The sequence below is a fragment of the Limanda limanda genome, chromosome 16, assembly GCF_963576545.1.
Source record: "Limanda limanda chromosome 16, fLimLim1.1, whole genome shotgun sequence".
Taxonomy (NCBI): Eukaryota; Metazoa; Chordata; class Actinopteri; order Pleuronectiformes; family Pleuronectidae; genus Limanda; species Limanda limanda.
Window position 1 is genome coordinate 2,442,870 of NC_083651.1, and position 72,089 is coordinate 2,514,958.

The 72,089-nt window shown below is 45.1% G+C and overlaps 1 protein-coding gene across 1 annotated transcript; it reads left to right on the forward strand.

Moving 5' to 3' along the window:
* The first annotated feature begins 24,581 nt into the window (after positions 1–24,581).
* satb2 (SATB homeobox 2) lies at positions 24,582–58,148 on the forward strand. The gene is made up of 13 exons (XM_061088973.1): positions 24,582–24,753; positions 28,423–28,608; positions 35,710–35,836; positions 37,272–37,395; positions 38,080–38,182; positions 40,696–40,746; positions 41,430–42,016; positions 44,022–44,234; positions 44,353–44,439; positions 45,028–45,180; positions 47,740–47,934; positions 57,373–57,573; positions 57,660–58,148. Exons 1-13 carry the CDS (start codon positions 24,582–24,584, stop codon positions 58,146–58,148), a joined length of 2,688 nt encoding a protein of 895 aa, XP_060944956.1.
* The last annotated feature ends 13,941 nt before the right edge of the window (positions 58,149–72,089 follow it).

Genomic DNA, 72,089 nt, shown 5'->3' on the forward strand with positions numbered 1-72,089 from the left:
GGGGTTTTCAGCTCCGCGGCTCGGAGCCCTCCTGTTCGCTGCTGTTTATCCCGAAGCTTCTCGGGGGGGGGCTAAACATAGTCGACTGTCATTATGCATCGCTCTCTCTCTCTCTCTCCTCTCCTGTCGCTCGCTCGCTCGCCCGCCCTGGCCTCCCTCCCTCCCTCTCGCTAGCATTTATTTATTTCACCATCTAATGACCCGTGTTGTGTTGTTGTTTGAATGGACGGCTCCCACATCCTGAGGAGGAGGGGGGGGGGTGTCTGGAGGGCGAGCGCCGGACCCCGTGCTGCTGGAGACCACCCGTCAGGATCAAAGCCACGAGGTCGGAGGGACGGAACTCCAACGTGAAGCTGAGGAGGCGGCGCTGGGTGTGACTGTACATGTATGTGCTCTGAGTTATTAAACACATGCACCCACACACTTGTCCTGTACGAGCGCTCCTTAACCCTGACCCTGACCTTGACCCTGACCTTGACCCTGACCCTAACCCATCAGGGTCTGGACAGTTGGCCGAGCAGATCCCTGCAGCTCCAGCTCCACATGAATGGAGCCATATTAGACAAACTGTACGCCCAGTATTTGAGAGGTGAAAGCCGTCTTTGTGCTCGGAGCAGAGCCCCCTGGTGGAGCCCCCTGGTGGAGCCCCCTGGTGGAGCCCCCTGGTGGAGCCCCCTGGTGGAGCCTCCCCTCGGCGCGGGCTGCCCAGGCCCTGTGGTGGCGGATCACAGTTAATAACTGTGCAGCCGGCTGTCAGAGGCACTTAGTCTGACGCTGGGCAGGCCTGGCCCGGCTCAGCTCGGCTCAGCTCGGCCTGCCCCCCCCCCCTCCTGCCTCCGCCTGCACCACAGAGCTCAGCCGTGACGGAGGAGAGAGAGAGAGACACTAATGAGACAAAACTATTAGGAATATTAAAGAAAGACATTCACTGTGCGTGAATTCTTATATTTTAGATAACTTTCCAAGACTGAGCTCAGGTTCTTCTTCAAGAAAACTGTGACACACGAGGAGCTCGGCCCAAAATTAAGATTCAAAGAATAGAAAATAATAGAATAATTCTCATGAGCTCAGATGTCGGTTGTGACAGTTTGTGGTTCCTGGGATTATTGTGACACGTGTTAATCCACGAAAACAAATTGATATCTTCCAAAGTTAACATTTATTTCTTGTTTGTCGTTTTTTTTGCAGAATTACACAAACACTACAGGACAGATTTCCATGAAACATGTTGGTGGGATGTGATATTATATATATTTCACGTTGTGAGAGACTTTTTTCATAATTTTTTACTGATTTCTAACAGAATCTTTCATGGATCTTGATTAAAAGTCCGACATGTTTAAAGGACCGATGTGAGTGTGTGAAATTTGCTGCAGCTTGATTGAATTTATTGAATGTTTAGTCTTGGAGGAGGTATATGATCTGCAGAGTGACGTTCCTGTTTGGATTAGATTCAGTTATTATAACACAAAGCATCGTGTAATCTTTGGGATCTCTCAGTAAAATGCATTCAGCTTTCATAACCTCTCTATGGTAACAAATGTAAATGGAAGCATTGTGGCCGCTGCACTGAAAACTACTGTCATCAGATTCAGGGACGAAGAAAGAACTTCAGTTCATAATCACGACAATATCTGAACTGTGTAACCTCACATGAACGAGAGAACTTTGAATTAGAGAGGAAGTAAAACTCCTCTTCCTCATATTTACCTTCGCTGAGGTCTTCAGCGTTTGTTTGTTAGTTTTCAGGATTGCTCAAAAAACTACTCGTGTGATTTCCTTGAGAGTTGGAGCACGACCCGAGGAGCTAAGAAAATATGAAGCTGATCTGTATATGTGGACTGATCCAACAATTTGTTTTCACTTTCATTAACATGGAATTAACGTGAGCTTCTAGTTTTTAGTGTAAAACTCGCTCGTTGTTCTTCGACCAGTCGACTGAGGTTCAATAAGATCGTCAGCAGAGAGTTTGGTGCTGAGCATATTTGAGTTTTCTTTAATATTTAACAGCTTTGGTTGGATTTCATGGATTTTTCCCCTCGTTGCTTAATAATCTCTGCGTGGATATTTCGAACAATATTCAAATAAATATTTAAACGCTCACCTAAACATGTGAAAAAAAAGTGTGTTTTAAGAAATGAGGAGGGAACATGAGGACCCTAAACTTTTAAAGAATCCTCCAGAGAGTCTGATGTGTTTCAGAGGAACGTCTCTGATCATCAGCTCCTCACAGACGTTCTCTGACCTCTGACCTCTAACTCTTATCTGCCCCCAGCTCGTAAAAAAGCTCGTCCTCCAAACGAGGACCATCGTCTGGACCAATGGAGTCTCCTCTGATCCGGACTCAGCTTTTATTCCCGTGCCAAACAATCCTTGTGGACAAACCGCTCTGTCTGCCGGTGAACTCCAAAGTCCAGCTCATCCCCGCGGAGGAGATTAGATAACCTGGTTTTAAAGGCAGGACAGTGTTTGCTCAGTGACTCGTCTCAGCACTAATAGCATCTGATCTAATGTGAGATTGCAGAGCTGCTTGTTGACAGTGCAGACACACGCAGCGTCATGGCGATGGCCAAACAACACAGGGAAACAAAGCTTTAATATCTGTGTTTACTGGAGGAATATCAGCGGCTTTGCCTCAAACCGGCAGCAATAAATATCATACGCTGCCTTAATTGCAGTGGTTGTATTGACTGAATCTCCTGGAATACGAGAGGCTCACAGAGACGAGACTAATGTGAGTAGCTCCTAATCTACCTGGGCTCGTTCATTCATCCACTGCACACAGAGTTTCTAATTACAACCAATACGATGACACACACAGAGACGAAGCTTCTGCACAATTAATCCTGACATTTAAACAAAATAAAAACTGACCTGACGACAGGAGATCAGTGTTTGAAAGAGTCTGTGGAAATCGATTAAAAGTGAAAACAATAAAATCACAACATTCTGTCTTTTTGCAGCAGAAAGTCGAGGCCTCATCATCATCAGCTGGTTCCTGACAACATCTTTGAGTTTGATTAGATTCAAGATTCAAGATTTTTATTATCAAATGCACAACAATAACATTTAGCAGTCGCTGGAAATGAAATGCTTGAGTCACAGGCTCTCTTCTAGCAATGCTCAATAATTACAACAACCCAAAAAAATAAAACAATAGTTCAATTGTGTGCAGTAGTGCAAATATTCAAATATGCCACGGTGCTGGTGCAAATATGCAAATATGCGCAATATATACACAATTATGTGTTTATAATGTGTTTATAACGTGAAGAGAACAATGTACTCAAATACTTTTATAACCTAATTATTCTGATCACTTGTGATTCTAGAGAAATTGTTTGTTTTGGATTGACGTGTTTTATTGCATTACATGTCGGATATTTGTATTTTTTATTCATAACACAGTAAATAGCACTTTTATAATTTACTGTTAAGCCTTTGATGAAGCTGCAGGCAACAGAGGATGAACTTCTCCTTCCGTGACGACTTGAGAAGTGAAGCTAAAGCATCTTGATGAAACAGAATGATTGACAGCTGACTCTAGGTGCATCATGGCTGCATTTTGGTTATGTTTAGCATTTTTCCGGCTGCTCGAAATAGCTGTATATCTAAATCACAAAAAGGAGAATCATTCTCACGAGTCTCGGGAATCAGATGTTTTCTTTACAGAGCAGCGTTAATTCGGTGTCGTTATATAAATGTAACTCCGATATCCACCGTTATCTAAACAGGTTCAAGCCGCTCGAGACGCTTTGAGCCGTCGTCTGTGGCTGGAAACAAGATTGATGACAGCAGCGAGAGCAAAACCCAAACCCCAGACTGGTGAAGTTGTGGTGAGTAAAACCAAAATACTGAGCTGAACGACGCCTTAAAACATTTTTTTTTTCCTCGGAGTCGAGAGGAAATGCAGAGTCGGGCGATAATTCTCCGTCGGCCGCTCGCTGCTGGCGAAGCTTCTCACCAACCAGCGGTTACGTGAGCCGTTGTTGATCCGATGGAATATTGATTGCAGCCGCTTCGAGTTAAACGACTTTTTCGCCGGCGACGTGAGTTTGAAACATGACTCGAAGTTTACCTGCTCGCTGCAGCGTGGGCGAGCGAGGGAGGGAGGGAGAGAGAGAGAGAGAGGCTCTGCTGCCGGCGTCTGGCGCTCTGTTTAAATCATCACTTCCTGTTCTCAAGCCCCATGTCTGCTTATCCATCATTTCATAAGTGTGTGTGTGTGTGTGTGTGTGTGTGTGTGTGTGTGTGTGTGTGTGTGTGTGTGTGTGTGTGTTTGCTCGGGGGTCCTGTTGCACCCCCACCCGCCTCCCCTGGGTGGTGGCGGCGGTGGAAACAGAGGCCGCTCCTTCAAGACACCCCTGAAATTATGGGCTAATCAGTTAGCGGGAGCCGACAGACAGAGGGAGGGACGGACAGAGGGACCACCAGGCCTCATAACACCACACACACCCCCACACCCCCCCCCCTCTGCTCCCTCAGTCCACACAGCTCTGACCTTGTCCCTGTGAAGACCCCCCCTCCTCCTCCCTCCTCCTCCCTCCTCTCACTGAGATAAAACAGGTTTCGGCTTCGGTTTGAGGAAAGTGTCGGCTGCTCCCGTCCCTCACTTCTGCTCTTGTCTAGTCTACTTGGCCTTTTCACCTCTGCTACACACACACAGACACACACACATGTAGGAAGTGTAGAGTACTGTGAGTGTAGTAGTACTACAAGGCTGTGACGTGTATATCTGTCAGCAAGTACTGGTCTTAATGGGTTTGGTATTTTTTTACGTAATCCTGCAAATAACCAAACAACAAATAACCAACCAGACGCAGGTGAAGGAAGCAAACAGCCAAGCAGCTGACGTCCTGTTTGTCTCTTTTAATATTTACTGGGTTTGGTTTTATTCGCTGCATGAATCATCTTTGCCAGCAACCTCTCAGAGAAGTATTAAATTCATACTCAACAATCTCTCGGTAATAAAAGGGGAAAATATCACCGTGAGAAATAAGACAATGCAGTGATATCACTCTGGCACCTCGGCAAGAATCTGGCTTTCCCCTGCGTCTCACACACACACACACACACACACACACACACACACACACACAGACACACACACACACACACACACAGACACACACACACTTGGATCTGCAGCACTAATGTGATGCTTTGTCAACTAAATCATTGCAACTCTACCCGGTTAATCAGCGACACATGGCAGGTTCTGGCAAAGTCAGACCTTCACTGACTCCATCCCCTCGTCTGCCATGTCTTTCTCATTCCTCTGTTACACACACACACACACACACACACACACACACTCACAGACACACACAGACACACACAATGTGCTAAACCAGACCACTGGCCATACACACTAATGCTTCTGTTCCCTCGGAGCAGCTCCATCAGTCATGTTCACCTCGCTTCGGATTCCCATTTGTTTTCATTTCACAGCAACACACACACACACACAAACACACACAACCACACAAACACTAACACACACGCTGAAGTATCTGCATGTGCATGTGTTCACATATTTCAGACGCAGATATAAACTCAATGCTTCTCCTAAGATTCACCAGGATTGAGACGGAGGAAAGCGTTTTATAATCAACGTTATTCATACGACACTTGTACTTAAAGGTTCAGTGTGTAGAATGTAGTGACCTCTAGTGGTGAAGTGTCAAGTTGCAGCTGAACGAACCCCCCCAATTCCAAACATGACAGAGAACCTGTGGTAGATTCAGTCGTCATAAAAACTCAAAAAGGTTTAGTTTGTCCAGTCTGAGCTACTGTACGAAACATGGCTGCCTCCATAGAGAGGAGCCGATCCTGATGTTAATATAAAGTATTTAAATATAAAGTAATAGAATATAAAGTATTAGAATATGAAGTATTAGAATATGAAGTATTAGAATATAAAGGGCCCATTCTAGGGTAATGAAACTATAATTATTTAAACACTAGTGATGAGGCTCTTCTTCCTGAACATGTTGCTTTTAAGACTCTGGACTTTAAGTAACTACTGATGAAGAGGATGTTCCCTCTTCTTCTTCTTCTTCTACTTCTACTTCTTCTTCTTCTTCTTCTTCTTCTTCTTCTTCTTCTTCTTCTTCTTCTTCTTCTTCTTCTTCTTCTTCTTCTTCTTCTTCTTCTTCTTCTTCTTCTTCTTCTTCTTCTTCTTCTTCTTCTTCTTCTTCTTCTTCTTCTTCTTCTTCTTCTTCTTCTTCTTCTTCTTCTTCTTCTTCTTCTTCTTCTTCTCTCTCTCCCTCTTCTCTCTCTCCATCTTTCTCTCTCTCCCTCCTTTGTCTCTCCCTCCTGTCCGGCGCTCCGTCCCTCCAACATGTTCTGTGTTAGTGGGTCTTTGTGTTTGAAGCCTGAGATCCACGGAGGAGGAGGTGGGTGGGTGGGCAGCCGACCGCCGTCCTCAGAGGAAACCGGTGACGCACACAGAGCGATCCTCTGACTCCATTAGCATACCTCCGCTGGCCCAGACCCACCAGACCTCCTCTGGCCCAGACCCACCAGACCTCCTCTGGCCCAGACCCACCAGACCTCCGCTGGCCCGGACCCACCAGACCTCCGCTGGCCCAGACCCACCAGACCTCCGCTGGCCCGGACCCACCAGACCTCCGCTGGCCCAGACCCACCAGACCTCCGCTGGCCCAGACCCACCAGACCTCCGCTGGCCCAGACCCACCAGACCTCCTCTGGCCCGGACCCACCCGGCCTCCAGGCCTCTTCTGTGGCTGCTGGTGTATCTGTGAGGAGGCTGCACCACAGAGTCTGGAGGGTGAAGACCTGTCCGTTCAGATGTCTCCTCCTGCTGAGTGACAGCCGGACGCAACCACACACATCATTACCTCCGCTGTGGAGATCCGGGTTCTCGTCTGCGTTTGTTTTTCTGTTTATCGGCAAAAACTTAGTACACTGTAAACCCGAACAGTACCACCAACTCACAAGTATTATGGTAAGAGCGCTCAAAAACAACTATCGAGTAAACCCAACAATAAACTTCTGAGTTCTGTTAACTATTGATGCTGTTTTAATTTCCAATGGATCAAATTTTCTGAGTGAACATCCAGATAAAAATTAAAATGTGTGAGTAAACGGAGGAACGGAGCGTCTGACGTCATGACGTGACGTAGTTCAGGCTCGGTTTTCAAAACATTCAAGATGGCTACCCTGACGCGAGAGAGAGGAGAAGATATAAAAAACAATTAGCTGTTATCTACAGTTTCTAGTCACTTCAGTTACTTGGAGGCAGTTGGGCATGTCGCTATTTCGGTTAGTAATTTAACATTTCTCCATTCATTGAAACCTTTTGAGTCGTCAACGGCAACACACTTTTTGTTATAATCTGTCTGGTCTGGTGGGTTTCAACCGGTGAGTCCCGGTAGAAACTGTTAATTGCGCACATACTAACGTTACTGTCTTAAGTAAGCTTGTTAACTTCACACAGCAACGTAGCGCACATGCTAACTTCCATATATGATTCTAAATTTAAAGGTTTTTTAATGTCTTTCTAACTCCAGCCTCAGGTTTGAAAAGCAGCTTTTTATTTGGAATAAGTTTAATTCTCCACGACGAGTCAACTGGACTTCATCTGTAAAGTTTTCTTTCCTTCGCCAAAGAGAAGCATTTGTTTGTTATTTATCGATCTCAGAAATGTTTCACTCGCACTAGTGGACAAACGACGGTTGATATGAGGATGATGTGAGATCCTGATTTTAATCCTCGTAGATCAGGTTGAAAAAATGTTGGATCCTTCTCACTTGCATGATTCTTGTTTCCTTAATGTTTGAATTAAAGCTGTTTTTCTGCCGAGGAGATGATGTCTTCACCCCCGTCCGTTTGGTTTTAAGAAGGATTATGTAAAAAACTGCTGTTTGGATTATTATGAAACTGCATGAACGTTGTGTAGCTCAGTGAAGAACTCATTAGGTTTTGGTGTGTTTCACTTCCTGTCACATAGTGAACTTTGGACATTTTCCACCTTTTCCTTGATTTATCGTCCTGATGAATCCGTGCTTTTCTCCTCTCTGATGTTTTGTCTACTGGAATAAAATCAAGCCTTTCAGTCATTAAATTGAAAGCCACAGTTTGTTCGAACCTACGATGAACTGACTCTTCAGGTATGTGGACTTTCTTCTTGGCTTCGTTCTCCTCATTAACGTCCTGAACTCTGCAGCAGCCGCCGACACGAGCTGGACACGTAGAAGACGAAGACGTCAACTCTGAAACACGAGGAGATTCCAGATCTTCTGGTGATGAGGCCGACGCCGTGTGGAGGAGCTGTAAACAACAACACTGATCTTTCCACAGCAGAGTTTATACGTCATGTCCTAGTCATTAGGCTCCGCCCCTCGCCTGGAAGCTCCACATGTTCCTGTCCGAGCAAAACTCTCTGTACATTTCAACAGCTCAAGTTTCAATCTGAGTCTCTCTGGATTCTTCCTCTGACTCATGATGGACAGTTCGTCTTTTTTTTTAATCAGCAGAACCAGAGATATCATCCTTCATATTCTCAATCTGACCTGGAGACAAAATCAGCTCATGCTCAAGTTCTAAATCTAAAGTTTTATGCCAAATATTAAAAAACTTCAAAAATGAATGTGCAACTCCAACAGAAACCCATAAAGCTCCACAAGTCCCTGTGGGTCTGAATCCCTGCAGCAGGAAACGCTCTGAGCTCCTCAGTAACACGCGTGTCCACGTCTCTGCACGCGTGTTCCCCGGCACGCTACAGGAGGAGGCGGCGGCGGTGGCGTGCGGCCGCTCGGGCTTCTGTCCCCCCCCCCCCCCCCACCCGCAGCGAGGATATAACATTTCACCAGTTTAGATTAGTTCACTCAGAGCCCATCAACACATGTGGAAGTGACCCTCAGACGGCTCGCAGGCCGCTGACCCGTCTACCAGCGTGTGTGTGTGTGTGTGTGTGTGTGTGTGTGTGTGTGTGTCTGTGTGTGTGTGTGTCTGTGTCAGAGGAAGTGCACGGACCAGCTGATGCAGTGTGTGCTATGTTAACCCGTCCAAGGGCAGCAAAGCAATAACAAACACAAGATCACAGCGGTGAGGTGACCTCTGACCCCGAGGCCTCCACACGGCCCGGCCTGATCGTTAGTGCTCTGACAGCGACACACACACACACACACACACACACACACACACACACACACACACACACACACACACAACATGGGTGTCCCTCAATGCATGTTTTCAATCATTGACTCTCTTTGGACCGATCCACAGGATTTACTCCGGGAGACAAAAGCTTCCTCATTGGTGTCCGACAGTAAATGATTGACATCTCCTCTGAATGCACAGGACTCCGCCCACCTAGGTTGGAGGGGGGGGCTGCAAAGTGAAACCATGCACTCTATCCCTGCACGCTGGTTTACCCAGAAGGCCGCTGGCTCGTCCGTGTCCAGGATCCTCCCGGGACCTTCAGGCTTCACGGTAGGATCTGTGTGTGTGTGTGTGTGTGTGTGTGTGTGTGTGTGTGTGTGTGTGTGTGTGTGTGTGTGTGTGTGTGTCCACCGGTTCTTCACCGGTTCCTCAGCATCACCTGTGACCTTCATGACAACACAGAGGCTCTCTCTCTCTCTCTCTCTCTCTCTCTCTCTCTCTCTCTCTCTCTCTCTCTCTCTCTCTCTCTCTCTCTCTCTCTCTCTCTCTCTTTCTCCCCCCCCACTCGTCCACCTCCTACTCGCTCCACTTTTCAAAACCCGTATCAGTTTCCACATCTCCTCCAAACATCAGCCGGCTCCTGACAGGAGCAGCGAGCGGCTCGGGGGTTATTAGAGCAGACAGGCTGACGTGAGGGGGGGTGGGGGGAGGGGGGGTTTGCCAAGGTGACTGTGTCAGGGAGGTGAGCGGGGGGGGGGGTGGGTGGTGGGGTGGGGGGTGGAGTGGAACCGAGTTGATTCCTGGAGACGTTGGGATGTGTCACTGCTGCAGATCTGAGCGACCTGAGAGGAAAGAGTTCCTGCTCCAAACAGGAAGCTGGCAGAGAGAGAGAGAGAGAGAGAGAGAGAGAGAGAGAGGGAGGGAGGGAGAGACCCCATTAGGGTTCCACAGGTTCCACAGGTAGCTGGCTGTGGAACCTGTGAGGCCCGGCTCAGCCCAGGTCTGGCTCCGGGTCCCGGGTGGAGGACCATCCCTCCTGCAGGTCCAGTTAAACCCTGAGCCTGTTTCCAAACCTCTTTACCCCCAGACCTCCACCGCCCCCCCCGCCCCCCTCAACTCCATCTCTCTCTCCAATTCTTCTCCAATGAGAATTGAATTTCTCCTTCTTCTTCTTGTGTTTACGTTATCATTTAGTAAATCTCACCGGGGGCCGGGGGGGGAGAAGTCCTACACACAGAGTAATGAAGTATTTACAGATAATTCCAACTGTCAAATACTTCTGCCCGATGACATAGTGCAGAGTGCTGACGCTCACAGACCCCCCCACCCCACCCCCCCTCTCTCACCCCCCCCATCCATGCGCCTCAGCCCCCTCGTTAAGCAGGAGGATTTGATTTCAGGTAAAGAAGTCGTTGAAGGAGAAGGAGGAAACCGAGGGCCGAGGGTTCCACCAGGAGAGAGAGAGAGGAAAGAGAGGGAGGAGGTCAGAGGTCAGACAAGTGGACGAGCTGAGAGACGCAGGAGGACCAATCAGCTGCTGAGACACACTCACAGAACTACAATTAGTTCGATTCACATTCCTGAACATCCGTGTCACCCATCCGATCCCAGCCTGACTCTCTCTCCCTCTCTCTCTCTCTCTCTCTCTCTCTCTCTCTCTCTCTCTCTCTCTCTCCTCCTCTTCTCAGTGAAAACAGGATCAAATGAGACAAAGTGGAACAAACTTTCCACTGATCAAGTGTTTTCTATCAGTTTTAATCCAATCAGAACTCACGTGGAGTTGCCAGGTTGTGGAAAGAAAACTCCTGTAGGTCAGAGTTTTGATTCTCTTAACTCTGAAATAATGGAATAAACATGTTTGTAATCGTCAATATAAGTTTATACGAGTTTTACATGTTTTTAAATTGATGGGTTTTGTTCCACATCTCGTTTCCTCAAGATCCAATTAGTCAGAGATGATTGACAACCTGGCAACGAGTAACTTCTCCTACCAGTACTACTCCAACACAACTCCTATACTACTACTATACTACAAATGCTACTACTATAGTACTTCTAATAATACTACTACTAGAAAATAATACAAATTTCTGAATAAATTGAAGTGAATAATTTGTTAAATCATAATAAAAACTGTAGGTACAAATGTAAAGAACTTTTAAATTGTGTCATTTTATAAAATAGTAAATTTAAAAAATTGAAAGATCAACATTTGACACAGAAGATAAATTGATACATTGAATAGACTTTAATAAATATTGATAGAATTATATATTTCAATCTTAAGATATAAAAGGCTATTGATTTAATTATATATTGATGGAAAGCGATTCCTGCTCTTACTAAATACAATATGACAGGTTTAAATTGGCACAAACACCAATTATACACACATTATTATAAAATGATTATGTGTATTATTCCATATAATCTTTATGGAATCAGGCCTGACAACGTGAGAGAGTTTCCTCGGGCGAATCGTGGTGAGAAATGGTGAGAAGCAGAAATAATGGATCCGAGTCGTGACCTGTGCATGGAAGCAATTTGGAACAAGTCCTGAAAAGTCAAATGAATCCTGCAGGGAAACGAGATACATCCTCTGAAAACAAGTCGTTTGCTCTTTAGCGTTAGAGACGAGCAGAGCCGCGCAATTCATATTCATATTCATATTCATAAGATCAGAGCAGAAGTTACATCAGAATAAAAAACCGCTGCTGAAATAAAGAAACTTTCTCAACGTCCACTTTTTCATTTTTCATATTTTTTTTCTTCTCACCGCAATCAGGCGAACGACAAACACTGAGGAACGAGGTGTTCTGCTGAAATATGTATTTATTTTGACTCGAGTTCTGTGGATTCGTCTGTTTCGTGTCAGCCGCTCGTTGTGCGTTTCCTGTTCGTTACTTTCGATTCCAATTACAACTGATTCTGAACATGAAAATGTAATTTTGCGGAAAAACGCAGGAATTAAAAAAACGTTTGTCCAAGTCAGGAGCGAGAACCCCAGAATAATAATAATAATAATAAAAATAATAGTAATAATAGTAATAATAATGTGGGTAATATGAACAAAAGTGCATTTCCATTTTTTAAGATTATCTTTAGCCTATTCCTGTTATTATCATTACTGTTATTAGTAGTATTAATATTATTATTTATCTTGTTTAACTTTGTAACTGTGTTTTGAAAAGTGCTTTAGAAATTAAGTTAAAGAAATTACTATTATAATTATTAGTGGTTGGAGATTGTAATTATTCGGTGGGATTTTATAGATTTTAATCAGGCCAATAATTCTACAATATAGGCAGCAATTATAATTCAGTCTACGTTTAGGGATATTTCTATTATTTATGATACATATTAAGTTTAATGTGCATCTGAGTTTCCAGGTTTTCTTGATTTCATTTCAAGTGTTTTGGTCTCGACTCACTTTACGTCACATTTTGACTTTTCAGGTAATTTCCAGTTCAAACTCAGTCACATGAATAAATTATGTTTTGTGTGAGAGAGGAAAGTGAAACGAGCAGAAACGAGCTGAGAAAAACTGAATCAATAAGTTCTTTCTTTCTTAGCGTCATGTTTATAAAATAAGAGATGATAGAGGATATATTATAACTCATATTAAAACATTAATAATTCACTTTAAAAGACTTTTTCACATGGCAATATCATACAATAGTGTTTTTCTGTGTCTGAGCTGCACCTATTATAGGTATTAATAATTCTAACAGATATAAATGAGTTTTATTCTTAAATTCAGCCTCAGGAAGATTTCACGTCAGATCCACTCTGCAGGAGAAACATGTAAATAAAACTGAATCTAATCCAGTGAGTTTATTAATACAACTTTGACAAAACTCTTTATGTGTTTAATGAAAAGAGTTTGTTTCTTGGTTTTCTGTGTGTTCACCACACAGCCGCGCTGTTTGCACACACACACACACACACACACACACACACACACACACACACACACACCATTAGACAACCATCCAAACACCAACATGACTTTTTGAATCTAGGATCTGAGATATATAAATTAAATTAATGTATTTTATTAAAAGTTGAGCACATTGGGTTGAGTTCACTTTCACTTCTTGTCTCTAACAAACGCACTCTTGTTATTTACTCGTGTTTCCTGTGTTGCTGCTGATCCAGGCCAGACTCGTGTGATTCTGCTGACTTGTTGAATATGAAATGAGTTTTGTGCCGGAGGTCTGTTCTGTTTAAAATCACAACATCACTCTCTATAAATGACTCTGCTCCCTGGATGTGAGATAAATAAAAGCACGTTATTCTTTCCCTTTCTTTCTTTCTTTCTTTCTTTCTCTGGAAAAGGTGGGAGTTGGTGCTCAGAGGGGGGGGGGATCAGGAACACACACACACACACACACACACACACACACACCATGTTCCACACGGGCTCGGAGGGAACCATCCTCTGAATTTGTTTTCCATCGTGGTTATTTCTGGGATCAATATTTCATTCTGCTCGCTGCGTCTCGGAGACTTTAACGCGTGTTTGGTCTCGTTCCAAGATTCCCAGTTTCCCCAAGAAATGGAAACTCGACGCAGGGAGCGATGTGTGTGTGAGTGAAGCAGCGGAGAAGATCCGCGGACTCACAGTTTCCTGTCAGGATTCAATAATTCACGACCTCGCTGCAGCCGCTTGACTCCAGGACGCGCACGATGCGTAAAAAAGACGTTTACCTCCCAAATAAATAAGAATTTAACTCCACAAAACGAGGCCAGAGTTTATTTATTTGTCTCCTACTGTGAGAGAAACGTTTTAAATATTTAAACATGAATTTATTATTCATATTTATTTATTTTCCTGATGATTCTAGTTGTTCTGTTGCAGCCTCGACTCGTCTCCGCCATTACAACCAAAAGCGATTAAATATTAAATCCAAAATAACCTTTTCCTTGACTTCACATGGATTCAGAAGAAATATATTAAAATGTGAGCTCACGCATGATTCTCCTCTCATCGTCACACATTTACACAACAAGGCAACTTCACTACAAAACGAAATATGTGTGTAAATCCAGCAGGAGAAGTTTATTAAAGTCCCCAAGAGTCCAGCTAAATTACAGATAATTGTTTATAATGCATGAAATGAATTTAAAGAAAGTCTGGAGCTCGACGCTGTGAGTTTAAGAAGCTGAGGAATAAAAACTGTAAATTGATTTTAACGAGTCTGTCACGATGGAATAAAAATAAAGCTCAGGACAGATATTAAACCTCAGAGTTCAATTTAACACATTCAGCTATTTTATAGAAAATCTGTTTAATTCATCACGAAGAAGACAGCACAACAGCCTCATCTTCATCATCTTCATCATCACGTCTGGTGATATTGACGCACTGAGTCTCACTGGAGCTGCAGGTCAGAAACCAGTGAGTGAAACACGTGTTTGTTCCCCAGTGACATTTAATCCCAGTGTCAGTGATGAAGATGAAGAATAACGATGTGAATGTGGAGAAGTGATGAAGAGTCAGTCCTCGTGAATCTCAGCTGAACGTTAATTTATCTTTAACTTTAATTCTCACAGATCATTTAAAAATAAAATCTACCTGCTATCGCTCAAAAAGACCAAACTCCCAGAAAGTAATAACCTCGTAATAACCTCGGGCCTCGCGTCTTTTTCCTGGAAAGCTTTTACGCGCACGGATCCATCCATGGGTTAGGGTCACGGTGCACCAGGGGTCACGGTGCACCAGGGGTCACGGTGTGCGAGGGGTCACGGTGGTTCCTCATCCAGAGGCCGCGGGAGCGAGCACTGATCGATCAGGTTCCTCTCACACGAACCAGCACGATGCTCCAGGAACACCTAACCCTATAACCCTAACCCTAACCCTAACACCTAACCCTAACCCTATAACCCTAACCCTAACCCTAACCCTAACCCTAACCCTAACCCTAACACTTAACCCTAACCCTAACCCTAACCCTAACACCTAACCCTAACACCTAACCCTAACACCTAACCCTAAGCCTAACCCTAACCCTATAACCCTAACCCTATAACCCTAACCCTATAACCCTAACACCTAACCCTAACCCTAACCCTATAACCCTAACCCTAACCCTAACACTTTACGCACGATGACAGTGTCGCACATGTTGCAAACCTGAGGCTTCGTGTTGCCACAGCCTCTGGAATTCAGAGCATTTATAAATTATAACTATTCCTAGTTTGGTCTGGACTACATTTTTAATATTCATAGAACCCACTTTTTTAGAAGATAAATACACTTTTATAAACCAGAGAGGAGAAGGGAAAATACCCAGATTCTTGCACTTGACATTTTCAATTCAAATATTATCGTGCGTCCAGGAATCCCTTCGCCTTTGAGCCTCGCCGGCTTCCTTAGCCCGCAGCCACCACCACGCCGGGACATCTGTCTATCAAGCGGCGGGTTGATGATTAACGTGGATCATCCCACTCACGCACGGAGAGGAACTCACACGCACGCACGGAGAGGACTTATTATTAGGCTACTTATTAACACGCACCAAGCAGCGGGATGGACTTCAACTTGTGCGCATTATCTGCGGGATGGTTCTGACATGTCCGATGATAGCGAGGCGATAACTTGAGGAATTATCTATTAACAGAAGAGAAACTCGTCTATGTCAAAGTCTCCTGGAGACGAGGAGAAGATTCCCTCAGAGATCATCTGGATATTAATCATAAAGCAGTTTATGTTTCAGAGGAAAAACTCGATTCACCGGAACCGAGTCCATCCACGGTCCGTGCGTAAAAGGGATTATTCGGGTGTAAAAAATGATAAATAAAGTTCCCTCGGACACTTTAATGTGATTTCTATTTGTCCTCTAAGTGAGATCCGTCCCCCAGGAGTCTCCAGATGAGTTTACCGACGCCCCCTCTCCCTCCTCTCCTCCCTCCCTCCCTCTCTTTGTCTCTCCTCCCTTCTCTCCTCCCTCGATCAGTCAGTGCGCGCGTTGGCACCGGAGAGATTGAAAGTGACGCACACACGCACCGGTGATTAGAAGCTGCTCCTCCGATCAACCGGTCACACACATCCCGCTGGTTCCGAGACCCGGTGTTGTGTGTTCCTCTCCAGCTTTGTGTTGGTTTGTGTGTTTGTGTTGCTGCTTCGGCTGCGACGCGTTGGTTCTTTGAGCAGTTTCCTCGATGAGAGGAGAGGAGCGAGGAGCGAGGAGCTGAGGAGAGGAGGATCCGTGAGGAGAAGAAGAAGAAGAAGAAGAAGAGAAGGAGTCCAGATCCAGATCCATTATCAAGTTTGACTCGTGGGTCAGAAGAACCAGGACAAGCTGCTCTCTCTCTCTCTCTATCTCTACCTCTCTCTCTCTCTCTCTGTGCCACCACTTCCACTTCCATCCTGCGTCCGAGGAGCATCTCGCCTCATCCTCTCCGAGAGCTTCACACGCACGCACACACGCACCCACACACACTTCGTTACCTCGTCGTGTGTCCGTGGATCTCGGGTCCGACTCGGAGTCCAGATCCGGAACGCGGTCAGAACCCGCGTCCAGCTCCAGCCCTGGATTCCATCCTGCTGCTCAATGGACAGAGCCTCCTCAGCGGCCAGCAGCGCTACCGACACGCCGTAAACAGTGAGTGCACACACACACACAGACTCACACACACACACACACACACACACACACACAGTAAAACACACACACACACACACACACACACACACACAATCATTAGGTTCATACAAATTCTAATTAATCAATTAATAAGGAGCCAGTGATCAACTACCTACCGAATGAATATATTATTTTCAATACAACCAATTTAATTAATTACCTATAAGCTACATAGTTATTACAATTAATTGTATCAATGAAGAGTCTGATATAAAAAATATAAACGACTATTTTCTACTGTTATTATTTCTATAGAATTAAATTAAGATTAAATAGATTTCTGCAACAAAACCTAAAGTTAAACATGTGGAAGTTTTTAGCAACACACACATATTTACCTGTAATATTCACAAAACCCAAACCCGTGATCAGGTTCAGTTTCTTTACGCAGTAATTTGTCCTGAACAATATAATTTATTTTCCTTCACTATTTGTATTATTTACGAGATATCAGCTGCATTTTAAATATTGCACAAAGTGAATTTACGTAAATAAAGTCGTTAGTAAGGTACTTTAAATAATGAAGTCCCTAAAAGTCTCAAGGTTAAATACTGTTTTTGATTTATTTATTATTATCATTGGTAAATCAGCACACGGTCTGAAAACCTGCACGTTTCTGCAAATGTGCGTTTGTATTAAATCATATTTTTATAGAACGAGTCTTAAAACGTGTCATATCATCACCTCAGTGTTTCTGCCCCTGGTGCATCTCTATAATTTAGTTTAAATAATAATAATTATAATGAGGAGCAGTTACCAACATGTGCAGAAGTGAATTAACATCTTCTGCTCAAACTGCTCGTTCTCCAGGAGACGATGAATAAAAGATGGCGAGGGAGCAGAAAGCTGCAGAACACAGAGAGTGTTCGGCTGCTACACGGGCCTTTAACCTGTGAGACACTGCACAGATACCTGCACCGTGCACGGACACACACTCACACACACAAACACTCACACACACTCACACACAGACAGACACACACATGCAGAGAAGAGGCCTCTGCTCTCGATGTGAAATCACAAGAAACTGAAGCTAAATGCGTTTGGTTGCAAATGGGAACCAGTGCGTCCGCGGAGCCTCGGAGCACTGGGGGTTTTATTTTAAAATATCAAAACTTTACCATCAATTTATTTTAGGATCCACTTTTAATTTAAATGGAACAAATAATAGGTTTTAAATTAATCTAACGCAGAGATCAGAATGTGGATTTTAACACATTTAAAAGTCTGATTCTTTAAATAAAATCCAGATTCTGACCTTTAATAAAAAAGCTTCATCAGGAAACCAGTGGATCCAGTTTCCTTCTCCTCGTATAAGTGAACATGAGAGAAGGAACCAGCTCCGTCCTGTGACCCGCGGGTTTCTCACCTGAGCAGGTGACGCGAGGATTCAGATTCAGATTCAGATTCAGATTCAGACTCCAACGGATCGATGAGATTCACTCACACGCGTCCGCAGAACTGTAGGAATGAGAATTAGCCTAATTGATAAACGAATTAATTATAAAGAAATCACGGCGTCAGACAAAATTATAAAACCCCTCCTTTCACACATTACACCAACATCACAAAATAAATAATAAAACTATATAAATAAAAGAAAACATAAATATTCATGAGAGGGAAAACGAGCTGGTTTCAGTTGATGTTTTTCTGGCCTGTTTGTTCTTTTTCAAGTTTGTTCAGATGTTGACAAAAAAATTGGCCGCGCAAAGTCTGACGGGACGTGAGGTGTGTGTGTATGTGTGTGTGTGTGTGTGTGTGTGTGTGTGTGTGTGTGTGTTGCGTTCAAAAATAGTGGGAAACCTCAGATTTTCTTTGGCTTCCACTGAGTTTTCTCTTTATTCTGCAGCAGATTTGATGCACCACAAATTATTCATGGTCTCCAATGTCATGCACATTATGATCTTCTATATTCCTTTAGCTTGACTTTCTGCAACACACACAATATTAGTTTTGAGTCCTCATTCCTGCAGCTTTGTGTTATATTAATAATCTGAACGTTCCATCTTAATGTAAACCGTCCATATCTCAGAGCGTCTCCTCACTTCCTGTGTGAACCCAGTTATATGCTCCGACGTGACGTGGGTGTGTCGGCACGATGACACAGCAGATAAGATAGTGTGGGGGGGGGGGACATCCCCAGTGTCCACTCACCTCTGGAGACATGAACCCCTCCACCCCAAACACACACACACACCTCAGAACCCGAGTGTATTCCCAGTGTGGTGAGGCCTCTGAGCTGTGGTGCACTGGTTTGGACTGGGCGAGGAATCGAACCTCATGCCGTTGGACACACACAACCGAAACACCCCCTGACACGACACAGCTGCACCAACAGCTTCCTCACAGCTGCAGCAGGGTTGTGTGTTACCCGTCCCTGCTGTGTGCGACCGACGGATCAGTGTGTGGTCCCTGGAAGTGTTAAAGCCTGAGAGTGTTGTGTAGCGAGCTGGCTGTGGTTTGTGCGGCTGCGTGTCTGTCTGTGTGCGACTGTGCGAGTGTGTTTAAGCACGCCGAGTGCGTCCTCCGGCTGGAAGGGCGAGGCCGTAAACGCCTGCGTCTCTTCATCCCGGTCTGTCCAGTGAGATGTTTGCGAGGGAGACAAACATGTTTGCCAGGAGGCCTCTCGCTCGCCCCCTCACCCCTGGTGATTTTCCTCCCTCTCCCTCTGAGTGTGAGTGTGTGTGTGTGTCCCTCTCCAGAGCTCCAACAAAACAAGTTGTGTGTTTGCTCTCTCCGCCCCTCACACCAACGCTCGCCACATCACAGTCACACATCTGAGGGCCATCAGCGGCACATTCCACAGTAATGTTCCCGTCCCCGGCAGAAATCATTTCTCATAAACAGACGCATAAAAAAACCTGTTGTTCCCCATTTGGGTTTCAGACTTTTTTTTAAAAGAACTAATTATGTGAGACTTTTCATTCTTCCTCCTCTGGTTCTGCTGGTTTGTGGGGACCATCCCACCTTCGTTGCCGTCACACCTCATGTGTACGTTGTGTGTTTATTTGACAACAGAGTTTTTAATAACCTCCTCCCGGTTTTATCTGCTGCTGCAGAGCCAAGTATTAACCAACAGCTTGATAACCAGCTATAAAAGTGGATCTGGAACGAGAAGAACATCCGTATCTCCGCCTCTCATTCCCCCCCGCTATCAGTGCTAATAATGCCCTCATAGGTCATCCTCTGTGTGTGTGTGTGTGTGTGTGTGTGTGTGTGGGTGTGTGTGGTTTCCATGTTAAACACACAACCCTTCATTAGCAGCTGTGTATCAGAACGGTAGAAGATAGAAGAGGCTCAGGAGACGAGTTCTTCCTCTTAAAGGGTTTGTTCTGTTTCCTACTAAAGACTCTGTGTGAGTGTGTGTGTGAGTGTGTGTGGTTTCCATGTTAAACACACAACCCTTCATTAGCAGTTGTGTATCAGAACGGTAGACGATAGCAGAGGCTCAGGAGACGAGTGCTTCTTCTTAAAGGGTTTGTTCTGTTTCCTACTAAAGACTCTGTGTGAATGTGTGTGAATGTGAGTGTGAGTGTGTGTGTGTGAGCTCCAGAGCTGCACAACTTACACAGTGAGATGTGTGTGTGTGTGTCTGTAGGTGTGTGGTTTCCATGTTGAACACACAACCCTTCATTAGCAATTGTGTATCCGAACGGTAGAAGATACCAGAAGCTCAGGAGACGAGTTCTAACTCTTAAAGGGTTCGTTGTGTTTCCTACTAAAGACTCTGTGTGAGTGTGTGTGAGTGTGTGTGAGTGTGTGTGAGTGTGTGTGAGCTCCAGAGCTGCACAACCTACACAGTGACATGTGTGTGTGTGTGTCTGTCTGTGTGAAGATGAGGAGGCGACGTAAAAACCCGGTTTCTTTTCCTTCTTCTTTACCAAACGTCGACCCGCTGCTCCCTCACATTTCAAAGCTGAAAGTGTTTCTCCCGACTCGGGGGGGGGGGCTGGGGGTGGGGGGGGCAGGTGAGATCTGAGATGAGAGTGGAGGCGACAGGGAGCGACTGAGGTAAAGTAAACTCATGAAGCTGCAGCCTTCACGTTCCCCAGTCATTACCCTGGATGTGTTTCAGATGGACGTGGACTACCAATCAGCGTGTGGCGTCTGATTTGTGGCGTTTGGCTTTGAATGACATGTTTGTGTGTGTTTACGTCTTTGGAGCTGGACGCCTTGTTTATAGGTGTGTTTGTTGTCGTGTCCCACTCGCCTATTTCTTTGGGTGTGCCTGCGTTTTCCTTCTGCTCTGCAATCTTGTCCTTGGCCCTCGGTGTGTATTTGTTATGTCTAGAACGTGTAATAATGTGGAATTTGATAGTGGCTTATCATCAAAACACAACGGTTGTCCCAGAATCAAACGTTATGCGGGAATAACATTCAGCAGATTGTGTTTGTTAACTGTTTATTTCACCAGCTTCTCTCCCAGGTTCAGACTGTTCTGTTACAGTTTGACTGAAAAACGCAGAATGTTTACGTTTATTCATAATTTCCCTTAGATTTTTGAAAGAAAATCTCTAATAATTCATTGTACGTTTCCTGTGACATTTGCTCAGAGAAGCAATAAATTGGGAAATGTATCATGACCCGCTCCTTATCAGAAACACATTACATTCTGAGCCCGTCTCCATAACAGATCCTCTTATCACGGCTTCATTAACTGCTCTGACTATCACACGTCTTATCACACATGCAGATGATAATCATCTCATTGTTTAAAGGATGATATGAGCCGGTGAACCCGTGACCTCAGAGCCGGTCAGAGCCATTAACCAGCGATGTGCCTGCACTGTCACTTATCGTACATTTGTTTAAGTGCCGTCTCTCAGGTCCTTGCTCAACACGCCCGTAATAATTACATAAAACCAGATTATCATTTATCTAAGGACGTTCATGAGATGTTGTGATAATCCCGTCAATATTTACATGTGTGGAAATAAGGACGTGTGTGTTTGGAGGAAAATAAAACACAAAATGGAAGAAACAGGGAAAAAGAAGGGATGAGAGAGAGAGAGAGAGAGAACAATGAGACGATCAGTTAATCAATCACAATCTCGTCTGCAGCGTTTTTGTACAAAAGCTCATACGCTCGCTATATATTATTTATTATTTTTGGCAGTTGTTAGAATAATTAAAAAATAATTTAATGGATTTTTTATTTTAACTTCTTACTTCAACTGAATTATAGTTTAATTTAACAATTTTATATTCTTTCTCCTCAACTGAAGTTAAAAGAGTCTGATCTCAAAGTGCCAAAAGTAAAAGTTCTCGTTCCACAGAAACTTCTCTGACATATGATTATAGTCGAGCTGCAGGGACGATTATTGTCATTATTAATTATTTTGAGAGTTATTTTATTTAGAATCAGTATCAGAATCATAATTCTTTTTAAGGCCACGTATATTTGCATATATTGGAAATTGCCATGGTGTGGTTGGTGCACTGTACATAAAAACAAAACAACAATATATACAGTAAGACAATATATACAGTAAGAACCCATAAGTTATTTATTAATTGACTTTAAAGTCTTCAAATAGTTGCATCATAATTTCCTTGAACCCAAAGAGAATCTTTAAAAAAGCCTCATTATGTCCAACTGATGCAAAAATAAAAAAAACTACAGGTTCTCTATCACATTAGATATTAGTGATGATCAAAATAAATCAAACTAATAATCAAAGTGATGCATCAATGGATTTAGCAGCTGATCCAACACACGTGTGTCATGTGACCTCCCATGACTTGACGTGGTAACACTTGCAGCTGGTGAGGAAGAGGTGGAGGAGGAGGAGGAGGAGGTGGAGGAGGAGGTGGAGGAGGTGGAGGAGATGGATGACGTCCTATCTAAGAATGAGCAAGGGTTGCCAAAAATCAAAATCTGCAAAACACGATATTGTCCTTTATCTGCTGCGTTAAAAACCCGAACGAGATGTAATTGCTGCTGGAAGCTTCATGTGTCTGGTTCCAGGTGAGATGCTGAGATGTCGGCAGCGTCTGATAGGGATCGACAGCAGCGTGGGCGGGGGTGGAGCTGTGTGTGGGAGGAGCTTCACAGCAGGATGGGACTTGTTGGTGATAACCACAGATTTTCTGCAGGATTAGTTTTGACCGAGGGTTGAAACTTTAAAAAACTAAACTAGTCTCAGGTTTGACTTCTGGTCTCGTGGAGCAGCCAGTGAGTTTCCTTCATGGTTCCATTATCACCAGTTGCTCTGAGTTGTCAGTTGTGTGATTTATGTGTGAAGCCTCCTTCACGCCTCACATTGTGAATTATGACGACCACTGTACTATGTGTAACTCTCTGAACTTTCCTCTCTTTCATAAACTCGGCCTCCCACAGGGTTTAATCAAGCCAGAGCTAATGGTTCTGATTTATTATTATTAATTTTAAACATTCTGCCCATGAGCTCTTAATACTTCTCAGATTAGTTGTGTTTGTTTGTGGTGGTTGTGTTGTTCAGCTGGTTGTGTAAGAATGAGATGGTTGGTAGAGAAGGTGAAGAATGAGGCGGGAAGGAAAGAGAGGAAGAGGAGGAGGAGGAGGAGGAGGAGGAGGAAGATTGAGAGACACAACCACACAAAACATCGTCTTTTGTGTAGAGTTATACGAGCTGCAGCAGTAAAAGCTGCACAAATAATACAAACACTCAACACAATCACACTCAGTTCCAACAACAAACCTGGATCCTGCCTCATTCCTTCAGCTGAAATTCACCTTTTCACTCTCAAATCTGGTCAAAGATGAAATTCTGTATCATAATTAAAGTGACCAAAACTCCAAGATAACCCAGTTCTGTAAAAATGTGCTGAAAATGATTACAAAAAGTGCAGGTATACAAATTTAACTGGTAGGATCATTAAAGGTTAAGCTCTACAACTCAGTAACTTTACCACAGAATATCATTCATGGTCACAAACTGTAAACGAGAAACCTCTACATGTTTTCCAGACAGTTTCTAATCTCTCTCTCCTCAGTGAAGGGGAGGGGGGGATGGGGGGATGGGGTGGGGGGAGATGCAGATATTGTCCAGGGGCTTGTGGGTAAATGAAAGCGTTTTCCCGTTTGTCCTGAGCGAGCCGGCTGCTCCCGGAGACTCTGGCGTGTGTCGGGCCTGGCAGCGTCTCTAATGGCAATACCCGATATTAGACGTTTGGCTGATGCTTCCTCATCAGGGTCATGAACACACACACACACACACACACACACACACACACACACACACACACACACGCACACACACACTGATACACACACTCTCTCTTTTCTACTCTTGCTTCTCACACACTTACCGTTTCTTCCATTTGAGGGAGGAGCTGTTTTATATTTTTCCTTTCTGTCAACAAACTCCATGAAAAGACTCAAACCAACACGTCTCTCTCTCTCTCTCTCTCTCTCTCTCTCTCTCTCTCTCTCTCTCTCTCTCTCTCTCTCTCTCTCTCTCTCTCTCTCTCTCTCCTTTTCAATCCGGTCACAAATATAAAGTTTCACTCTCTTAAAGGGCGGAGTCACCTCAGTGAACAGCCTCTGTAGCTTCTGTAAACTGGAGGAAACGCTGCAGTTTTCCAGGAACTATTTTCAGTCGTGGATTAATAAACATGTGATGCTGTGTTGTGAGGATTTACAGCAGCTGGATGTTTTATTTTGAATTCTAAATAAATTGTAGTATCCATATTTTAATGTAACTGAGGCTCAATGATGTGTTATTGATATTTGTGGGTCAGAGTGATAATAACTTCCTGTTTGTGTCCTCAGACTCCTTCTCTCTGGCCGGAGCTCCTCTGGGGATCTGGAGGAGGATGGACAGAGGAGGGGAGAGTCCCATCACCCAGGACAGCCCTGAGCGGAGGGGGGGCAGCCCCGACCTCAGCGGCCTCCCCCCCCCAGGGAAGAAGGGCCGCTTCGAGCTCAACGGGAGCCCCCCCGGACCCCGCCTGCGCCACAACGGAGCGCCGCTGAGGCCCCTGGGAGGTGAGCACCGGCCTGGAGACTCTTGATGTTCATGTGGAGAACATCAGATTATCAGATTCATTTTAATGTGCATGTCCATGAACCTGCTCCTCTGCACATTCTGAATTATTGCTTAAAAACACCTGAGTGGAATTGACTGCAGTTGAAATATTGTAAAACATTCTTACATTTTGGCTGAGATGTTAAAACAATCTTAATGAATAAATAAAAACGCAGATCATTATCCAGAGCTCCACAGAATTGAATCAATACATAGAAATCACCGCTCTACACATTCCTGATTTCTTTCTCAAAATCTCTGCATTATTTATTGAGACATTAACAAAAATGTTAATATCTGGATCTGCTCTTAAAGATAATGAGTCCTTCCTCCTTTCACCAAGTTTCAATCAAATCTGCTCGTTGTCAAATTAATATCTGAACAAACAATAATGTCGTACTACCAGTTAGTTTTTTGGTGCTAATGTAAAGTCACTGGTTCTCACCTCAGTCACGGAGGTTAAGTTGGTTTGTTTGTTCTCAGGATCATCTACTGGACGGATGTTGTGTGCGTTGGAAAATAATCTAATCTCAATTAATTCATGGGTCTTAATGAAATAAATCCAACACGATATTGATATTTATTTGTGTGAAGTTTGGTTCAGATCCAAATGAAAATGTGGTGACTTCAGATTCACTCCACTGAGTCAGATTCTAGTTCTGCTGCAGGAGAAGCTGCTTCTACGCTGTTGATCTCTACGTCTGGAGGGAACTGTATAATACAGCTCTGGTACCAAATAAAGGAGATTGCTCCATATAAATAAGATTTATACAACTCACTCGGGGTTATCGATCCCTGCATTCATTGTGAAAGTTGCTTCTTGTTTATGTGCATGTGTATAGTGCACTTATCTGCAGCTGGTTGTGAGAGTTAAGGTTGCAGAAACGTCAAACTCTTGATTTTAGCTTGATTTCCTTTAATATTTCTTAAATCTTAATTTTCTGTAGAAATCCTTTATAAATGTTCTGCTCCAATTTGGTCTACAACTCAATGATTCGAACTGGATGAAAACTGCTTTGTTTCTATGGCATAAAACTGAAATATTAATGACAAAATTCATCCGTATCTATGCAACTTGTGGGAGGTTTTCTAGAGTAATAGAAAAACATTTCTGTGGGTTTGGCTGCACAGTTTGTAACGATGGAGTTAAAGAGGCGGGAGGAGGAATCTGTGTTTGTGAAGTGAGAGAATGAAACGATAAAAGAAGAAAAGAAATAAAAGACTTCAGTGTGAGAAGAGATGACGAGTGAAAGGGGGAGGAGCCTGTGGAGGACGGTCCTAATGACGGGTTGTGTTTGAAGACAGGAAACTGGAAGTGTCTCCTCCAAACCACACAGCCGCCACGAGGAGGGGGCCACACACACACTCACACACACACACACACACACACACACACACACACACACACACACACACACACACACACACACACACACACACAAACACACACACAACCATACAGATTTACATACAGACACCATATGTTCACATTCACAAATGTCCTCGCTGAGTCACTCACACCCAAGAAATGCTGCCAAAACACACACCCACTTACACTCAACAGACACACACACACACACACACACACACTCCACACAGACACACGCATCTCTTATTTTAATTCCCCCGTTCACTCATCCCAGTACATATTAGAGGGATTAGAGGTTTGAGGCAACATCACATCATCCAAACCAGATCACACAGTCAGCGGCCGAATCACAGGACACTGGATCTGAGAGAAGACAGACGGAGGTGGAGACTGGGGGGCGAGCGAGATAGAGGCGGAGAGAGGGAGAGAGAGAGAGAGAGAGAGGGAGCTGCTCTGTGTTGACAGTTATATTTCCCTGTTGGGGGAAATTCACTTACTTGAATTGGCACCGGGCTCCAGTGTGTAACTCACTCCCTGAGAGCCTGGAGGACTGGGAGCCGGGTGATTAATGAGGAGGAAATAGAAATATAGGAATTGACTGATTAAAACAACGGGTGGGATGGATCTGGGTGTGTGTGTGTGTGTGTGTGGGGAAAGGCGGCATATGTAAGTGTGTGTGTGTGCTCAGCATTGTGTGGTGAAACACATGGCTGTGTGTGTGTGTGCTGTATTATTAGTGCTGGGACGCTGCCTAATGCTCCCAGTCCATCATTCCTTCAGGGAGCTTTAATTAATTGCCAGTTGACAGGTGGCCCAAAACCAAAAGCCTTTTAGGAAAAAGAGCTGATATTGGAGAGGACGGATTGATATTGGTGCTCGGAGCCAAAGGGAAGGAACAATTGAAAACGACTGCAACCAGACACAGAGATGGAACAAGTGGCTTGTCTCCATTTAAATGTTTTATCGCCGTATTTATGAGGCCGAGCTGACGAGCTGACGAGCTGACGAGCGTCCTGATACAGACACGAGCAGCAGAGCACATAAAGGTGTCTGGGTACGAGAAGGTGGGGAACCTGGGCCCTGGAGTGGTGGAGCAGCATTTCATAAAGTGCTTTATTAATCTGTAACGATCCAGAACCAACAAGCTGTGACTGAACTCCTTTCCCCTTTGTTGCTAAACTCTGTCCGTCACGTTTCATGTGAGCAGACGGATCTACAGCTGCTTTCAGAACATGTTCCTGCAGACTCTCTCCACCTGGCTCCCTCGTATGAATACATTTATTATTATATTATTATAGAATAAAGTCAGAAGAGAACCCAACAGGGAAGATCTCTGCTTGACAAAGAACAGGTGGTTCCCCAAAGCTCTGGCAGATAAAAGGAAAACAAGCAGATGAATCTTTTTGGTGAGATGAGGAAGATGAAGAAGAGGAAGAGGCTGATGTGAGTTGTTGAGAAGGTCGTGAGTTGGAGGACGACTGGAGACGAGTCACATGTCTGCTCAGCTTCACATGTTCACATGTTAATAGTTAATACAACTATTCACAACTTCCACGTGTGGTTCAGAGAATTGAACAAAGCCTTTTAAAGTACACCAAGGTTTTCGCCTTTGTGTTTATGTATGTGTGTATGTGTGTGTGTGTGTGTGTGTGTGTGTGTGTGTGTGTGTTGGGGTTTCATGCACAATATCAAAGTGGTTTGGTTTTCACCTGGCCTGAATTTACATATCCAAGGACGTCATATATCATGAAAATTGAAGAAGCATTTTTCCTCTGTATATATTTGTCAGCAGCATTTACATGAATATTTATTAATATTCTTGTTTTAAATCCCACTTTTATGGTTCTGTTGGATGTTCTTTTCTTTTTAAACTAATACCCTGATGGAAGTTACACTTATGAATATGTATATTTGTATAAAGACTTTCCATATCTCTTAGAGGAGCCTTTATTATGACAGGTTGTCTAATAAACTTACATGAAAAGCCTGTAAATATGCAGTGAACACTCTCACAGTCCAGTGAGGAATGCATATGATTTGTTTTACATCCTCTGTTTGATTGTAGCTCATTGAGAAGTTCAGGTGTTGTTCTATCCAACAGTTTCAAACACAAAGGAGAAAGTGATCTCAGGCCCGACCCGGTGGAAACACAACACACATGTCTGCCGTCTGCCGAAGGGAAACTGGGTCCTGATCCCTGACAATAGAATCCAGACACTAACAGATTCTCCTTCTCCTCCTCTGGTGTCTCTCTCCACAGGTCTGATGATCCCGGTGTTCTGCGTGGTGGAGCAGGCGGACGGAGGGAATCAGACGGACGGGTGCGATGGGAGGGACGAGCACGCCGAGTTCGTGCTGGTCAGGAGAGACATCCTCTTCTCCCAGCTGGTGGAGACGGCTCTGCTCGCACTGGGATACTCCCACAGCTCCGCGGCTCAAGCCCACGGTCAGTCAGTCCCTCCTGCTGCTTTACATGTGTGGAAAGAATCTTTAATATGTCTGTCAGGTGTTTAAAATAAGGTACAAATATGGCTGGTGTTTACCAAACATTAAAAAGTAAAGAAATATATAAAACACTATGTCAGAGGTTGGAGCTTTGGAGGAATCATCAGGCCTCAAGCTGCATGTCGTGTGATTATTATACAAATATCCTCTGAAGGACAAGTTCAAATATCTGCTTTCTGTTGACTGGACAGTAGATATGAAACAACAGCCTGTTAGCTTAGCTTAGCATAAAGAATGGAAACAGAAGAAAACAGCCAAATTCATACTACATAAGTTAATAATCCAATTCTGTAACTGACCGTCCAAAGGGAAGTGAACTCTACACAGACGGGATTCGAGGGTCTCACTCACACGTCACCTCCTCAAACTGTATTTTTCTAGAAGCTCAAACAAATGACATAAAGTTTGAGCCGACCTCGTGGACACAGATGCGAGAGAGAAGAAGAAGACAGAACCAGATAAACAAAGAAATCCTCCCACACTAACTGCAAAGTCAAACTTCAGACCGAGTCCGAGTCAGTTTGTGACGCCACAGAAACGAGCACTTAGCGACGCTGAAGCTGCCAAAATCCATAAAACAGATTATTACAGTTTGAAAACTTTTCAGACTCGGGAGAGAAACTAAGAACAGCAGCTTCTTCAGATCCTGTCACTACGTCGTCGTCCCAAAAGCCAAATATCTGAGTTCACCCAGCCGCCTTTTGTTGGAATAACAAGGAGTTTCATAAAGGCCATTATTAATGGTCATGACTTTCCAACCACCGAGTGTCTCTCTCTGTGTAAACTGTGGCAGGACTGAGTCAGAATGAACTGTCCCACAGCCGAGGGGTCAGGACGGGACCGGTCCTGGGACTCTCCCTCTAACCAGGGGCCTGGACGAGAGGTGGTCTATTCAGAGCCTGTTTGAAAAACACAACTAAGACACAGACAGAGGCTGTGAAACTCATTAAAGACACAACAAAGAGACGGACAGGAATGTCTCCGCAGGACTGAAATACACTTTGTGTGCGTCTGTGTGTGTGTGTGTATGTATGAGTGAGCAGTATGTGTGAGAATGTTTATGAAGCAGACGAAAAGAAAGACAGTGTAATTTATTGCCGCACACATGGAACTCATCTGCCGCAGGACAGTGTCATTTATTGCTGTTATTTCTCAAGCGTGCAGAATATTCCATGTGTTGCTTCACATCGATGTAAAACTGGAAAACACGGAGCGACAGGGAGCGACACACAAACTGAGACACACACAATGAGACACACACAGACTGCAGAGCCACGAGTGTAATGGAGACATGTTCAGGTTGATAGTTTTAAGTAGTGATACTTTATTAATCTATATTTATGACTGAAACAGGTTTAAATGCTCTAATGCTCAGAAAACATCACTTCCCTCAAACTGCTGCAGCTCCTCTTTTCAGCCTCTGGTCTTCAGCTCCTGTCTCTTTAAGCCCCTCCCCTCTTCATGAAGCCCAGTCTGCTCTGATTGGCCAGGCGGTCCACTCTGTTGTGATTGGTCAACCAGGAAAGGTCAACCAGTAGAGGTCAAACAGTAGAGGTCAACCAGTAGAGGTCAACCAGTAAAGGTCAACCGGTAAAGTTCAACAAGGAAAGGTCAACCAGTAGAGGTCAACCAGTAAAGGTCAACCAGTAGAGGTCAACCAGTAGAGGTCAACCAGGAAAGGTCAACCAGTAAAGGTCAACCAGTAGAGGTCAACCAGTAGATTGATGCCAGACAAGATGCATTATGGGATATAACACATAATTGTTTGTTTGAAGAACTTTCAGATGAAATAGAATCACAACCTTGTGGGTGTGTGTCTCTAAGTCTACTTGTCCCCATTAAATAAAAAGCTCTTATCAGACCTCAGCCCACCTGAACCAGGCCTGTGCTCCTCTACCTCACTCTTCATCGTTCCAACGCACAACTTTTTATCGCCGACACACAATGAATCCTGGGACATGTTTGTCTGAGAAGGATCATCCAGGTAGAAACCTTCCATGTTCAGGTTTGATCGGACGCATTTGAAAAAAATTCAAATATTACTTTTCCTTCTGGTTGTAGAATCCAGATCATGGTCGAGTGACAGTTGTTGAAACGAGTTCCACAGATTCACTTTGTCCTCCAGTGATGACCGGAGACACTTAATTGTGCGGCCAGTTTGTGCGACGGTTTGCAGACGAACGCCATTAGCAACGATTTTAGCTTCAAATACTTTTGCCAAGTATCAGGGGAGGTCTCTCTCTCTCTCTCTCTCTCTCTCTCTCTCTCTCTCTCTCTCTCTCTCTCTCTCTCTCTCTCTCTCTCTCTCTCTCTCTCTCTCTCTCTCTCTCTCTCTCTCTCTCTCTCTCTCTCTCTCTCTCTCTCTCTCTCTCTCTGTCTGTCTGGAAAACAGCCAGACTCACTCACTCACTGCCCCCCCGTCCACATCAATGCACTCCTCCTCCAGAAGAACACCACACCAGGGGCTTCAAAGAGACGACATCACAACTCCACACAAACAAAAACTGGGAGAATTGTCTCGAGCAGACACACACACACACACACACACTCACACACACACACACACTCACACATACACACTAACACACACTCTTGTAAACTCTACTTAACCCATGCACACGCTGAAATGGACGTACACTTTGTGAAGTACACCGTGCAGCATCGCAGACAAAACACTCTCACACACAAACACACACACACATGTCTCCCCCCCCCCCTCCCCCCCCAGCTTCTCTCAAATGAATACTTTTTGTTTTTTGAAAACAAGCGTTTATGTTAAATGAATAATTTCTGGCTTAAATTATACATTTTTTCCCCCTGCGGTCCACGACCAAAATTACACAGAGTCCCGTCTATTTTCTCCCAGTTTGAATTGTGTCCTGCATTCTCCCGTCCCAGCGGTGTGTGTAGTTGTGTATTTAAAGGACCAGGGCCTTTCTTTAATTAGCTCAGCCCAGTAATTAGATGGGAGATATTGTTTATTTCAATTATAAGGGTCTGAAGGCTTTGAATAGAACGGGATGGGAGCAGAACCTGTAGTTTACGGCTTCGGTCAGCGAACAGTTAACGGTGGTCAGTCGGAGGGAGAGACAAGGGGGGGGGGTGAGAGAGAGAGAGAGAGAGAGAGAGCATTGTTGCAGTGCCACGTCTGACAGGCCACAAAGGGTCACAGCAGCAGAACAGGTCCGTGATTCACTGGACACCTGAGGTCGGGTAAATTATAGTCCTGCCTTTACATTGAGGTTCAACTTTCCTCTGGAGCATCACTGTCTCCTGAAGGCATCAATAGTTAATAAAGGAATTATCAATGCTTTAGTTATGGAAACATATTCTGGCTGTGGGTGGGCTGGTGTGTGGATACTGAGACTTATGAAGCGTCCAAAATGGCCACAAACAACTTCAGCTTCAGGAGTTGGACGGTTGCAAATCCATAATTACGGCCACAGGATTAAATATTGGTGTATTTATTTCTGATTGCTCTGTCTGGGTTTCTGTGGATCAGAATGACATTTCTTATATTCATACTCCCACCTGACAGAAGAGACTCTTTACAGGGAGGGACCTTCTAATGTCCTGAGCTGTTTCATCTTGAGTCTCATTGTAAGTTATGAAAACTGTAAATCAGACCAAACCTCGTGGGGGGTCTCTCTGTGGCCGTGGCTCCTGGTTCGGGTCATAATCATTTTGGAAAATAACACTACTCACCAGATAATTAGAAAGGTTTTAACTATGAATCCTGATTAATTTATTGGCCAAGTTCCTTCTGCTCTTGGCTCCGAATCTCTTCACCTCACTCGTGTTATCGATCATCTGGAGCTGGAGTACGAACCCGACTCTCTGACGTCGGGTTCCTCTTCACGCTTTGCTGCGGTGACGTCTCCGTGTGACCAGGCTCCACCGGATGATTTATCACGACTTCCCTATTTTATAATAAACACACAGTTGTGGATCCGTATATGACAGGAAGTCACCAATAAAAAAGGTTGTTCAACCCGAATAAATCATCGAGTCGGGACGTGTAAATGTTGAGTTATTAAATATCTGCTGGTTCGAGAGCTGAGCAGCTTTATTGCACCCGATGGTGTGTGTGTGTGTGTGTGGGGGGGAGGGGTCTAATAAATGACACAAAGCTAACTAGATATATTTTTTCACAAAGCGGAAACTCAAAGTATTCACAATATAAAGTACTTGTACATATAGGGGCATTTGAAATGTTTATTTATGTAGAGCTTTTATAATTTCTCATATAAAGACATTTTAGTATTTATATGTTGTTATTTATCATCACATTGAAACAGCAACTAAACATCAAGGCTGCTCATCAGTTGAACATTAATTATAAGACTAATATCTGGTGACAAATCCATTACAGTGATATAATCCATGTACAAACATAAATGTGCTTTACTGCTGATAAATGCTGTACTGAAGCAAAGTGTTTCTCTCTGAATTTGTTTTTATGTAAGTTTAAATTAACCGTTAAATTGAAAGAGTTAAGCTGCAAATGCTTTGGAGTTGAACCATTACTTTTAAAAACCTAAAATTATTTTTAAAACATTTTCCAGAGAAGATGGAAACTCAGAGAAACGAGAGCATCACAGATATTTATCCTGTGTTCCTGATGATAGGGAGAAGATTCACTGCGACTACAAAGACTTCTTCTGGTGCGGGACGGTGGGAATATTGTGCGTCCACGTGTATTAGTGTGTGTGTGTGTGTGTGTGTGTGTGTGGGTGTGTGTGCGAGTGTCGATGGAGTCGGAGACATTAGTGGGTGTTTGTGTACGGATTTGCGTTTGTGCGGATGGGTGAACGCAGACATGAGCCAAACCACGAGCCGGCCACATGAGAGCCCGTCTCTGGGAGGTGGAATTTTAATGTGGAAATGGGAACAATGATTTCTACTTTTAAATGTGGACGAGAAGCAGAAACCCGTTGAAGAGCCGGAGCAAAAAAAATGATGGCTCAATTATTAATTCATCTGCCATCACACTGTGAGTGTGGGTGTGTGCGTGCGAGCCGGTGCATGTTGTGTCCACGTCTCCGTGAGCCGTCATGTGTCCTCGCTCAGATCGTGTTCCTCTGCTTATTCACGCGTCTGCTTCCACCCGACCGGGCATTAGCCAAATGCTTACGACTCGGTTTCACATGTTGTGGAAGCTGCACGCTGACGATCACCAGCAGCGTTCCTGTGTTTGTGTTCCAGAACAAAAGAGACGAGAGGAGGACGAGCTCCTTGTTTCCCTTCTGTCAGGAACTCGTCTCATAAGAGTGTTTTACTATCGTCTCTTAAAAACGTCTCTTCATTAAATCGACCCTTTCACGGAAAATATCAAACAATATACAAATGTTTTGTGTTGTGAAATTCGTGATGTTACATGTGTAATATTTTATTGCACATGCTTTGAATTTACAAATATTCCCTCTCATATAAAACGACACATATTGATAGAAAACAGATTATTCCATGAGTTCCACTAGTGTCGCTGAAATGAAGAGGGTTCTGGTTCTGTTGGGTTCTGAAAGGCCTCCATGGTGGTCTCTGGTTCCTCTGGTTCTTCTGGTTCTTCTGGTTCCTCTTCTGGTTCCTCTGGTTCCTCTGGTTCCTCTTCTGGTTCCTCTGGTTCCTCGGGGTTCCTCTGGTTCCTCTGGTTCCTCTTCTGGTTCCTCTGGTTCCTCTTCTGGTTCCTCTGGTTCCTCTGGTTCCTCTTCTGGTTCCTCTGGTTCCTCTTCTGGTTCCTCTGGTTCCTCTGGTTCTTCTGGTTCCTCTGGTTCCTCTGGTTCCTCTGGTTCCTCTGGTTCCTCGGGATTCCTCTGGTTCCTCTGGTTCCTCTTCTGGTTCCTCTGGTTCCTCTGGTTCCTCTTCTGGTTCCTCTGGTTCCTCTGGTTCCTCTGGTTCTTCTGGTTCCTCTGGTTCCTCTTCTGGTTCCTCTGGTTCCTCTGGTTCTTCTGGTTCCTCTGGTTCCTCTGGTTCCTCTGGTTCCTCTGGTTCCTCGGGATTCCTCTGGTTCCTCTGGTTCCTCTTCTGGTTCCTCTGGTTCCTCGGGGGTTCCTCCTGCCCTCAGGGGCCCGGTCACTTCACACAGGAGAACTCCATGATGCCCCCCCGATGACCAGATAATCAACAACACAGCCCGACCGGAATCAAAGATATAACTCAGCTTTGAAGGAAGAAAGACATAAGGAATTCAAAAAGAAATAGAAAGAGAGAGATCAGGACGGAGAGAGGAGGATATGGGGGAGGGGAGTGGGGGGGAGAGGGGGACAGAAAGGGAGAGACGAGGGGGGGGGTCTCTGCAGGACCCGTCTGGATCTCATTTAGAGGATAGTAATGTGATTAGCTTTGTTTAGTTTTCACAGCTCCAGCCAGTCCCCATGAAGAACCCTATGTGTGTGTGTCTGAGTGTGTGTGTGGGTGTGTGTGTGTGTGTGTCTGTGTGTGTGTGTGTGTGTGTGTCTGTCTGTGTGTGTGCAGGGGTAGTGAACATGTACGTTTGTATTGTCATGTGTTTGTGAGCTTTTTCTTGCTCTTGATCCAGAATTGACTCGATCAACAGGGAGAGATTCACTCGTGAAGTGAAAACACTCACATCTTCTCTTCAGTTTATCCTTTGAACCGGTCCCAGTGTGCCTTTGATCTCCTCTCAGGTTAACTGGTTAATGGCCTGATCGTATGTTTCACCTTTTCACCGTCGTGGTCAGAAGTGGCTTCTCGTTGCCCCGGTTACGGTCGAGCTGCAGTACCTCTCTCAGACTCTGGGCGCTCCAGTTTTCCAGCATCACTGTTTAAATGTTCCCACTAATCTCACCACTTAGCTTCTGCTCTGAATGACCCTTGACCCCTTGACCCGGCTCAGCTAATAAAGCAGCGTGGTGTCAGAATGAATTTGCGTGAGCGTGCAGGTTCCTCCGGGTGACCAGGTGTGAGAAACAAGCCAACCCCACGTCCAGCTACACCTCGGCCTGTTTTCTGTCTGTCACTTTGAAACGAGTGTAAATGTATAAAGAGTTAAATGTGTGAACTCTTCCCCTTGTGTGTCCAGGCATCATCAAGGTGGGACGGTGGAACCCGCTGCCCATCCACTTCCTGTCCGACGCTCCCGAGGCGACCGTGGCCGACATGCTGATGGAGGTTTACCACATGGTCACGCTACGTATCCAGCTGCAAAGGTCAGAGTCACAGTTTAGAACAAACGTCTTTTTACATCCATTTGCTGATGAGAATAAAAGTATAACCTTCTAAATCAGAAGCTTTTACTACTTGAACATGAAAACAACACTGGAAAAACTGAAAGTACAGATTTTATAGAGTCAGGAATATACCATGAAGCAGCAAAGCTCCAGTTAAACTTCCTCATCTGTCTCCGTGTGTCGGGAACTCTTAGTTCCTCAGAATCAGTGAAGCAGAGACTTGATGACGGGATAAAAACAGATAAACTCCACATTATTATTGTTATTGTCTCTGCAAATACCGGCCAGGTTTGTTTACATGTGTCTGTGGCGAACGTCAGTGTCGAGATGACGCAGACAAAGTTCCTCCAGAACGTCTGTGACAGATTCTCGAGCTTAATCTGGGGTTCGAGGAAGAGTTCAACGTTTTAGTAAAAAAAACGATAAAGTCAATTTCCTGCTGAGAGTTGGATGAGAAACCAGATATGAGCAGATATGATGATGTGAGTATGAAGCAGCAGAAAGCAGCTGATTGGCTCGGCTTCATGTGCAGCCGCCAGCAGACGGTTCAGTTTAACAAGACGGGAACCAGGACAAAGCAATTAATCAAATTCAATCAATCACATTTCAGCTGAATAGCTCATATGCTCAGATCATAGTTTGTCTCATAAGGGTTTAACAAGATGTAGCCTGACTTTGTCCACAGGTTATAAAAGTTATTTAGTAGCTTATTAACAGATGTGCAACAACTTGTGCAACAAGTTTTGGTAAATTGTGTTTCATTTATACGGAGCCAGTTTGACCTTTCCCCCCATTTCCTGTAACTAGTTGAAATTATTAGTTGATCAGTCAATTGAAACAAAGTGGATTTAAAAATAATTAAGATATGTGATTAAATGCTTTTTAAGGAAAAACATAGAAAATTGACAGAGGTTTTCTGTGACGGGTAACTTAAGATATTTGACAAAGTTTGAATATTTATGACTCAAGAGCTTCTTGGATTAATGTTGTCAAAAGAAATCGATTGAAAGAAATCTTGATTCACAATAATTAAGATATGTGATTAAAGTTTTTTAAGGAAAAAACATAACAAATTTTAGCTTCTCTGTGACGGGTAACTTATGATTTTTGACTTAAAACAAAAGTCTGAATATTTATGACTCATGGATGAGCTTCACAAATAAACATACATTGTATAAGTGATGTAGAAAATAACAACACAATGTGCTGATAATGATCATGAGTGGTTGCAGCTGCAGATTCAATCAACTGTAACGCAAAATATAAATTAGATTTGGACACAACATAGTTGACATTGTGCTTATGTGATTCTTATTTATAACAAGTTTACATTCAATAGAATATGCAGATATGATTTGTGTTAAACCCGGGGCTTCTGGGTAATCGAGCCTGACTGACTGCTTGTGTGTTGTAGCTTCTCGAAGCTGGAGGACCTTCCCTGTGAGCAGTGGAACCACGCCACCGTCAGGAACGCTCTCAAAGAGCTGCTGAAGGAAATGAACCAGAGCACTCTGGCCAAAGAGTGTCCTCTATCACAGGTGACAACTGCAAACACACAATCACACACCATGCACAACTACTTACACCCACTTATCAACACAGTGATTGTTTGTGACGGCCGCTCGTTAGTGTGATGAATCGTTCTGTACAACACGAGTCTCTTTAACTGAAACATCACATGTTCTGGAGACGGACTAAAGACAGAGCTCATGACATAATAACACAATCCTACAGACACACTATTGATTATTGATATTGTGTTTTAATTAAGTTCCACTCAGCACAAAATGAATCACCGTCTCCTTGATCGTGTTGAAACTCCCCAGCTGCATGTTTGGCCTTCCTCTCCTCATGATCATTTGTGAGTGTCAGATCTGTGTGTGTCTGTGTGTGTGTGTGTGTACGTGCACGCTTAGTTTAAATGGAGCTCTGGTGGGGGTGTGGATCGCAGCATCAATTGCAAGCATATGTGTGTGTGGCTGGAGATTCCCTCTCTGCACTGTACTGGCTCCAGTTTCCATGGGTGGCTTCCAATCATGATTAATGTTTGTCTATTTCTATTATGTGTGTGTGTGTGTGTGTGTGAGTGTGTGTGAGTGTGTGTGAGTGTCATGTGGTTGTTGCGTGAGTGTAAGCATTTCATATTATGCTGGTTGTTAATTATCCTCTCTCTCTCTCTCTCTCTCTCTCTCTCTCTCTCTCTCTCTCTCTCTCTGCCTCAGAGTATGATCTCCTCCATCGTGAATAGCTCTTACTACGCCAACGTCTCCACGGCCAAGTGTCAGGAGTTCGGACGCTGGTACAAGAAGTACAAGAAGATCAAAGGTGAGCGGAGCTGTGGTCCTCGGTGTCTCCTGATCCGTCTCAGAGTTCATCTGAAGGTCAACAATCATATAATATCAAACTAACACATTAAAATCTGAGGAGGGAACCTTTATATGACTCACGATGGAATGTGAGATATGATAAGGAGGAGATATCATCTTTTTACAGCTCCACACATTCTTCCTCCTTGTGATAACTCTGTGTCGGGATTACCCACAATGCAACGTAACCACTGTCACTTCAGATAGAGATTCAGGTGTGTTACTGATGATGCATTAGCGCCGGGGGCAAAGGTCAATATCTATAACCAGCGCTCAAACCTGATTGGTCAAACTAGAAACCAAAAGCTTCAGAATCAGAATCATTATTTTATATATATAATAATATATAATATTTATTTGCCAAGTATATTTGCACATACAGGAAATTGCCTTGGTGTCATTGGTGCACTGAACATAAAACAACAATATAAAAACAACAATATATAACAAAGTAGAATAAAATAGAATAAAAATATATACAGTAACAGAGTTATGAGCACGTGCGGTAGAATCTGTGGATGGATCAACAGATACAACAGATCTCACCCGGGGGGCCCAGAGGGGCAGGGGGCCCCCCGGGTGAGAGGCCCTGTTTGAAGTTACCATTTCTGTTTGGGAAAATGAGTCAAAGTGAAAAACAAAGAGACACAAACCACCGCAGAGACAAAAGAAGAAACAAACTACACAAAGATGCAGAGCGACCACAGAGATGTGTCTTTGAGTCTGTGGCTCCTGCTGCTCGGGGGGGTGGGGGTGGGGGGGGGGGATGTGGGCGCTTCACATGTCTGTGCCCACGGGACGGTTGGCTCATCATTCATCGAGGGCAACGCCACAGGAACTGAGATCCGTCTCAAAAACTGAGCTACAAACTGAACTACTGAGTGTGTTCTCCCTCAAGTCGTGGTCAATATAATATATTAATATCAGAGGAACGACCCTGGAAACACAGAGTTATCTCCCATCGTTTTAATATCTGTTTCACTGAGAGAGAACCACAACACACGGAGACAGTGTGAGTGACCAACCAGGACGGGTTTAAGACCCACTACATCACGTTTTACGACTTTTTAAGGCCTAAGGCTTCAGATTATTGAATTTACGACTTCATGAAGTCCGTGATAGAATGTAAACAAAGTGAAATGGACGTCTTGATCACGTACGAGCAAAAGGCTTCAGCTGCTGTGGTGCGTTTCATGGTGGAAACCTATGCTGTCTCTAATTAGCTGCCATTAATCTCTCGTGTGTCAAATATAAATCCAGCTTCAGACGTAAAAAATTGCGATGACGAGTCGAAGCGAACGTGGTTTTTGTATAAAAGCTGTAACGACACAATCCAGCGTAGCAGCAAGTTTTACGAGGATTCCATTTCAAATGAAATATTCAGCAAACACGACGTTTCTTAAACAAGTCGTGAGTGAAGTGTCCCGAGCGCTTCGTCGACCACGTCAGCTCCAACGCCACCTCACAGGAAGCAGCGCTCGCCCTTCACATTAAAGGTCTGAGGCTGGAGAGGAAGTGAGAGAAGATGAGGTGATGACGGACGGAGGTCAGATCGACTTCGCTCCACATGTCAACAGACTCATGAGGCTCTTATAAGCAGTGTTGGGAGTAATGCGTTACTGTAATCCACTACTTTTAGCGGTAACGAGCATATAACAAAGTATTTTTTTAAATCAAGACACGCAGTCACAATTACTGAAATTTAAATCTCTTCTTTTGTGAAAAATGAACACTTGCAGACAAGAAGACAAGGTTGGATGTCAGACATTATTTCCACGGACCACGAAGATCCGGTAATTTTTCAAAATAAAACACCGTTTTATTTTGAAAAATTTGCGGATAGTAGCTAAAACTATAAAATGTACGCAAAGTGAGTCGCTATGCCTAAAAGGACAACAAATTTCTAATTAAATTAGTGTTAATACTGTAGGCCAATCACTTTTATTTCATTGGGCCTAATGTGGTAAAAAAACACTTTTAAATGACTGAGACAGTTATTTTGTATAAAGTTAAGTATTAAACTACTGCTTGATTTGAAGGCCTGTTGATTACAATAAATAGGTCTAAATAATATGTTTATTGTGTGACTGTTTATTATTCAGTACTGTTCATATTCATTGCATATAAAAAGCAGACATAAAAGTAACTTAAAAGTAACTTTCCCTAGTAACCAGTTACTTTTGATATACCGTAACTGGTGAGGTAATTCAATTACTTTTAAAAGAAGTAACAAGTAACTGTAACTAATTACTAATTTTCAGTAACTTGCCCAACACTGCTTATAAGACGCGCTGCTCCACATGTCCGTCTGAGTCCTGAAGCTCAGGATACAGAAACACAGCTGGACTGATGGAAGACTTCATAAACGAGCATTTCATATGAATTCATTAATATTCCAACTCTTTTGATCGTGTCTGTAAATCGTCCGACGTCTCATCTGATCTCTTCTTCTGTTTGTTTCGTTTCGTTCAGTCGATTACCTGGAGAAGATGTGGTCGGGACGAGACGCTGCCGACATCAAAAGTAAGAAATCTGATCACTTTCTTATACCTGATATTACATTTTAATGGAGGTTAAAGCGAACTTTGAATTGAGCTGTACATGTTTTATTGAGTTATGAGGTAAATCTTTTCTCCAGGTGATTAAAAGTCTGTTAGCTCAAACTACAGCGGGTGTGTTGACACAAATCTTTCTCTTACTGTCTTCTGAAATATTTAGAAAATTTGTTCTCAAGATGCTTTGTTGGCATTTGATCAAATCAGTTGGGGAATATTTTATTTTTATATATTTATTAAGAATGTTTTACATGTTTTGTATCACTCATTTGTGGAGAAATGAGGAAAAGAAAAAGGAGGACAAGATAATTGAAGAGTGATAGGTTGATTGTCGTGTTCTTTATGAGTCACCATGACAACCAAGTGCATTTTTATTTCACTATGTTGCCACAGTCCAGAACAAATTTCTATATTTACCCAGCTGTGCAAAAACTCCTGTAAAGCAGAGACGGGTATAGTTTGAAAGTGTAATATCATTTGTAAAGTTTAAATATTACACTTTACAAATGATATTACACCTCACACTTTTTTATATTTTACTTCTTGGCATTTACTCGCCAGTTTTCTTTACTTACTTTTATATAAAAGACTATTTGATCAGTAACAGAACCATCCTTTCTTTAACGTGACTCCTCTTCTTCTCCTCTGCAGTCGAGCGAGACAACATGGCCGACTTCTGCGTGCTGGGGCAGAGACCCCCCCCCCACCTGGCGGGCCTGGCCCAGCTCGGTCACATGGGCGCCGGCAGCCCGCTCCTCAAAGCTGCGTCCGGAGACCTGACCTCTCAGCCCCTCCAGCAGGCTCCGCCCCCCCAGCAGCAGCCCTCGCCACACGGCGCCCATCACCACAGCCCTCCTCTGCGCTCGGGCCAGGTGCCTCCTCCTCCGCCGCCGCCCCCCCCGCCCGGCGCCATGCAGCCCCTGCTGGGCCCAGGCGGGCTGCTGTCGCCTCAACTGTCCCCGCAGCTGGTCCGCCAGCAGCTCGCCATGGCGCACCTCATCAACCAGCAGCTCGCCGTGAGCCGCCTGCTGGCCCACCAGCACCCGCAGGCCCTCAACCAGCAGTTCCTCAACCACCCGCCCATCCCCAGGGGCTTGTCCAAAGCCGGCGACCATCCAGGGAGCAACCCCTCGGCCGCCGAAGTCTCCTCTGAAATCTACCAGCAGGTCAGAGACGAGCTGAAGAGAGCTAGTGTCTCCCAGGCCGTGTTCGCCCGTGTGGCTTTCAACCGCACACAGGTAGGAAAACAGAGCAGCCGGGGGTCAAGAGGTTAGGAGAGCGCAGGGAGAGAGTGGAGGAGGGAGAGGAGCGGCGGCGAGGAGAGGAAACTAGAGACAGGAGGGAGGTGTAGATGGAAAACATGGAGATAGGAAATCTAAACATGAACACATCACATCCTTCAGCACCGAGCCAGGCTGACAGAGAGTCACACCTCCACCGAGCCCAGTATCCCTCCATCCCTAAAGAGCAATATCTTTATGACCTTTTTGAATGATAAAATTCTAACTATTAGAAATAAAATCAACCATCTCCTGCCCTCAATTGGCACTAATACCCCCCCCCCCTCCCAACAACAGAGATCTCAGACACGGCTGAGAATCCTTCCCATTACTTAGACAGCTTCTCTCTGATCACTCACAATAATCTCAGGTTCTAAACCAACAACCTGTATCTTAGATCCGATTCCTACAAAATTACTTAAAGAAATTCTGCCCCTGATAGATAGTTCGTTACTTAACACAATCAATCTGTCATTATCATCAGGTTATGTACCACAGTCTTTTAAAATAGCTGTAATCAAACCCTTACTCAAAAAACCCACCCTAGACCCGGAGGTTTCAGCCAATTACAGACCAATATCTAATCTCTCCTTCCTGTTTAAAATCTTAGAAAAATCTTATGGGCTATACAAATAAAATTTGATTGATTGATTGATTGATTGACACCATGAGCCAGGCAGGAATCAAACCCTCCACTCACTGACTGATGGTAGATCTGGTTCACTGCCACACGTCAGGTGAAGCGCTCGCTCTTTCTCACTCAACAGACACGAGTAACCATCGCTGTCACCGATTGGCTGTCGTCTCTCTCGTTCAGTGGTCACCCACCTCGGGGTATTTCCAGTGGGATTAGCGGGAACATGGCGGGGGGGCGAGCTGGGTCGTTGAGTCTCCATCGCCGCCCTCACAGCCGCACGATTACCTGAGGCAGTCATGCTGTGCTAAACTTTTTACCATACGCCCCATTAGATCAATGTAATGGCAGTTGGCTCAAAGACGTACTACAGAGGCCAGGTGTGTGTGTGTCTGTGTGTGTGTGTGTGTGTGTGTGTGTGTGTGTGTGTGTGTGTGTGTGTGGTGAATGTATACATGTGTGTGTGCCAGCGTTCAGCCCACACGTTTACATTCTTTATCAGAAGTCATTTTCAGTTTATAACAAACTTTAGCTAAACAATACGAGGGTTTCTCATACAAGTACTACACTAAAGTACAACTGTGAAGTACTGGAACTTCATTAGAGTATCTTCTTCTAATGCTTTAGTTACTAGTTACTTTACAGGATATCAAAGTAACTAGAAGGTTGTAGAACTGATAACATCTGATGTATTTTGTAAAAAGAAACAGTTATTGGATTGATTGATTAGTTGATTGACGTTTGGAAACTATTCAGATTTTCATCTGATCCCTTTTCCTGCAAAAATACCCACAAGTAGTTCCAGTTCATTAAATGTGAATATTTCCTGCTTCTTGCTTTTAATGATGATTTTTTAATGTTTATAAAAGAGGTCATTTCAATAACGGATCAAATTGTGTGAAATGAAGTGAAATAATGGATTATTGGACTTTAATATGGCGGAGTACAGGGCCATAGTGAAGGAAAGAATTCAGAGAAGTTATAATGTCATGAGAAAATAAGTCATTATAGTATAGAATCACACAATCTGTTTCAAAGTCCTGATATTTATTCAAATGTGGAGATCGAGAAATGTAGTATTTCATTATTTGTGAAACTTATATTAAAAGTTAAGTTTTACCACAGGTGACAGGCTGATATTTCCTCTGTAAAGTGACTCTATTCTCAGATTTCTTTCCTTCTTGTGGCCCCTAACACTCGAAAGTTGTGATTTTAACTCATTAATTGTGATGATTCTTCAGGAAGAAAAGGTGAAACCATGCTTTGGGACGTGTGAGTAGCAGGAGCAGCCGGTGTAACTGTGTGTGTTTGTGTGTTTGTGTTGCTCAGGGTTTGCTGTCAGAGATCCTGAGGAAGGAGGAGGACCCTCGCACGGCGTCCCAGTCGCTGCTGGTCAACCTGAAAGCGATGCAGAACTTCCTCAACCTGCAGGAGGTGGAGCGAGACCGGATCTACCAGGAGGAGAGAGAGAGAACCATGAACCCCACGGTCGGCCTCCCGGCCTCCAACTCCTCCAACCCCGGACCGCCACGCCTCTCACAGGTTAGAGAACCTCGGGGTCAGCGGCGCCTGCAGCGTCACTTCCCACAGTCAAAACACAAGTAACCATGGCGACTCGAGCATGTGATGGTAACATGCCGCGTGTCCTGTGTGTGCATAGAAAGTGTGGGAGAGGAGCCTGGACGACCAGATAACCCCTGATACCTGGGCCTCCATCTGGAAGAACAAGACTAAGATCTCCAACTCGGTGAGTTATCTCCGATCTTCACCTCGCCAGCCGCCAGCAGCACGCCATGCACTCTGTCTTTCAGCCGCTTGTAACGGGACAACAGCTTCAAAGCTATCACAGGAGCATGTTGTAAACACTAAGGACATTACACAGTATTTGGAAATTTCTTTCCATGTGCACAAAACGATTTAGCAATGTCAGTGATAAGAAGCTCTGTCTGATGTCAGAGCGACGGCCCACTCATGGCTCTGGGATTCTTATTATGTCTCTGTAAAATTATCTCAGCATGGTTTACACTGAGGGAATGTAAGCTCGCTGGTCTGTACATGTCTTGCGGACGACTTCAAACACTGTGTATACAAGTCGCCTGAGAGCCAATACACGTTCGCTCCAACAGAAACAACAGAGAACGACAAAAGACTTAATGACTTTGATCTGTAAACACCAGTCCTGTGGAGACGTGCTCTGCAGATGTGCAGCTCCACGGCGAGTCGGAGCCGATCAGCAGCCGATAACCTTCACTCACATGCACACACACAGGATCTGCTCGGGAGTGTTCGTCTCTGAGGGGTTTTACTCAAACAAATCCGTGCTCGTCTCTTCCAGCCCAAACCGTCGTGTCCGGCCGCCGAGCTCCCGCTGAAGCTGGAGTCGCTGGTGAACATCACGTCGGGCGTCTACGATGAGATCCAGCAGGAGATGAAGAGAGCGAAGGTTTCCCAGGCGCTGTTCGCCAAGGTGGCCGCCAACAAGAGTCAGGTGAGAGAGTCACTGTGAGAACAGGAAAGTATCAGGACTTCAGAGTTCACTTCCCATTTGGATCAGAGCAGAAACCAGTCGAGTGTTTTAAACTGATTCTCAGATCGACTGAATCTATCTAATGATTCCAGAAATCTCTGTTTGTCTGTGTTGCTCATATCTCAACAACCGTTCAATATTAATAAACTTTGAATAGACTTGGGACCAGCAGCTGCATCTCTGACTCATCATCATGACGAGAAGTGATTCTTCAGGTCGGGGGTTCTGCTTCCACCGAACTGAAGAATAAACACGTGAACAAGTCTTTGTGGAGCAGATGTGAAACAGCTGCAGGGTCTTGATCTGCTGCAGGTCACTTTACAGTTTCAGGAATAAAGCTGCAGCTTCACCACAGGCCAAAGAAACAAAAAGACAATAAGATTAAAATCCCCGTGCATGGAACTGCTTCTCTGGTGCAGGAGCGATAACCATATTAAATTAAAATAATACATTTAAAACTCAATCACACAACAGGATGACAGGACCTTAACCTCCACCTATCAGAGGATGGAGAAGCTGAATCTCTGCATCGCTGCTTCTGAAGCTTCATCACTGTGGATGCACAGTCAAACCTGAAAGCACCTAAATAAATAAACACATTCATATTTTGTATTATTTCCTCTTGGTTTGGGTTTTCGCAGCTTGAGACTCCTCCTCCCTCTCTCTCTACCTCACTCTCTCTCTCTCTGTCTCTAAACCTGATACAGGTTTGTTTTCCTCCTCGGGCAGAAATCAAGAGCTGAATCAAAAATGAAAATGTGGAAAAACCAAACAAGAAACAACTCTTCACAGATTAAATGTGTTTTGAACAAGAATAAATCTCAGGAGAGAATCTAAATCCCTTCTTTCACGAGTTGAATTCACTCAGACTCGGTCTCACGGTCCAGTGTGTCAGGACAGTAGCATGTGGCCGGCTGTGCCAGGTGTGTGTTGAATATGTGCATCCTGTGTACAGTATGTGCGTGCGGGCTGCGTGGTCTCCCAGGTCGGGGGGTCCGGGGGTCCGGGGGTGGCTGGGGTCACGGCTCACTGCACCCATCTGCTGCAGCTGGCCACGAGGAGGGCGAGCGACGGAGAGGGAGCGATGATCAGGCTATTAGCGGTGCATGCTGCCCGAGGTGGCTGGTTGAACACAACAGCTGGTGTCACAAACCGAACCAGTCGAGCAGATATAATCAGATCTTCTCCATCTCTCCCCCAATCAGCCCCAACCCCCCCCCCCCCCAACCCCCCCATCCTCCATCCTCCTCTTCCTCTGCCACCTCACGCAGCTCCAACCTGCTCATTCCAATTCTGCTCTCGGTTCCTCTGCTAGTTCTGCTGCGTCTGCTCGGACTGAAAACTTTCTTTATTCTGTCATGCTTCATGTTCTTCTTCTTATTCTTCTTCTTCTTCTTCTTCTTCTTCTTCTTCTTCTTCTTCTTCTTCTTCTTCTTCTTCTTCTTCTTCTTCTTCTTCTTCTTCTTCTTCTTCTTCTTCTTCTTCTTCTTCTTCTTCTTCTTCTTCTTCTTCTTCACCCAGTGTCATTCCAGTAGTTCCTCTCACATCTGTAGAGATAAGATAGAATCCTACTAAAACCTTCCTGGATTATGTGGATTTTCTAACCTTTTGATAGAGAGTGAGGAGATTAAACTTGTAAAACAACTCTCAGCAAGAAAGCAAAATACAAACAAAATAGAATGAGACTCAGTAGAGACCATTTTATATAGAAACATATATTTAATGGGTTCTTCCTGGGGTTCATGTTCTTCTTCTTCTGCTTCTGCTTCACCCAGTGTCATTGCTGCTGGGTTAAAGTATCCGTTCTTAGACTTCCTGAAAGAGGAAATACAAAGACGGTCCACAGCGATATTCTCTCTTCAAAATCCAGTAGTTCCTCATTTAGAGAGAGACAATCTTTTTTGTCCTTTGAGATGATTGATGCTCTCACATCTGTAGAGATAAGACAGAATCCTACTTAGACCTTCATGGATTATGTTGATTTTCTAACCTTTAGACAGAGCCAGTCGAGCACTTTTTATCTTGATCAAAGATCAAAACAGAAATCGTGATGAACTCGTTATAAAGTATTTAGATTTTACTTCAGTTAATGTACTAATATTATAGTGTAAATATACTTTATTCCCACCATAATTTAATATAATGTTAACTATAATCAGGAGAATGTTCTTTAAGTACCCAAGGCTGTATATTACACCAAAACAGATTTTAAACAGATTTTTAATATAGAAAAATATATTTAATATATTTTGGGCATCAAACTTTGAAAACAACTCTCAGCAAGAAAGCAAAATAAAAACAAAATAGAATAACACTCAGTAGAGCCCATTTAATATAGACAAATATATTTAATGGGTTCTACCTGTGGTCAAACTCCACCCTCCACAAAATATCAAGGACATCTCTCCAGAGGTTGTTGTGTAATCTTCTAACTAACACACACACACACACAGACCTGGCAGAGGTGATTGTTCCTGTTGTTTTAAACCCCTCCTCTCTCTCTCTCTCTCTCTCCTGCAGGGTTGGCTGTGCGAGCTGCTGCGGTGGAAGGAGAACCCGAGCCCGGAGAACCGCACGCTGTGGGAGAACCTGTGCACCATCCGCAGGTTCCTGGCGCTGCCGCAGCCCGACAGAGACCTGGCGTACGAGGAGGAGTCGAGGCACCATCACTCCGAGAGGCTGCACACCGTGCTGCACCTGCCACAGGAGACACAGGTAGAAACCAGACACTCTCCTCATGGAGCTCACACGGCCAGAGGTCATGTGACCTGAGGGAACAACATGGAATCAGATTCATCACACACATAATCTCATCTCATATTTATCTATACTTTCCTTTAAACACTTAATTACACAAATATGCACACTTACTTTTCCTGAACTAGATGAGAACTTTATTCAGATCTGAACTAAACATTTCAAACGTTTATAAAATATGATTAAAAAAAAATTCAAATTTCTACAATAATTACTCAATTGATATTGACTGCTTTCAAAGTTATCCCCTAAAAGTTATTTTATTTATTCCTTCTCTTCATGAATGTAAAGATTTCCTGCTTTTCTTTCCAATAACTTTTATTAATTGATGTTTAGTTTTAATGAACAATTCTGATCTGTTTTTACAGACCAAACAATAATCCCTCAACATTTATCAAATATTTATATTATTTACATATAAAATTATCTATACTTCTATACGATCAACTACAATGGTAAAAAATGCTGTTCACACATTAATGTAATAATCAAAAATCGTTTTTTTAAAATCACCAGTAACATTTACATTGGTGTAACTTACAACCTTGGGTACTTTAAGCACATTCTCCTGATTATACTTTACATTATATACAATTTACAATCTACTTTAGGTAGGAATAAAGTATATTTACACTCTAATATTAGTACATTAACTGAAGTAAAATCTAAATACTTTATCACCAGTTCATCACGATTTCTGTTTTGATCTTTGCTCCAGATAAAAAGTCGTTTTCTCTACTGATAAAAGCCACAAAGTGTGTGTCTGTTGTACTTATACACAAGTTCACCCCCCCCCCCCCACACACACACACACACACACACACACACACACACACACACACCGACTGAGTGAAGAGTGGAACTCCTCCTCCTCCCTCGCAGACCACACCTGTCATTACTGTTTACTTATTATATTCATTTCGTGTCCAGCGGCGTTTGATCTCGTTGTGTGTGCACATGTGTTTGTGTGTCTGTGCCCATGTGTTTGTGTGTCTGTGCCCATGTGTTTGTGTGTCTGTGCCCATGTGTTTGTGTGTCTGTGCCCCAGTGGAGCGCAGAGTAAACACACTTGCTGGGTGGTGTGGCACAGGAGGAAATGCCCCATTAGTTCCTGAGGGCGGGGGGGTGGGGTGGGGGGGCAGGAGATCGATGCAGGAAACGCACGGATGTGTTGCTCTCTTTCATCAAACGTCTGTGATGAAGCAAAGATAAAAACTTATATCTAATAATCAGAAGCTGCAGATACAGAAGAAATATACACAAACAGGTTTTCATCTACTATTAAGCTACATAAAATTAATATTATCTATAAATACAAGACTAACTGTGACGAGATCTCAGACCAAAACTAGAAGGGGAAGCATTTAGCCTTTTAATCTGCATATTGAAAATACATTTCACATCTGGATCATCACCTCTACACATTCATATTTCTCTGTTATTTCTTGGGAAATTCATAAAAATGTGGAAAAACACCAAATTTCGTAATGTTATATAAAGTAAAAAAAACATTCCTGGATTTGCAACCAAATTAAACAAGTTCTTTCCTGACTCATTTCAGAACCTCCACCAGGTTCATGGTTCTCTGATCTGCAGGTTTTGTGTTTTAACGATTAATAAAATAACTTTTGTAACTTTCTGATCAAATCTTCACTCGACCATTTCCCATAAACGCCCGGTGGTTACTCGACTTCCAGAGAGAAGCAGAAAGAAGAGATGATTAGTTATCTTTCAAACTCTGTACTGTTAGGTTTATTAGAGGATGTTAACATGTTTATAGACAATATCACGGAAATTATCAAATTAAGCTACATGAATATTATCTATAAATCCAATATTAACTGTCATATTAACTAGATCTCAGACCAAAACTAGAATGGGAAGCATCGGCCTCTTTATCCACATATTGAAAATACATTTCACATCTGGATCATCACCTCTACACATTCATATTTCTCTGTTATTTCTTGAGAAATTCACAAAAATGTGGAAAAACACCACATTTCGTAATATTATATAAAGTGAAAAAAGATATTCCTGGATTTGCAACCAAATGAAATTAGTTCTCTCCTGACTCATTTCAGAAAACTTGTGTTTCAACGATTAATAAAAAGACTTTTGTAACTTTGTGATCAAATCTTCACTCGACCATTTCCCATAAACGCCCGGTGGTTACTCGACTTCCAGAGAGAAGCAGAAAGAAGATGGAATATTACTCAGAGGTTATTTTTTGATGAGTTATCTTTCAAACTCGCCCAGTTTACCCTTGTTCACAGTGTCTATGCTAAGCTAACTGGCTAACCGGCTGATGGTCCTCCTGATTGACGGCTCTGAGCAGAGGTCAAAGGTCAGAGTGAGCCTGGCGTGTTCGAGCCGATGGCGACGCCCACTCTCAGCCACCAGCCCCCCCCCCCCCCGCCCTCTCCATGCAAACCTATTATATACCACATATACTTTATTCCATATGTCATAAATCAGAACCAGGCAAAAGCTGAAACTTCCCATTTTTTGCAACTCGACCCGGATCGTAGAGGTTGTTTTTGCGGCTCCGCCCACTTCCCCCCCGACGCCAAGTCACTTTACTCTTTCCCCTAAAGTATTAAAAGGCTGATGGGAAGTCGGGGGGGAAGCTGTGGTGGCTCCATTAACACATTCCTCTGCTCCTCTCGCACCAGAAGACTAAAAATAAAGTTTAACCTCACAACGCCCATGTTGTTACCCCCCCCACCCCCCCCACCCCCACCACCCACCTCGAGAGACACAGGCAGAGGAACCGTGGTGAAACGCTAGTGATTTATTAATGGGAATTGAGGTGTGTGTGTGTGTGTGTGTGTGTGTGTGTGTGTGTTACTGTCTTCACGACTACTTCGCCCCCCAAACCTCAGGCTCCAGCCGGCCTGCCACCACAGACCACACATGTGTCCCATCTGCCGCACACACACACACACACACACACACACACACACACACACACACACACACACACACACACACACACACACACACACACACACACACACACACACACACAATCTCACACTGATAGTCAGAAATCTGAGCGCTTTGTGTTTGGACAATAAGAGGCTTTCTGAAACTGTAACAACCGACCACATGAAACATGAATGTGTCGGTCTGTGTGTGTGTGTGTGTGTTTGTGTGTGTGTGTGTGTGTGTGTGTGTGTGTGTGTGTGTGTGTGTGTGTGTGTGTGTGTGTGTGTGTGTGTGTGTGTGTGTGTTTGGACTGGACACTATGTGCTGTACAGTAGCGTGAGACATTTCTGCATGCTGGGGCATCTGGGAGATCTCTGACTGTGTCTATTAAATCTGCAGGTGCTGTGTATGTGTTAGTGTGTGTTGTGTGTTGTGTGTTGTGTGTTGTGTGTTGTGTGTGTGTGTGTGTGTTCATGTCAGCAGCATCACATTTCTTCATGACTGACACGGGCCTGGTGCTCGCTCCACAGCTCTCATTCATACGGCTTCAGCAGTTAAGTGCGTCCCACAGCTAATTTGGCAGAGTCTGCCCTTATAAATTATTTCTTTATTGTTTTTGCTAAATTGATTTCTGCTGAGGGTGTGTGTAAGTGTGTGTGTGTGTGTGTGTGTGTGTGTGACCGGGGCTGAGACCCCAGGAGTGGTGGACTAGAACAAGTAGTAACAGCCTTGTCCTCTCGTCCTCTCGTCCTCTCGTCCTCTCGTCTTCCCGTCCTTAGCATTGACTCGTCTTCTCAGTGGATTTATAACATCGGGAAACACTTTATGTCTCAGTCTCTAGTGCAAGTCTTCTTCAACATAACTGTTCACCACAAAGCTCTGTATGCATTGGGGGGGGGGGGGGGGGGGGGACCACAGTGTGATTGACAGCTGTCACTCACTCTTCTCACAGAATTTGGAAATCTCCATTAAGAACCACTGTGTTAAACCAGATCCAACACTGACTGATTATCCGTCATTTGTTTGTCGCCTTCATTCGATCACATGGAGAGGAAGAATCTCTCTCTCTCTCTCTCTCTCTCTCTCTCTCTCTCTCTCTCTCTCTCTCTCTCTCTCTCTCTCTCTCTCTCTCTCTCTCTCCCTCTCTCTCCCCCCCGGTGGCCTCTTCCTCCCTGTAGCAGGGTGGAGTTTGGGCTTTTTGGCGAACCACAATTAAGTTAATTGTTTAATTGCAGATAAATGGAATGAATACCACACACACAGTTCCAATGAAAAAAACATGCAACAGTGCAAGTGTACAACTGCAAACACACATACACACACAAACACACACACACACATACACACACAAACACACACACACACTCAGAATGTGCTGCACTCCCAGCTCGCCTCAACAACATTACATGTGTAGGGTTTTTCATCAAAGACGCGTTATTATATATAAAAAATAAAAATCAGTGAATGTGCAGTGACTCAGTTGCTCCCTCCACCCGGATCCTCGAGAGACACAAACACACACACACACACACACACACACACACACACACACACACACACACACACACACAAACACACACACACACACTGGTTCAGATGAGTGAACGAGGAAATTAAAACATATCTCTCTGATTAACAGAAAGGTGAAGTCATGCACAAAACTAAGAGAAAAGGGTTTTTCTTCTTTTTCATTACATATTTATCTCTGTGTTAATGGCGTCTCCGGGGGTCACACACACACACACACACACACACACACACACACACACACACACACACACACACATATACACCACAACACACACAGAAAGAAAGAGGGAGAGAGAGAGCGAGAGAGAGAGTTAGGGGCCCAGGAGGACCAGAGCTCATTAAGGAGAAGATGAATATTTCATGTTCTATAATTCTTTCATAGTTCTGCGTCGTAATTTGCCTTGATTTACGTTTAAAAGAAAACTTTTTCATTTTACTGCAGTGCACTCACAGCACTGCCAGGAGAGAGAGAGGGAGGGGGGAGAGAGAGAGAGGAAAGGGTGAGATGGAAAGAAGGGAGCAGAAGTTTTTCAGGAATATTGAATCATGCCATGAGAAGCGCCGGCCGCAGGACTCCGGTCCTCGTGGTTTTGGGAGAGCGGGGGGGGCATTGTGTTGCTCTGAAGTGACGGTCAGAAAGGGGGAGGGGTCAGAGAGGGGGAGGAGTCACAGGCGACAAAGGTGAAAAGAGCCAAAACCACCGAAGTTCTTCTGACATCAGATCCTTCACTTGTTCTGGATTAAAGTCCAAAGATTCAGTCAGTGCAGCAGCTGCTCGGACTCAGTGAGAACTCAGATTGGATGTGAAACAAATAGAAAATAAATAATAGCATCAATCTGAAGCGTTTGAAGCAAATATTAATTTTCATTACTTAGTAAAAGTATCAGTGACATTTTTAATATCCTACTTTAAGGGAAACATATTTATATTCAGGTTGATTATAACAGTTTTTTCTGGAAAATGCTCTAATGTCTAGGAAACACATGACTGTCCTCAGACTGTCCATCGCTGCAGCTCCTCTCATCAGCCTCTGTCTCAAACACATTCCTTCATAACAAAAAATATCATATGTCTCATTTAAAACTAAATATAAAAAGTTCTCCTCACTCAGTCGGGTGCGTCCTCACGTCGAAGCTGAACATTCAGACACATGATTGTCTTGTTCGTCCCAAAATGTCACTTTTGTTTATTCCACATGATCTCAGCTCCACATTAGTAGTAGTTGAAGGTTTCTAGCTCCATGTTTAACGTATTAAAAGATGACTACCCTCTATAAATTATATTTTTCTTAAATTTTGGGTGAAATTAGGGATCATTTGATCATTTAAAGGGGAAGTGACTATTTCGTGGAAGTGACAGCAGCTCATGAATATCTGAGACGTGAGACTGGTTAAATCAAACATCTAGTTTTCTGAAAGGGAGAGAGGAGAGAAGACTGGAGGTGTTAGAAGGGTGAGGAGGAGCTGAGGGGAGGAAGGTGGAAGGAGGAGGTGGGGGGGGGGGTGGAAAGAGGAGGAGGTGGGGGGGGGGCTGGCTACTGGCACCCGCCCTCCTCTGGGCTGATCTGGACGTGGAGCCATGTTGGCAGAGGCCCACTTCATTAGTGTCCTGGTGCATTAGACCTGAGTGGAGGAAAGAGAAAGAAGGGAGAGACAATAAAAACAGAGGGGAAACTTGTATTGAAGAAGAGGAGGAAGGGAGGGTGGGAGAGAGAGAGAGAGAGAGAGAGAGAGAGAGAGAGAGAGAGAGAGAGAGAGAGAGAGAAAGAGAAGATAAAGTCCGAGTCCAGCTCTGTGTGTTTGGCTCTGCTCTCTAACATCATCATTAGCACATGAGGGAGACCAGGCCCCCCCGACCATGTGTGTGTGTGTGTGTGTGTGTGTGTGTGTGTGTGTGTGTGTGTGTGTGTGTGTGTGTGTGTGTGTGTGTGTGTGCATGTGTGTGTGTGTGTGTGTGTGGTAGTCTGTGTGTGTGGCGATTGATCCAAGAGTCCTCGCTGTCGGCCCGAATAACAGAAGGAAGGATGAAGCTCTGTGAATGGAGAGAGAGAGGGGGGGTGGGGGGGGGTGGAGAGACGAGAGGTTTTGCAATCCCCTCCACGATTTAGTTATTAAGTGTCTCAGTGAGTTTGTGTGTGGGGGGGGGGGATGTTTGTGGCTGTGTGGTCCTGGTTCCCTCGGCCGCTCGGCTTCCTACCGAGATGTGAAATAAATAGAAAAGAAATAATAAGCATCGAATCAATCTGAAGCGTTTGAAGTAAATATTCATTTTCATTACTTAGTAAAAGTATCAGTGACATTTTGAACATCCTACTTTGAGGGAAACATATTTATATTCAGGTTGATAATAACAGTTTTTACTGTAAAATGCTCTAATGTCTAGGAAACACATGACTGTCCTCAGAGTGTCCATCGCTGCAGCTCCTCTCTTCAGCCTCTGTCTCAAACACACGTCCTTCATAACAAAAAATATCATATTTCTAATTTAAAACTAAATAGAAAAAGTTGTCACCACTTTCTGACACATGATTGTGTTGTTCGTCCCAAAATGTCACTTTTGTTTCTTCCACATGATCTCAGCTCCACATTAGTTGAAGGTTTCTAGCTCCATGTTTAACTCACTCAAAAATGACTACCCTCTGTAAATTATATTATTAATTAATTATTATTGTGGCTGTGTGGTCCTCGTCAGGACGGGGATCGGTTCCCTCGGCCGCTCGGCTTCCTACCGGCTTCTCTCCAGATCGAGAAACCCTCACGTGGAAGAAACAGAGGATTCAGCGGAGGGAGAGAGAGAGAGAGAGAGAAACACGACACAGAAAAAGGGAGAAACCTTCTGAATTCCTGTAAATTGGTCTCTCTCTCTCTCTCTCTCTCTCTCTCTCTCTCTCTCTCTCTCTCTCTCTCTCTCTCTCTCTCTCTCTCTCTCGCCCTGCAAATAAAATCGCAGCGATTTCACGGTCTGGCCTGCCCTCAGTATTATTGAAGTAATACCCTGTTATTATTGAAGAGAGGGAGAGAGAAAAGCCAATGACTATTATCTTTATGTGGGTCCTTTAATTTTAATGCGCCACAGATTTATAGCTGGGCATTCCAGTGGGGAGGCCCCTCCCTGCTGTTAAAGGCGAGTGGGCGGGACCTGACCACAGCGCTCTCTCACTTCAGCCTCCTGACAAACAACCAGCGTCCTCACGTTCCCTCCAACACGCCGGCCTGCTCGCCGCTGTCACACGGCCCCAACGCCACCTCTGGCTCCTCCCATCAGAACACATCAACCTCCTGACAAACAACCAGCGTCCTCACGTTCCCTCCGACACGCCAGCCTGCTCGCTGCTGTCACACGGGCCCAACGCCGCCGCTGGCTCCTACCATCACAAAAACACACCAGCCTGCTCGCTGCTGTTACACGCATAGATAAGACTAGATGTCTCGTTCGACGGAGCCGGACATCAGCACATGGCGGCCATCTTGCTACAGGCAGCTCGCTCACCCATAACATTGTGATGGAATTGGTAAATAACCATAACTTGCTAAATTTTCAACCGATTTTTAAACGGTCCGGTTTGTTATAAACGTCAGAGATGTAGTTATGACACTGCATACTTATGAATAATTATGTTATTTTCTAAAAAATTTAATAATTTATGCAGTGTCATAACTACATCTCTGACGTTTATAACAAACCAGATCGTTTAAAAATCGGTTGAAAATTGAGCAAGTATATGGTTATTTAAAAAGTAAGTTCCACTACAACACAATGTTATGGGTGAGCGAGATGCCTGTAGCAAGATGGCCGCCATGTGCGGACGTTCGGCTCCGTCGAACGAGACATCTAGTCTTTATATATATCTATGGTCACACGGGCCTCCCATCACAACTCATCAGTTCTCCACCTTCGCTTCATTGTCGTGATTTCAAATCTCATGTTTCCTCCTCTAACCTCTCCTCACACCTTCATGAGACGTCCAGAAAAAGTGAATCCCTGAAAAACGCCGTGTTTCACGATGTCCTGTGTCCACATCGAGGTTTAATGAGTTCTTCCTTCAGGTTTCATTATAACTAATCCAGTAGTTTCTGCTTAATCCGGCTAAATAACAGACAGACAAAGACAAACCCTCCTCCTCCTCCTCCTCCAGATTCCTGCTTCTCGTGCCACCACTTCACAAAATGTCATGGGAATCAGTTTAGTGGGTTTTTGACATATTGTTTAACAAACAAACACACAAACAGGATGAGAACACATCCTCATGTCAGAGGTCAAATATAAAACCTACTACAATACATTAGGAGTTTTCATGTCTGTGCAATGACTTGTTTTGCATTTTCTAATTATCTCAGTTTAATCTTCATGTTTCCTCGATGTCTGACACACAAACAGTTCTTCAGTGTTTCCGTTTGAATCCCTCTCTTCTACCATTAGAGCCTCGGCCGCTCTGAGGGATTTAATGAGCTGGTTAAATAGTGACGAGGTGTCAGACGAGGGTAAATAAGCCACTTCCTGGCAGACAGGTGGTTGGTGTTTCACCCATTAGGTCAAAGGTCGAGTGGACACACACACAGTTTGATGCCCTCGGCCTTGAGCAGGTTAATAGACTGTGACTCTGTGAAACACTTGTTCTCACCCGGGCTCGACCTGCAGCCCTGGCTACTGTGTGCTGGAGGTGCACTGGGTTACTGGTTGATTTATTAGATCTGTTGAGTCACACAAGGTCAGTGTCAGCCGCAGATGATCCTCAGGACTTAATATCTGATGCTGGGTGGAAGATTAAAGAATTAGGAAAAGCACTGGACTGACTAGAATCCACAAATGTTTCCTTATGTTGTAATTTAAAGGACTTCAGGTCAAAGACTTGGTCGTTGTGGATTTCATTGAGTTGTTTGAGATGAGTGCCTGTCTGCAGTCTTGATCAGGGGTCACTGTGCCCCATTAATCAGCTGTTCTGTCTTTCTCGTCAGGCACTCCACCGGCCGCCCCCGGTGCCGATGAAGGAGCACCGCCTGTCTCCGATGCGTGAGGAGCCGTTACCCCCCCCGGGGAACGAGGACTGCCCACAGAACCTGGGCTCAGGACCGGGCGGGTGTCCCGGGTCGGTCGGCAGCGCCGGGAGCAACAAGAAGCCACGATCACGCACCAAGGTAGAGTCCGGTCCTCTCTGCTCAGGACCCACGGAGGGAAAGTGTGTCTACAAGGTGTTAATGAATCTGTCTCTGGATCCTGTTAGATCTCCCTGGAGGCCCTGGGGATGCTGCAGAGCTTCATCCAGGACGTGGGCCTGTACCCGGACCAGGAGGCCATCCACACCCTGTCGGCCCAGCTGGACCTGCCCAAGCACACCATCATCAAGTTCTTCCAGAACCAGCGCTACCACGTCAAGCACCACGGCCGCCTGAAGGAGCTGTGTGAGGGGGCCGCCGCCAGCGGGGGGGTGGACGTCAGCGAGTACAGAGAAGAGGAGCTGCTGTCGGGCTCCGAGGACCCGGAGTCCAGTGAGGACGGCGCTGAGGACCTCTACCCGTCCACAGAGGGGAACGCCGGGAGCACAGGAGGTCTGAACCAGCCGTCAGCCTCCTCCGGCTCCGGCCAGGCGTCCTCAGGAGCCACCGGGGGTCAGGAGGACGGGAAGGACAAGGGACACAGCCGGCCGGGGGGGCACATGGCCCCCGGGAGCTCCTCCTCCAGTCCCAGAGAGCCGGCCGACTACCAGAGGTAGAGACTGACAAACAGAGAGGACAGGAGACGGGAGAGAGGGAGGAGAGTCCACGATGAACTGATGGAATACGGCTGCACAGAAACGTCTCAGTTGGTTCACATGACACAAGAAAAACCATTCGACTGAAATACTGCGACCGGACAGACTCGCTATCGTGACAATCCCAGATCACACATCTGTGAAAACCTGATGTGTGGAGTGAAATTACCTCAGCCAAAGACAGCAGGTTCACAACGTAACTGTGAAACAGCTTTTACACAAATGTTTAATCGAGTCGCTCCAGGCTTTTCTCAGCAGGTGAGACTCCTGCAGTTCAGGCCTCGGAGCGGCAAACAGGCACAAGCACCAAACCACACCCACAGAACTTTCTATCTATCAGTCAGAGAAGGCGTGTCCCTGCTCGTCCTCTCTGACGTCCCAGCTCCTCCCACAGGACGGGACCTGCTGATGGACATTAGACTGACAGGATCCCGGGGTCCTCTCTGACCTCTGGGATCCTACGAATCCTCAGGACACTGATGTTGCTAACGCTGTCGCCTGCCGCGGACTCGCTCTTCATCCTGCAGCTTCGTTTCATAGCGGAGGACAAAAAAAAAAAAGTGTAAGAAAAGGGAAACGCCCACCTGCCGTCCCGCCCTCTTCTCACCGCCTCACCCCCGAGTCACTACCGGTCCTACCAAGCACTTACTGTTCACAGAGACACTGATGTATTGTGGATGTGATGACCCCTGCCCCCCCCCTCCGTCTGGCGGGAGGACGGTGGACGGGAGGATGTGGCGCGTGGGGACGCTCGGGCTCTGAACCCTCGCCTGGCGCCGCCCGCACACGTGTGGCGAGGAGAAAAACGTCCAGAGAGCGAGGACAGAGCCGGAGATTCAGCAACCGAACAATCAGTCACTTTATGTGCGGTCGTCCAACCCGTCCACTCGTCCTCTCTCGCCCTCCTCCTTTCCCTCTCTCTAATTGGTGCCCACGGTCTTGTGTTCACCACACCTACCCGCACTTAAACTTCACCAACCCTATTTATTGCTATCTTTATCCATGATTATTATTATCATTATTGTTATTATTGTTGTTATTATGGTTAGAATTGCTGTCATCCTGTGCTATTTTTAGGTTTTATTTCCATGGTTTTTTAAATATCGGTTTTCCAGAACTGGGCGGTTGTTTGGGTAACAAGAGACATTAAGAGGACGCTGCCCTAAAAGACCAAGAAGAAGAAGAAGACGAAGAGGAAGAGGAAGAGGAGAGTGGGAAGAAAATAGTAAAGAAGCAGTTACTGAGTGTTACTGGGTAAAAAAAAGAATAAAGTCAAAAAAGTGTCATGCTGTATTCTGCCAGTTTTTTGTATTGTTCATTTCCCCAAAACTAGTAAATAACTTGTTGAAAAGAGAAAAAGTTGAATTAAAAAAGCGTAAAAACTGTACTTTTTGTTTTTGCTGCAGTTGATGACAATCGAATTCTTTGAGCCATGAAAGAAAAGTGGCAGGTTTGACTCTGTTCCTCACTTTTTAAATGTCTGTAAATACCCAACATGGGATTAATTATTTTATTATTATTGGTATACTTTTATTTCTTATTTTTGCAGGAGTCAAGTCTTTTGAGCCACTTTGCAGAAGGGTGATGTTTTTTTATTTTCCTCGTCTGGACGACTCAGTGAAGTCGCTTCATTTTCATCGTGTCAGGAAATTGAAATCACAAGAGTATTTAAAAAAACGGAAAAAAACAAAAAAAAAGCAAAAGGAATTGAAATGTCTTTATTTGTGTGTGTCCGGTGCAGTTGTGTGTACGTTTGTGTATCGATGTGTGATGGATGGACGGCTGCTACGCTCCAAACAGATTATTACTCCGATTCACTTGATGATAACTGTGCTTCTTCTTCTGTGTGACAGGAATCAGGGTTTGACTCAGATGCAGTTCCTACGAAAACTTCATTCATCCAGTGTTGAAGTGAATTAAAATTTGTGAATTTAAAAAAAAAGAAAAGAAAGAAATCTCCTGCTTTTTATTTCACTTTTATGGATACACACACACACTCACTCTCACACACACACACACACACTTGTGCCTGGGCCAAGTCGGCGTCCAAGCCAATCAATTACAGGTCTGTGCTAAGGGGCTGAGGTTTCTAATAAATGTGTGAGAGTGACAGTAATTCACACAGAAATGCAGACTCCGTCCACACCGACACATTTCACTTTTACAACACGTCTGTTGCTACATTTACGTTTTGGCCGTCGCTCGACTCCTGAGGTTTTAATCCTCTAAACTCAGGATTGTAAAAAACTCCACTTGCAGAAATCCCGGCTTTCACTTTCCACCGTCGTTGTTTCTCCTTCGGCGTATTTTCTGTAACTCAGAAACCGCAGAGTAGATAATCTACTTCCCATCTACACCACGTGACCACTGCACGGTCATGTGACATATGTTGGTACATGAATGGAGATGATTTCTGTTAAAATGCTCATCTGGACAGAGATGGTTACAGTTAATGATTAAACCTCAACTTATCCCCTTTTTCTTGAGAGTAATTTCTGCAGCTCTCCTTTGACAAGTACTCAGATGCTTTACTTAAGTAAAAGCAGCAGCGTATCAATGTAAAACTACTTTATTACAGTTAAAGTCCTCGTGTTTTTAAATGAAAAAGATTACTCTGCAAAGTAACTAGTAGGAAAAATGCTAATATTATAAAGTAGCCTGAAATGTAAAGTACAAGCATCTTAAAGAGTAAATGTTCCAGTTATGAGCAGTGGACATGTAAAGTGTTCAGAGAGAAATCCGTCTGGCTTATTCAGGTCAAATCGTTTAAGGCAGTAATTCTAAAAATATTCTATATTTTTCTTACAGTCAACAAATCCCATGAAAAGACAAACAGCTGGACGCTGCAGTTTGTGGTAAACGTTTCAGGAAGAAGTCTTGCATTTGTTCTATAACAGATTTTATATATTTAAAGCAGCAGGGCAGCGACGAGTCGGTTTAAAATAAACTAAATATGTGTTTTCAAGCGAACACAATGGAACTCTGTGGCTTTGGTTTCACAATAATAACAACTAAAGGACTAATTCATCAGTTTTGGTCTATTTTATTGTATTTGAAGACAATAAGAAAAATACACAATATAGTCCGACTTGTACTGTAAAGTAAAAACAACGTGACCAATGGAGCTTTGACTTCAAGCCGCCCAACAAATAAGAAGAATAAAAACCGTCTGTTTCTCTGATGACTGAAGAATTAACAGAAAAGAATATTTAAGTGGTTCCTCAAGTTCTGGCTCGACTCTTTGTCTGTGTGTGTTTTTTTTCCTTTTGTCATCATTAGTCATCGATTAATGAAACACAGATATTAGTTCAAAGAACGGCCAGAATCATGACTCATGTTTAAGAGAACTGATCTAAAAACAGGCAGAACTAAAGGAACTGAGATCACACAACTCTGATGTCCTGAAGCTGTCGCGACACTGTGGTTCCATAAAAGATCGACACTAATTTGTTGTGTGTTCTGTGTAAATAATAATTCGACCTTACACTGATGCAGCGTCTTGTTTCTCACTCCACCACAACATCCTCGGCTGGCAGCGACTTTTATTCATTTTTATGACACAAGTTTCAGAGACGCCCTGAAATAATATTCAGCTGAAAATCCAAAAGACGGTAAATTGTAAAGTTCCTGTTTGACCCCGGCCTGAACCAAGTCGAGAGACGCAGACGCCAAAAGGTTGTTCGCCGGAAAAAAGTGAGTCTGGCTCGACTTTGTGTGGCAACGCTACACAATGTCGTCCCTCAAGACTCAACACACAAGCTCACATTCCTGACGCATTACACTTGGAGCTCCGTCCATTAGCTTCACTTGTATTTAAAGGTCTCTGGAGCTGATCCCAGCCGACACTGGGCGAGAGGTGGGCGTCGCTCTGGACGGGTCAGCGGCGCCGTGCAGGGCCAACGTGTAAAGACAAACCACCAGTCGGGCTCTAAAGGCAAGTTAGAGCCTCCAGTGAACTTATACTGCGAGTTGGCGAGTGTTGGAAGAGTGTTCCCGAGGCCAAAGGGACCCGGGAGGCCCCAAGTTGAATCAGGCCAAAACCAAACCACTTCAATCTTCAGACGATTCTTTTAGTATCCAAATTATTAGCAAGATTCATACTATGTGAACACATAAGTAAAATAAAACTACATATATATCGATGTTCTGGTTTTGACAGTGTCTAAGTCTTGTGTTCACAGACAATCATACGATTTAACTGGGTTCTCAAAAAGTTTCACCTGATCCAAGAGAAGTGAAGAAGTTTGGATGAGACGTGAAACTGTCCAGTTGCATATGAACACTTCTACAACCCCTGAAGATCTATGCTGACCTTTTAACCTTGTTTCCCAAGTGGACTATGGCGCCATCGTCCCAGTATGATGAACCCTAACTCATCATAGTGTCGATCACATGACCTGTTGCAGCTCGAAAGTTAAAAACTAAAAGACTTTCAGAAACTACAGAGACAACTGAATCAAGACGGGTCATATCTCACATTTCAAAGAGACGAGTCAATCAGGAATATCCATAAAATCAACTGATCTCACCAGACACACACATACACTCACACACACACACACACACACACACACACACACACACACACACACACACACACACACACACACACACACACACACACACACTTCTGTCTCCGTAATGAGTTTCAACTCTGATGGGATGTGGCGGTGCAGAACAATCTCTGTGTTTAACCTGCCACTAGGAGTTGGGTCAAGTGTTTTGTGTGTGTCAGTGTGTGTCAGTGTGTGTGTGTGTGTGTGTGTGTGTGTGTGTGCACGTGGGGCCTCCTTCACTAAACAATAGAGCCTAAGTGTGATGAGCTGGAGGCTGGAGCTCGTCCTGCAGAAGCGTTTTCTACTCGTCTGAAGACAATCAGCTCGTGCTGCGACTCTTTCACTGGGAGACAATTATCCCTGCTGTGCCCCCCCCACCCCCCACCCCCCCTTCTTCTGGAGGGTAGAACTGAGCTGACCGGGCTGCAAGAAGATAGAAGAAGAATCTATGTGCGCTCCTTGAAATGGAGCAGATATCAAACTTCTCTTAATTTCACTAATATTTGCATCTCTCTCTCTTGTGTCTGTCCTGGGAGAGGATCCCTGTCATGTGACTCTGTCCTGGTAGAGGATCCCTGTCATGTGACTCTGTCCTGGGAGAGGATCCCTGTCATGTGACTCTGTCCTGGGAGAGGATCCCTGTCATGTGACTCTGTCCTGAGAGAGGATCCCTGTCATGTGACTCTGTCCTGGGAGAGGATCCCTGTCATGTGACTCTGTCCTGAGAGAGGATCCCTGTCATGTGACTCTGTCCTGAGAGAGGATCCCTGTCATGTGACTCTGTCCTGGGAGAGGATCCCTGTCATGTGACCCTGTCCTGGGAGAGGATCCCTGTCATGTGACTCTGTCCTGAGAGAGGATCCCTGTCATGTGACCCTGTCCTGAGAGAGGATCTCTGTCATGTGACTCTGTCCCGGGAGAGGATCTCTGTCATGTGACTCTGTCCCGGGAGAGGATCTCTGTCATGTGACTCTGTCCCGGGAGAGGATCCCTGTCATGTGACTCTGTCCTGGGAGAGGATCTCTGTCATGTGACTCTGTCCTTGGAGAGGATCCCTGTCATGTGACTCTGTCCTGAGAGAGGATCTCTGTCATGTGACTCTGTCCTGGGAGAGGATCCCTGTCATGTGACTCTGACCTGGGAGAGGATCCCTGTCATGTGACTCTGACCTGGGAGAGGATCCCTGTCATGTGACTCTGTCCTGGGAGAGGATCCCTGTCATGTGACTCTGTCCTGGGAGAGGATCTCTGTCATGTGACTCTGACCTGGGAGAGGATCCCTGACATGTGACTCTGACCTGGGAGAGGATCCCTGTCATGTGACTCTGACCTGGGAGAGGATCCCTGTCATGTGACTCTGTCCCGGGAGAGGATCTCTGTCATGTGACTCTGACCTGGGAGAGGATCTCTGTCATGTGACTCTGTCCTGGGAGAGGATCCCTGTCATGTGACTCTGACCTGGGAGAGGATCCCTGTCATGTGACTCTGACCTGGGAGAGGATCCCTGTCATGTGACTCTGTCCTGGGAGAGGATCCCTGTCATGTGACTCTGTCCTGGGAGAGGATCTCTGTCATGTGACTCTGACCTGGGAGAGGATCCCTGACATGTGACTCTGACCTGGGAGAGGATCCCTGTCATGTGACTCTGACCTGGGAGAGGATCTCTGTCATGTGACTCTGTCCCGGGAGAGGATCCCTGTCATGTGACTCTGTCCTGAGAGAGGATCCCTGTCATGTGACTCTGTCCTGAGAGAGGATCCCTGTCATGTGACTCTGTCCCGGGAGAGGATCCCTGTCATGTGACTCTGACCTGGGAGAGGATCCCTGTCATGTGACTCTGTCCTGGGAGAGGATCCCTGTCATGTGACTCTGTCCTGGGAGAGGATCCCTGTCATGTGACTCTGACCTGGGAGAGGATCCCTGTCATGTGACTCTCTCTCTCTCTCCTGTTAATAGTGTTTATTTGGTCGTTTTCCTCTCGTTGATTCTTCAGAACCGAGGATTTCTCACCTTCTTCAGATCCATGAGACAAACTATGATTTGTGAATCTGGGCTAAACAAACACAACTTGATAGATTGATTGGAGCTCGTGGATATTATTGTCAGATCTGTCGTCTCGGTCGTCTTCTCCACATGAATCATCCTCTCAGAGTTTGTGTTTGTGCTCGGAGACGCTTGTTTAATTCCGTTCAAAGACTTCCAGACGATTCCAGAGCTTGAACAATGTTGTGCATTGTGTATAAACTTGAACAGGGCTCGGTTTGAGGGGGGGGGGGGGCAGGCTGGGCCCAGTCAACCAAGTGGCCACAGGAACCAAATATTGCTTAATTTGAACATGTACGCAATCAAAGGAAAACCAGGGAACGGAAAAAAATCCAACCCCCGAGAGACTGTTTGAGGAGAAATTTACTGGAAACTGAGGATGACAATGCAGCTTCCTGTGTTTATACAGTAGAATAATATGATTTTAAATGCACTATTACTAAAGACGTCTGCGATGGATGTTCCAGGAAATTAAAAAAGCAACTGCTGGGTTTTCATTTGAACGTCCCAAACTAATCAGCCTCAAACCCAGTGGAGAGAGAAGAACATTATGCAGCATAAAGATAATAAGTGGCCAACAACTCGATCTGAGCCGTGATGATATTCATATCTGCAAATTCCTCTGCACCTGAAACGTTATTAGTAAAATAAACTTCATCAGCCCGTCGCTCGTGTTCCTCAAAACTGATCAACACGTTTTCCTCTGAATGATCCAAACTCATCAGCCGGAAATATTATGCGACAACAACTGGATCTGAATGGAAATGTTTCCGTCTGAATGTTATGATGAAGAAGTGATTTTCTCCAGTAATAATATTCGCTGCTGCTTCACTAAAATTCACATTACGTCTATAAACGTGTTTGTTGAGAACACGACAGGAATATCTGATTGTGCCTCTCGTTGGCATCACTTTCACCCGGGCTTCCTCGCCACGCCGCCCCCCCCCCCCCCCCCCATCGCACTCCAACACACGCTGCAGCCTTGTGGTGAGCACCTCTGGTTTTCATTCAGCACCCCCCATCCCCTTTGCCTTCCACCTCATCCCTAAATCTCCTAATTCAACTCATTATTCGCTCAATTGGTGGGCTTTAACCCCCCCCCCGCCTCGGGTCCTATAGAGCTGGTAGTCATTAGCAGACAGGATCTGTGACAGAGCGGAGCGGTGGGGGGGGGGGGTAGCAGGCCCAAACGCCCCCCCCCCCCCCCCCCCCGAGGAGCCTGCAGGGTGTCGCTGCAGTGAAACACCTCCCAGTGTGAACCAGTGGCTCCTCTTGGATGGGAGTCAGTGGAGCCGGGTGGGGACAGAGTGGAGCCGGGTGGGGACAGACACGCAGACAGACAGTAAAACACAAGGGGGCGGGGGGGGGGGACCACCCAGAGCTCTGTGGTTCTCAGAGATGCGAGCGCAGAGCATCCGCCCGGCTGAGGGATTCAGGGAAGTCTCAGAGGAAACCAGGGACTCTAATTTGAACTTGTATTGAAATGATTTTATTTTGAAGCCAAATTAAGGTTTTATTTATAGTTTTATCTACAGATCTGTGAAAGGACAATAAAACCAAAGTAAGGATGCGTTCAGAAATCAGATTAAATCGATAGTTAACTTCACATAAAGTGCAGGAGAGGGGAATAAAACCCAAAGACAATAAATCAATCTTGTGTATTAAAGCAATAACCTTTGCAAAGAATTACATCTGAGACGTGATTGACAGCATTTTGATATGAACCAGTCAATTGTCATCAGATGATAGAAAATTTAAATTGCATTATTACAATATATAAACGTTATATACATATATGTATGAGTGTGTGCAGGGTTTGCATCGCCCCTGTGAGGATCTTTCGTTTGACCTTGAGGACGTGAGAGTCTGAAGCGTCTTTTCTCTCTCGAATAAAAGAAACTTTCAGATTGTTGTTGCCTTCGCTTCTGTGTGTGTGTGTGTGTGTGTGTGTGTGTGTGTGTGTGTGTGTGTGTGTTTGTGTGTGTGTGTGTGTGTGTGTTTGTGTGTGTGTGTGCATGTGTGTGTGTGTGTCTCTCTGTGTGTGAGGGTGAGAGATTGACAGGTGTCTGGTGCCCAGGGCCCCTCAAACAGCTGTGAGGGCACCACTGCAGGGTATTAGAGCTGATAGAGGGATGATTAGAGAACATTAGAGGTGACGGAGGGGAGGGGGGAGAGGGGGGGGGCACAGCTGTTGCTGCTAACTATTATTACCCACAATGCAGCACCAGAGGGGTGGCTCTCTGCGGGGGGGGCTCACACACCTGTGGCCTCCTGCTGTGAGTCACATGTGCAGATGTGAGTCACACATTACCTGATGTTCACCAGTGAGAGAAGCAGGTTGGTTCATGTGAAGACAGAACCACAGACAGAAACACAGACAGAACCACAGACAGAACCACAGACAGGACCACAGACAGGACCACAGACAGAACCACAGACAGAACCACAGACAGAACCACAGACAGGACCACAGACAGGACCACAGACAGAACCACAGACTGAACCACAGACAGGACCACAGACAGAACCACAGACAGAACCACAGACAGAACCACAGACAGGACCACAGACAGAACCACAGACAGATCCACAGACAGAACCACAGACAGGACCACAGACAGAACCACAGACAGAACCACAGACAGAACCACAGACAGAACCACAGACAGATCCACAGACAGGACCTCAGACAGGACCACAGACTGAACCACAGACTGAACCACAGACTGAACCACAGACTGAACCACAGACAGGACCACAGACTGAACCACAGACAGGACCACAGACTGAACCACAAACAGGACCACAGACTGAACCACAGACAGGGCCACAGACAGGACCACAGACTGAACCACAGACTGAACCACAGACAGGACCACAAACTGAACCACAGACAGAACCACAGACAGGGCCACAGACAGATCCACAGACAGGACCACAGACTGAACCACAGACAGGACCACAGACTGAACCACAGACAGAACCACAGACAGGGCCACAGACAGATCCACAGACAGGACCACAGACAGAACCACAGACAGAACCACAGACAGAACCACAGACAGAACCACAGACAAAACCACAGACAGAATCAAAGACAGGACCACAGACAGAACCACAGACAGAACCACAGACAGAACCACAGACAGGACCACAGACAGAACCCCAGACAGAACCACAGACAGAACCACAGACAGGACCACAGACAGGACCACAGACAGAACCACAGACAGGACCACAGACAGAACCACAGACAGAACCACAGACAGAACCACAGACAGGACCACAGACAGGACCACAGACAGAACCACAGACAGATCCACAGACAGAACCACAGACAGGACCACAGACAGAACCACAGACAGAACCACAGACAGAACCACAGACAGAACCACAGACAGATCCACAGACAGGACCACAGACAGGACCACAGACTGAACCACAGACTGAACCACAGACTGAACCACAGACTGAACCACAGACAGGACCACAGACTGAACCACAGACAGGACCACAGACTGAACCACAAACAGGACCACAGACTGAACCACAGACAGGGCCACAGACAGGACCACAGACTGAACCACAGACTGAACCACAGACAGGACCACAAACTGAACCACAGACAGAACCACAGACAGGGCCACAGACAGATCCACAGACAGGACCACAGACAGAACCACAGACAGGACCACAGACAGGACCACAGACTGAACCACAGACAGGGCCACAGACAGGACCACAGACTGAACCACAGACTGAACCACAGACAGGACCACAGACTGAACCACAGACAGAACCACAGACAGGGCCACAGACAGATCCACAGACAGGACCACAGACAGAACCACAGACAGAACCACAGACAGAAACACAGACAGAACCACAGACAAAACCACAGACAGAATCAAAGACAGGACCACAGACAGAACCACAGACAGAACCACAGACAGAACCACAGACAGGACCACAGACAGAACCCCAGACAGAACCACAGACAGAACCACAGACAGGACCACAGACAGGACCACAGACAGAACCACAGACAGGACCACAGACAGAACCACAGACAGAACCACAGACAGAACCACAGACAGGACCACAGACAGGACCACAGACAGAACCACAGACAGAACCACAGACAGGACCACAGACAGAACCACAGACAGAACCACAGACAGAAACACAGACAGGACCACAGACAGAACCACAGACAGGACCACAGACAGAACCACAGACAGAACCACATACAGGACCACAGACAGAACCACAGATAGAACCACAGACTGAACCACAGACAGAACCACAGACAGGACCACAGACAGAAACACAGACAGAACCACAGACAGAACCACAGACGGAATCTCAGACAGATCCACAGACAGATCCACAGACAGAATCACAGACAGGACCACAGAGAGAACCACAGACGGAATCTCAGACAGATCCACAGACAGATCCACAGACAGAATCACAGACAGGACCACAGAGAGAACCACGGACAGAACCACAGACAGGACCACAGACAGAACCACAGACAGAACCACAGACAGGACCACAGACAGAACCACAGACAGAAACACAGACAGAACCACAGACAGAATCACAGACAGATCCACAGACAGATCCACAGACAGAATCACAGACAGGACCACAGAGAGAACCACGGACAGAACCACAGACAGGACCACAGACAGAACCACAGACAGAACCACAGACAGAACCACAGACAAGACCACAGACAGGACCACAGACAGAATCACAGACAGGACCACAGACAGGACCACAGACAGAACCAAAAACCAGGACTCTCTCCTGCTTTAATGTTCTTCTTTTCGCTGTTGAGTGTTTTGTAATCACTGGTTTAATCAGAGTTCACCACACGTGATCCAATGATGTCCTGTTAGCTGGAACAAGTGATGGAGGCAGGAAGGGACTGAAAGGGAGACATGTGACTCGTCCTTATGTCCCGATGTCCTGATGTCCTGATGTCCTGACTCGTCCTGATGTCCTGATGTCCTGATGTCCTGATGTCCTGATGTCCTGATGTCCTGATGTCCTGATGTCCTGATGTCCCGATGTCCCGATGTCCCGATGTCCTGACTCGTCCTGACTCGTCCTGATGTCCCGATGTCCCGATGTCCCGATGTCCTGACTCGTCCTGACTCGTCCTGATGTCCCGATGTCCCGATGTCCCGATGTCCCGATGTCCCGATGTCCCGATGTCCCGATGTCCTGATGTCCTGACTCGTCCTGATGTCCTGATGTCCCGATGTCCCGATGTCCTGATGTCCTGACTCGTCCTGATGTCCTGATGTCCCGATGTCCTGATGTCCTGATGTCCTGACTCGTCCTGATGTCCTGATGTCCTGACTCGTCCTGATGTCCTGATGTCCCGATGTCCCGATGTCCTGATGTCCTGATGTCCTGATGTCCCGATGTCCTGATGTCCTGACTCGTCCTGACTCGTCCTGACTCGTCCTGACGTCCCGATGTCCCGATGTCCCGATGTCCCGATGTCCAGATGTCCCGATGTCCCGATGTCCCGATGTCCTGATGTCCTGATGTCCTGACTCGTCCTGACTCGTCCTGATGTCCCGATGTCCCGATGTCCCGATGTCCCGATGTCCTGATGTCCTGATGTCCTGACTCGTCCTGACTCGTCCTGATGTCCCGATGTCCCGAAGTCCTGATGTCCCGATGTCCTGATGTCCTGATGTCCTGATGTCCTGACTCGTCATGATGTCCTGATGTCCTGATGTCCTGATGTCCCGATGTCCCGATGTCCCGAACTCGTCCTGACTCGTCCTGATGTCCTGAACTCGTCCTGATGTCCTGATGTCCTGATGTCCCGATGTCCCGATGACCCGATGTCCTGATGTTGTGATGTCCCGATGTCCCGATGACCCGATGTCCTGATGTTGTGATGTCCCGATGTCCCGATGACCCGATGTCCTGAATCGTCCTGATGTCCTGATGTCCTGATGTCCCCGAGGAAACTCGACGTGGAAACAAACAACTGAACAACAGCAGACTTTCAATTAGACGAACGTCACCGTGGAGATAACGAGCCCTTGTCAGGACGGAGCTTGTCTCCGAGTCCTCGGTGACTCGGGACATCTCGAGTTGACACTTTCAGACGTTGCTCTGGGAGACGCAGCGAGGACGAGTGGAAACCGCACTCGTGTTTGTTTGTCTGTTTGATTGGACGTGTGTGTTTGAGAGAGTGAATTAATTTGGAGTGAGTCTCAGTTTTGGTCGTGAAGACGCTGAATTAAAAATGTCCCGGGCCGCACCGGGTCAGATTTGTCTCTTTCAATCCGTCTCTTTGTCAGGAAGGATCTTCAATACGAGAAGGCAAACAGATGCTGTGATTAAAAATAAATCACACTCAGCATTTCTCTAAACCCTGGAATAACTAATCTGGACTGGGACATGAAATATACATGAGGGCAAATGTAATGATTTCATCCATCAAAGGATTTACTTAAACACTTTACAGCAGAGTCTTGTGCTCGATGTTCCACCGCGTCGAGGCAATGATGGAGAGAATATTAGTTTAAAGGGTCAACGGGGGGGGGGGGGCGGGAGCCGCTCAGTGTTTATCTGTGGTTGTTTAATAGCTTTGATAAACAGATCGGGATGAAATATGCTGATTGTTAAACTTCATTTTCATTCATTAAACCAAACAAACGACAGAAACTGGGACACAACATCTGAATGAAGGTGGAATTCTCTGGTTATTGTCTTGTTGTTAAAACTGGTAAAATGTGACTGAAACAATATTCAGTTATCAGCAGTGTTGACTGGAATCTTCAGTAGATAAATCACTGCAGCTCTGATTGGTCACATAGATCTCGAGGGAACATATGACCATGATTTTAATAAAGTAAAAATCTGATGATCTATGAATTCATGAAGTCTTGTTTGTTCTGATTGTTCTATTCAAGGATCGAGCAGCGAGCATCAGACGCCATGAGATCCGCCCTCACTCCCCCGTGACCCCTCCTCTCCCCCCCAGGCGCAGCCCCCCCCCCTCGTTGGACGGGGGGGTCCGAGCGGACGCAGGCCAGGTGTGTGTTGGGCACAGCAGCCCGAGGCCGTCCCCGGGCGGCGGCCTCCGGCGAGCCCGGCGCTGATGCTTCCTGACAGAGACGCCGGGTGCGACTGCTGGAATGAGGCAGCGATGAGAACAGCAGAGCGGTTGAGCGGAGACAAACCTCAGTCTCAGTCGTGGTTGTCGTGCAAACACAAAGTTAATAACACAACACGTGGACAGCAGCGTGATCGGGTGTGAACGTTCA

Excerpts from the sequence above, each read along its gene's own strand:
- satb2 (XM_061088973.1), top strand. The coding sequence starts at position 24,582 with ATGGACAGAGGAGGGGAGAGTCCCATCACCCAGGACAGCCCTGAGCGG. Across the intron at positions 35,837-37,271 it reads CTACGTATCCAGCTGCAAAG|CTTCTCGAAGCTGGAGGACC; the intron begins GTCAGAGTCACA and ends TGTGTGTTGTAG. Across the intron at positions 45,181-47,739 it reads TGGCCGCCAACAAGAGTCAG|GGTTGGCTGTGCGAGCTGCT; the intron begins GTGAGAGAGTCA and ends TCTCTCCTGCAG.